General features: G+C 43.5%; 1 protein-coding gene across 2 annotated transcripts; it reads right to left on the bottom strand.

Moving 5' to 3' along the window:
- Positions 1–38,852: 38,852 nt before the first annotated feature.
- Positions 38,853–66,202, bottom strand: LOC110496329 (zinc finger protein 516). 2 transcript variants are annotated; one of them, XM_021572153.2, is made up of 5 exons: positions 66,042–66,202; positions 50,023–51,707; positions 46,774–48,165; positions 43,348–43,412; positions 38,853–42,650 (listed from the first exon to the last, which is right to left on the bottom strand). In XM_021572153.2, exons 2-5 carry the CDS (start codon positions 51,548–51,550, stop codon positions 42,600–42,602), a joined length of 3,036 nt encoding a protein of 1,011 aa, XP_021427828.1. In that variant the 5' UTR covers positions 51,551–51,707; positions 66,042–66,202; the 3' UTR covers positions 38,853–42,599. The 2 variants fall into 2 exon arrangements, with proteins under 2 accessions (XP_021427828.1, XP_021427829.1); XM_021572154.2 differs by lacking the exon at positions 66,042–66,202 and adding an exon at positions 65,413–65,748.
- Between the last annotated feature and the right edge of the window lie 5,887 nt (positions 66,203–72,089).

The following is a 72,089-nucleotide window of genomic DNA, read 5'->3' as shown; positions in this document are numbered from 1 at the left end:
AATGAAATGGTCCCGCAATGTAGCATTGTTGGATTATATCCAATAGCGTCTCATCAAATAAGGAACCACATCATTTTCTAGTGCTATAGTGGATCCCTGCTGGCCTTACATCATTAAGAAAGCCCAGCACCTGTCATGTCCTTCAAACAATAATAATATGAGGTTAATTTGGTTATTGAGAGTATGAAGAACCATTTCCTAATGACCCGCAGGCTATGATAATAGGAGCATCAGCAACGTCACCCGGTTGATTGTCGTGGTAACCGGGCCAACCATCCAAGCATGCTGCCCCCGATTGCCATCTGATGGCTTGGCCCAAATAATGAAAACCCACACACACACACACACACATGCCTCAACAGATACACAAATGCCTCAACAGATAAACACAAGCATAATAACAAAAATAGAAACACTGCTTAGAGCAGGGATAGACTCCTTTGATGGCAGTTGGAGGCACAAAAAAATCTGAACTCATCATTGGGGGCGGCAGTGGATCACGGGTGTGCGTACCCACATCCATACTCACACATTTAGCCGTGGCCTTTTGGTGGCCCTAACCAACATTTTATTTTCCCCCACCTTAAAACCTCTCTAGGGTACGTGGGACGGCAACGTCCCAACTGACCAACATCCAGTGAAATTGCAGAGAGCCAAATTCAAAAACAGAAATACTTATTATAAAAATTCTGAAAACATACAAGTGTTACACATAGGTTTAAAGATTAACTTCTTGTGAATCCAACCACGGAATCAGATTTCAAAAAGGCTTTACGGCGAAAGCATACCATGCGATTATTTGAGAACATCGCCCAGCAGACAAATCATTACAAACAGTAACCAGCCAAGTAGAAGAGTTACACAAGTCAGAAATAGAGATAAAATGAATCACTTATCTTTGATGATCTTCATATGGTTGCACTCAGAAGACATTCATTTACTCAATAAATGTTTGTGTTGTTGGATAAAGTCTCTATTTATATCCAAAAACTCAGGCTCAAACGCAGTCATAACAGGCAGACAAAAAAATCCAAATTGTATCCGTAAAGTTCATAGAAACATGGAAAACATTTATATTCAAGTCTCAGGTTGTTTTTAGCCTAAATAATCAATAATATTTCAACCGGACAATAACGTCGTCAATATAAAAGGTAAAACAAGAAAGGCGTGCTCTTGGAATCGCACATGAAAAAGCTCTGTGACACTTTAGGGTCCAGTCATTCAGATTGGTCTTACTCCCTCATTTTTCAGAATATAGGCCTGAAACAATTTCTAAGGACTGTTGACATCTAGTATAGGAACTGCATAGGAACTGCAATTTGAGTCCTAAGTCAATGGATACTGTAATGGCATTGAATAAAAAACTACAAAATAAAACAATCCTACTTCCTGGTTGGTTTTCGCCTAACAAATCAATTCTGTTATACTCACAGACATTATTTTTTGGAAAGTTTTGGAAACTTTAGAGTGTTTTCTATGCAAATCTACCAATTATATGCATATCCTAGCTTCTGGGCCTGAGTAGCAGGCAGTTTACGTTGGGCACGCTTTTCATCCGGAGGTGAAAATAGTGCCCCCTACCCTAGAGAAGTTTTAAGAGCAAAATATTTTAGCGGCCACCCTACAATTTTAGAGTTAATTGTCTGCAATTCTACACATTTTTCCATGTGGTGTAGATAAAATGTTGCAGTTTTAAAGAAAGTTCTCTGCAAATCTAGACTTCTTTCCATGGGAGAAAAGATTTAGCAATTGTATATCTCATTTCATGCAATTCTTCCAATTTTGCCATGGTGTTGAGAGACAAATGTGCTGTTTTAAAGCATATTTCCTGAATCTCTACCTGTTTATTCCCTCATGAAAACCTGGACATTTTTGGAAAGGATTCTGCAAATTTGCAAAAATTGCCCAAGTCCTTATAGTGGGTGCGGCCACGATGGAGGCTCCTCGTTCCTCCCCACCCCTAATGTCCCTTCATACTGTGTCACCGTTAGGGAGAGTATCATTTTGGACATAAAAATAATCATCCAGGTGATCATTCATTGTTTACCGGGGGCAGGGATATCGAACTAAAGGCTTATCTGAAGAGGATGCTGGCTGAGGCTAAAACTGGCGAGTGTAAATGGTACAGTGCATTCAGAATGTATTCAGACCCCTTGACTTTTTCAACATTTTCTTCCATTACAGCCTTATTCTAAAATGGATTAAATTGATTAGTTCCCTCATCAATCCACACACAATAGCATAATGACAACGCAAAAGCAGGTTTTTAGAAATGTTTGCAAATGTGTATATCATTTTTTTTTAATTAAATATTACATTTACATAAGTATTCAGACCCTTTACTCTGTACTTTGTTGAAGCACCTTTGGCAGCGATTACAGCCTCGAGTCTTCTTGAGTATGACGCTAGAAGGGTGGCTCACCTGTATTTGTGGTGTTTCTCCCATTCTTCTCTGCAGATTCTCTCAATTTCTGTCAGGTTGGATGGGGAGCGTCCCTGCAAGGCTATTTTCAGGTCTCTCCAGAGATGTTTTATCTGGTTGGGCCACTCAAGGACATTCAGAGACATGTCCCTAAGCCACTCCTGCGTTGTCTTGGCTGTATGCTTAAGATCGTTGTCCTGTTGGAAGGTGAACCTTTGCCCCAGTCGGAGGTCCTGAGATCTCTGGAGCAGGTTTTCATCAAGGATCTCTCTGTACATTGCTCAATTCATCTTCCCCTTGATCCTGACTAGTCTCCCAGTTCCTGCCACTGAAAACATCCCCACAGCATGATGTTGCCACCATAATGCTTCACCTTAGGAATGGTGCCAGGTTTCCTCTAGACGTTATGCTTGGCATTCAGGCCAAAGAGTTCAAACTGGTTTCATCAGACCAGAGAAATCTTGTTTCTCATGGTCTGAGAGTACTTTAGGTGACATTTGGCAAATTCCAAGCAATCTGTCATGTGCCTTTTTACTGAGGAGTGGCCTCTGTCTGTCCGCTCTACCAAAAATAAGTGATTGGTGGAGTGCTGCAGAGATGGTTGTCCTTCAAGACGGTTCTACCATTGGGTTCTTGGTCACCTCTCTGACCAAGGCCCTTCTCCCCGATTGCCCAGTCTGTCCGGGCGGCTAGCTCTAGGAAGAGTCTTGGTGGTTCCAAACTTCTTCCATTTTAACCTTTCTGATCTCCCCATCCCGGATCCGGGATCGTGAATACAGACTCAAGCTCATTACCATAACGCAACGTTAACAATTCATGAAAATCGCAAATGAAATGAAATAAATATGCTAGCTCTCAAGCTTAGCCTTTTGTTAACAACACTGTCATCTCAGATTTTCAAAATATGCTTCTCAACCATTGCAAAACAAGCATTTGTGTAACAGTATTGATGGCTAACGTAGCATTTAGCGTAGCATTTAGCATTAGCATTCAGCTGGCAACATTTACACAAAAAAAACAGAAAAGCATTCAAATAAAATCATTTACCTTTGAAGAACTTCAGATGTTTTCAATGAGGAGACTCTCAGATAGCAAATGTTCAGTTTTTCCTGAAAGATGATTTGTTTAGGACAAATCGCTCCGTTTTCTGCGTCACGTTTAGCTATGAAAAAACCCCTGTATCCAGGATTGTGTAAATCTATCAGCAAGCTCATTAGCATAACACAACGTTAACTATTCATGAAAATCGCAAATGAAATGAAATAAATATGCCATCTCTCAAGCTTAGCCTTTTGTAAACAACACTGTCATCTCAGATTTTCAAAATATGCTTCTCAACCATAGGAAAACAATAATTTGTGTAAAAGTAGCTAGCTAGCGTAGCATTTAGCGTTAGCATTAGCGTTAGCATCCAGCACGCAACATTTCAACAAAAACATAAAAGCCTTCAAATAAAATCATTTACCTTTGAAGAACTTCAGATGTTTTCAATGAGGAGACTCTCAGTTAGATAGCAGATGCTCAGTTTTTCCAAAAAGATTCTTTGTGTATTAGAAATAGCTCCGTTTCGTACATCACATTTGGCTACCAAAAAAAAAACGAAAATTCAGTCCTCAAAACGCGAACTTTTTTCCAAATTAACTCCATAATATCGACTGAAAACATGGCAAACGTTGTTTAGAATCAATCCTCAAGGTGTTTTTCACATATCTCTTCGATGATATATCGTTCGTGGAAGCATGGTTTCCCCTCTCAATCAAATGGAAAAATACTTGCACATGGCTTTACGCACCAGTTTCGACGCAGGACACCAGGCGGACACTTGGAAAATGTAGTCTCTTATGGTCAATCTTCCAATGATATGCCTACAAATACGTCACAATGCTGCCGACATCTTGGGGAAACGGCAGAAGGTCTAAGCTTATTCCTGTCGCATTCACAGCCATATAAGGAGACATTAGATGCATATATGCATAGTCGAGCATCTTTTCGTGACAAAATATCGCGCTTAAAACGGGAACGTTTTTTATCCAAAAATGAAATAGCGCCCCTAGAGATGCAACTGGTTAAGAATGGTGGACACTGTGTTCTTGGGGACTTTCAATGCTGTCTAAATGTTTTCGTACACTTCCCCAGGTCTGTGCCTCAACACATTCCTGTCTCGGAGCTCTACGAGCAATTACTTTGACCACATGGCTTGGTTTTGCCCTGACATAGACTGTAAACTGTGGGACCTTATATAGACAGGTGTGTGCCTTTCCAAATCATGTCCAATCAATTGCATTTAGCACAGGTGGACTCCAATCAAGTTGTAGAAACATCTCAAGGATGATCAATGGATACAGGATGCACCTGAGCTCAATTTTGAGTCTCAAGGCAAAGGATCTGAATACTTACTGTTGAAGTCAGAAGTTTACATACACCTTAGCCAAATAGTTTTTCACAATTCCTGACATATAATCCTAGTAAAAATTCCCTGTCTTAGGTCAGTTAGGATCACCACTTTATTTTAAGAATGTGAAATGTAAGAATAAAGTATAGAGAATGATTTATTTCAGCTTTTATTTCTTTCATCACATTCCCAATGGTTCAGAAGTTAATGTACACTCAATTAGTATTTGGTAGCATTGCCTTTACATTGTTTAACTTGGGTCAAACATTTTGGGTAGCCTTCCACAAGCTTCCCACAATAAGTTGGGAGAATTTTGGACCATTCCTCCTGACAGAGCTGGTGTAACTGAGTCAAGTTTGTAGGCCTCCTTGCTCACACACACTTTTTCAGTTCTGCCCACAAATGTTTTATAGGATTGAGGTCAGGGCTTTGTGATGGCCACTCCAATACCTTTACTTTGTTGTCCTTAAGCCATTTTGCCACGACTTTTGGAAGTATGCTTGAGGTCATTGTCCGTTTGGAAGACCCATTTGAGACCAAGCTTTAACTTCCTGACTGATGTCTTGTGATGTTGCTTCAATATATCCACATAATGTTCCTGCCTCATGATGCCATCTATTTTGTGAACTGCACCTTCCCTCCTGCAGCAAAACACCGCCACAACATGATAATGCCACCCCCGTGCTTAACGGTTGGGATGGTGTTCTTCGGCTTGCAAGCGTCCCCCTTTTTCCTCCAAACATAACAATGGTCATTATGGCCAAACAGTTATATTTTTGCTTCGTCAGACCAGAGGACATTTCTCCAAAAAGTACGATCTTTGTCCCCATGTGCAGATGCAAACCGTATCTGTCTTTTTTATGGCGGTTTTGGAGCAGTGGCTTCTTCCTTGCTGAATGGCCTTTCAGGTTATGTCGACATAGGACTCAATTTACTGCTTTAAACGTGCATACTATTGTTTGTAGGATGAACTTGGTACTTTCAGGCATTTGGAAATTGCTCCCAAGGATGAACCAGACTTGTGGAGGTCTACACTTTTTTTTCTGAGGTCTTGGCTGATTTATTTTTCTGAGGTCTTGGCTGATTTTCCCATGATGTTAAGCAAATAGGCACTGAGTTTGAAGGTAGGCCTTGAAATACATCCACAGGTACACCTCCAATTGACTCAAATGATGTCAATTTGCCTATCAGAAGCTTCTAAAGCCATGACATAATTTTGTGGAATTTTCCAAGCTGTTTAAAGGCACAGTCAATTTAGTGTATGTAAACTTTTCTTAGAGAAAATAAAGGATCTCTAAGGTCAGGGCGTGACACATAGACAGGGCTCTAAGTCTTCTAGCTTTACAATGTGATAGGGAACAGGCCAGGCAGCACGGTGCAGGCCAGGCAGCCAGCTTAGTGGAGTCTGCTCCTAGCACAGTCAGTGTACTCAGCTCAGTTTACCCCATTGAGACGTGTCTGTGCCTCAATATAGGTAGGGGGAAACTAAACATGGCTGTGTTCGCTTTTGCAATCCCACTGGAATAAGAGCTCCTTTCCTATTGAAAGGGATTGTGATAATACCTCACATCTCAAAAAAGGACTATTTCATATTAGATCCCTCACTTCCAAGGCAGTCATAGTCAATTAACTAGTCACTGATCATGAATTTGACGTGATTGGCCTGACTGAAACATGGCACAAGCAAAATACATTTACTGTGTTTAGAGGCCTCTCCTCCTGGTTACACGAGTGACCCTATCCAAATCAAAATGTATTGGTCACATTATGTATGTGACTCAAATAAACATACTGTATTTAGCAGATGTTATTGCGGGTGTAGCGAAATGCTTGTGTTCCTAGCTCCAACAGTACAGTAGTATCTAACAATTCACAATAATACACACAGATCCAAAAGTAAAATAATAGAATTGTGAAATATAGAAATGTTAGGACCAACCATTTCAGAGTGGCATTGACTAGAATACAGTAGAATATAATACAATATATACATATGAAATGAGTAAAGCATTGTGTTAACATTATTAAAGTGACTAGTGTTCCATTATTAAAATTACCAGTGATTTCATGTCTAAGGTGGAGGGTTAAGTAACCCTAATCGCTTGAGAAAGAAGCTGTTTTTCAGTCCCTCGGTCCCAGCTTTGATTCACCTGTACTGACCTCGACTTCCGGATGGTAGCGGGGTAAACAGGGTGTGGCTCGGGTGTTTGATGTCCTTGATGATCTTTTTGGCCTTTCTGTGACATCGGGTGCTGTAGGTGTCTTGGAGGGCAGGCAGTGTGCCCCCGGTGATGCGTTGGGCAGACCGCACCACCCCCTGGAGAGCGCTGTGGTTGCGGACGGTACAGTTGCCGTAACAGGCAGTGATACAGCCCAACAGGACTCTGTCAATTGTACATCTGTAAAAGTTTGTGGGGGTCTAAGGGGTCAAGCATAATTTCTTCAGCCTCTTGAGGTGGGCCATTTCAGATTTTCAGTGTTGTGTACGCCGGGGAACTTGAAGCTTTCGCATTCTCCAGTGCGATCCCGTCGATGTGGATGGTGGCGTGCTCCCTCTGCTGTTTCCTGAAGTTCACTATCAGGTCCTTCGTTTTGGTGACGTTGAGGTAGAAGTTTTTTTCCTGGCACCACTCCACCAGGGCCTTCACCACCTCTCTGTAGGCTGTCTCGTCATTTTTGGTAATCAGGCCTACTACTGTTGTGTAATCTGCAAACTTGTTGGCAGTCATGGGTGAACAGGGAGTGTTGAGGATCAGTGCTGTGGAGGTGATGTTTCCTACCTTCCCACCTCGGGCCGGCCCGTCAGCAAGTCCAGGACCCAGTTGTACAGGGCGAGGTTCAGACCCAGGACCCCAAGCTTGATGATGAGCTTGGAGGGTACTATGGTGTTGAAGGCTGGACTATTGTCAATGACCAGCATTCTTACATAGGTATTCCTCTTGTCCAGATGGGATAGGGCAGTGTGCAGTGCGATGGCGATTGCATCGTCTGTGGATCTTTTGGGGAGGTATGCAAATTGAAGTGGGTCCAGGGTGTCAGGTAGGGTAGAGGTAGCGGTTCTCCTAGCTTCTATTTTTCCCAGTCTCTGTTTTTTCCTAGCCCTCCTGGTTTTGACCCTTGCCTGTCCTGACCTCGAGCCTGCCTGACTACTCTGCCTGTTCTGACCTCGAGCCTGCCTTTCCCCTTGTACTGTTTGGACTCGGACCTGATCACTGAACCCCTGCCTGTTCTGACCTCGAGCCTGCCTATCGTCTGGTACTGGTTGGAACTGTCGCCTGTCCCCCACCTGCCTTTTGCCCACCCCTTATGGTATAATAAATATCGGTATGGTATAATAAATATCGGAGCTCAAACATCGGCCTCCTGTGTCTGCATTTGGGTCTCGCCTTGAAAGAGATACTTCCTGTGCTTGACCTTCCTATGAACATAATAAACAGCTAACTATCCTCCAGATGTGTACAAAAGTAAATAAAAGCCAAACCTTAAAAATAAAAAAAACTATTGACCTATATCGAATCTCTCATTCCTCTCAACATTTATAAAAAGGACTGCCTTCCTAAGGACAAATAATGTATACAAAACTCTTCAGGCCTCCTTTGTTTCCCTAGAATTTCTAAGCAAACAGCTGGGGATATGGCTTTCTCCTATAGAGCTCCATTTTTATGGAATGGTCTGCCTATTCATGGGAAAGACGCAGACTCAGTCTCAACCTTTAAGGCTTCACTGAAGACTCATCTCTTCAGTAGGTCCTATGATAGCGTGTAGTCTGGACCAGGGGTGCGAAGGTGAACGGCAAGGCACTGGAGGGACAAACCACCCTCGCTGTCTCTGCTTGGCCAGCTCCCCTCTCTCCACTGGGATTCTCTGCCTCTGACCATATTACAGGGGTTGAGTTACTGGTTTACTAGTGCTCTCCCATGCCGTCCCTAGCAGGGGTGTGTCAGGTCATGCCAGGCTTTTTTTTGCTATAATCAACTTGAGTGGGTTGAGGCACTGATGTGATCTTACTGTCCGGTTTTGCTCTCCCTCGGACTTGTGCGATGGGGGAGATCTTTGTGGGCTATTCTCAGCCTTGTCTCAGGGTAGTAACTTGGTGGTCTCTTGATATCCCTCTAGTGGTATGGGGGCTGAGCCCCCCCCCCCCCCCCCCCCCCCAATCTTATTCTCCAGTATCTATGCTACAATAGTCTGTGTGCAGGGGTTCTAGGGTCAAGCTGTCCTATCTGGTGTAATTATCCTGTCTTATCTTGTGTCCTGTGTGAGCTTAAGTATGCTCCCTCTAATTCTCCCACGTCGCTCGTGCGCTCTCTCTCTCTCTCTCTCTAGTCGCTGTGTTTTGATGGAAAGAGAGGTGACAGGTCCCATGGAATACTCAACGGCTATGTCTAGACTTGACAGTTAATGCAGCTTTTGTATTCTGAACGTGAAGTTCTGATGATGGAATTCCGGACACATCATGTGTCTACACCTACATTTAAATATATACCGTGGTCACATTGTGTCCGGATTCCCTTTCACAGCACTATATTCAAATGCCAGGATGCATTCTGCAAACGGTGAAACAGGCTAAATCTGATAATAACAGAACAACATGGCAGTAGCTAACAACTATTGAGGGCAGTAGCTAACTACTGGAGAAAACTATCAAGCAAGCTAGCTAGTAAAATTAAGGGCATTGCCAACAGGTTAGCCTAACTCTTTCTTTCTAAATAAGCTCAAAACCATTTATGAAGACAGAAAAAACGTTACTCACAGACAAGGAACATATTTCCTCCAATGTTTAATTAAAAAAAGGTGCCCCTCGCTCCCAAGACACACGTTTTATGGAGACTTGTGGTCAGAGTGCTGATAACGTCGCCCACTGTATACGCTTTCAGTAGCCTGATTGCATCCAGATTGAGGAGAAATCCAAACACAATACGTCCCTGACCACCACCTGAAGTGGTCAGTCAGATCTGAACACAATCCGACCTGTCTTTTCAATGTGATCTTCATATGCAGATAGCAGAAGTCGCATGTAAGTGTCAAGTGTAGACAGAGTAGGCGTGGGTTTCTACTTCTGATGAGGATCATTTCAAGAAAAAGTCCATATATAAGTCTGAGGTTGATGATCAAGAGGATGGCACAAGGGTGAGGAACTTTGTTTCATGCCTTTTCAATATACAGTATTTGATGTATACATACATACAGTGCCTTGCGAAAGTATTCGGTCCCCTTGAACTTTGCGACCTTTTGCCACATTTCAGGCTTCAAACATAAAGATATAAAACTGTATTTTTTTGTGAAGAATCAACAACAAGTGGGACACAATCATGAAGTGGAACGACATTTATTGGATATTTCAAACTTTTTTAACAAATCAATAACTGAAAAATTGGGCGTGCAAAATTATTCAGCCCCTTTACTTTCAGTGCAGCAAACTCTCTCCAGAAGTTCAGTGAGGATCTCTGAATGATCCAATGTTGACCTAAATGACTAATGATGATAAATACAATCCACCTGTGTGTAATCAAGTCTCCGTATAATTGCACCTGCACTGTGATAGTCTCAGAGGTTCGTTAAAAGCACAGAGAGCATCATAAAGAACAAGGAACACACCAGGCAGGTCCGAGATACTGTTGTGAAGAAGTTTAAAGCCGGATTTGGATACAAAAAGATTTCCCAAGCTTTAAACATTCCAAGGAGCACTGTGCAAGCGATAATATTGAAATGGAAGGAGTATCAGACCACTGCAAATCTACCAAGACCTGGCCGTCCCTCTAAACTTTCAGCTCATACAAGGAGAAGACTGATCAGAGATGCAGCCAAGAGGCCCATGATCACTCTGGATGAACTGCAGAGATCTACAGCTGAGGTGGGAGACTCTGTCCATAGGACAACAATCAGTCGTATATTGCACAAATCTGGCCTTTATGGAAGAGTGGCAAGAAGAAAGCCATTTCTTAAAGATATCCATAAAAAGTGTTGTTTAAAGTTTGCCACAAGCCACCTGGGAGACACACCAAACATGTGGAAGAAGGTGCTCTGGTCAGATGAAACCAAAATTGAACATTTTGGCAACAATGCAAAACGTTATGTTTGGCGTAAAAGCAACACAGCTGAACACACCATCCCCACTGTCAAACATGGTGGTGGCAGCATCATGGTTTGGGCCTGCTTTTCTTCAGCAGGGACAGGGAAGATGGTTAAAATTGATGGGAAGATGGATGGAGCCAAATACAGGACCATTCTGGAAGAAAACCTGATGGAGTCTGCAAAAGACCTGAGACTGGGACGGAGATTTGTCTTCCAACAAGACAATGATCCAAAACATAAAGCAAAATCTACAATGGAATGGTTCAAAAATAAACATATCCAGGTGTTAGAATGGCCAAGTCAAAGTCCAGACCTGAATCCAATCGAGAATCTGTGGAAAGAACTGAAAACTGCTGTTCACAAATGCTCTCCATCCAACCTCACTGAGCTCGAGCTGTTTTGCAAGGAGGAATGGGAAAAAATGTCAGTCTCTCGATGTGCAAAACTGATAGAGACATACCCCAAGCGACTTACAGCTGTAATCGCAGCAAAAGGTGGAGCTACAAAGTATTAACTTAAGGGGGCTGAATAATTTTGCACGCCCAATTTTTCAGTTTTTGATTTGTTAAAAAAGTTTGAAATATCCAATAAATGTTGTTCTACTTCATGATTGTGTCCCACTTGTTGTTGATTCTTCACAAAAAAATACAGTTTTATATCTTTATGTTTGAAGCCTGAAATGTGGCAAAAGGTCGTAAAGTTCAAGGGGGCCGAATACTTTCGCAAGGCACTGTATATCTAGAAACATACAGTATATGTTCAGCATGTATATTTATAACAGTATAGTATTTTTAAGACATCGGACAGTAGATATACAGTTCCGATTCAACGGTTATCCCCCTTTCGTCTGTCCCCATCATGCTACATTTGCTTACCCTCTATCTCTCTCCCCCATTCTTACAGTCGGACTCCTCCTTTTCACATCCCTTCTTCTATAGCCTTCTGCTCTCCCCGAGTTACGGGCAACAATACTAAAAGATGCTGTGCATTACGGAGCATCAGGGTAGAAGCGCATGATGACTCTTTTCAATAACTGTCATGTCCATTTAGTCCCCTCAGTGATGCTGCTCCAGATTGCAACATGTGCTCGCGGATGGCCCCAATCAGTTGCATTGTCTCTGCCTTAAGCTCCCCTCTCCTAACAGAGCAAATTCAACCTCCAGGGTCATGTTCATTACAGCACTCAATGGAAAACATTTAAAAATCAATCATTTCTGTGAGAATATCAAGTTAATTCGTCCCAAAAAACAAAATGTTGTTTGTCAATGTCAGGACATGTCAGTAGTTTGCAGCCTTAGATACAAATCCTTTCTCCGATATGAGATATATTTTATTGAAGGCAAACTTCTTACTCAACACAATAGAAATATTAGGAAACCGAGAGAACTCCAAACGGAACCCACAAGACAATCAGTTGAGAGAGCATTCACTTGCTTTGCCACTTTCAAATACCCTGTTTTGTTCACATGTTTACCTTGTGTGCATCGTGTAGGGTTGTCATGACACTGACATGTCACCCTGGCAAGGAGTTAAAACAGATAAATAAGACAACGCCGTCAGAGCACGGATAATCCCTTTTGTTTCGGCGGATTTGCTCTTCTCTTGCGGTAAGGCAAAACAATCTTCTGTGAAACTGAAAGACAGGGAGAGAGAAAAAAAATGAACAGCTTTGATATGTAAACCTACCAAATCTTTACCTGAGGCTATACAATCATGGTTTTCCTCCTCGATCCCGAGGAATCAAAAGGGGGGTAGAGAACAAAAGAGATGGGATAGGAAGACAAAAGGCCCTGACAAATCTCTCTTTAGAGGAAAACAACAAAAGAAGGGAAGGATGCAACGGATGCAAAGCAAGTTTTTCCTGGGTAGGAAAGCCAAGTTGGTTGTGCAAAGGACATGAGATCTGGCTACGCATTCCCATAGCTACACACACCCACACCCCACATCACTTTTCTGTAATCACACATGTTAAAGGGTTCAAAGGTTACACAAGCATAGTGATAGAGTTCATTCCTTTTGGCTGTGTTTCATGGTAACATAAGAGAGCACTTGTTTTTTTAGACACCGCCAAGGTCAAACTATCATTGTGTTCCTTTTCCAAATGCAGAATGTTCCAGAGTGAAACCGACAATAGAATTGAACGCCGCCACATCCACATTAGTGACACGCATTAGTGACTTGAACTTGGTGCTACGTACATGAACCGCAGAGGCCTAAGCTTAGAGGTCATCGCCATGTTTTTCTGCCTTTCCCTCTTTTGACTTAATCTAAAATAGTGGGGGCCGGAATGAATTTAACCCCAACGCAATGACATGTTTATTTCCATAAACTGTATGGACACAGAGCGTCCAGCAACAGGAAATTCAAATCAACACATTGTTTCGGCAACGTCGGGAGCAGCTAACCGAGTAGCCATCACCGGGTGGCTCGGGGATATGCATTGTCAAAACGGTGGCCTTGCGAAGCGCTTCAACTAATCTAATCTTGCTGATCTCCCCCTGTATGTCTCCTAATGCACGTCTGACCTCATTCTGTTCGGAGGGATACATCGGAGGGAGGACAGGAGGAATCCGGGTAAACAAGTTTAATTCGCCGAGTCAATCCGAGAAGATGTGTGAGAAGCTGCCTTAACGGGTGGCGACGTGGTGGCAGTGTTTGCCACTTGCATGCCAGCCTTGTCCTGAGGGGGGGAACAGTAGCCGTTACACTTACAGAGAGGGCAAGTAAATATTGGCCTCACAATTGAATGTGGGGGTTAAGTAAATCACATTTTGGGTGATATTTGCTTACAAAGTTCTATTAAATCTGGAACCACTAAAGCAGGGTTATAGTAAGACTATTTAAACAAAAAACGTCCTAGGTAGGATGATTTTGTAAGTGTAATTTTTTTTCAGGTATTCACGCCTGAGATGGTACTGAATATCATCAAAGTCAGACCAAAAGAGGCAAGACATTCCTCCATTATGCCAATGTGTTATTTGCCTCCACTATATCTGTGCTGTGTTTTTAACTGTTTGCTTTCCCACCTTTTCAACTAGAGGCCAAGTCTACCTCGAACCAAAATGTCAGTTACACTATGTGGGAGTTGTTACCATTGTTGCCCTTTTCAAAGTTTTGACAGAGCAGTAGAGGCGGCTGTCGCTCATACCTGCTTAACAGACCCTACTGTGCCAGTAATGGTTGGACAGCGGGCCAAAGACAGACTGCTGAGCCAGACAGGTGGACATTGGTGATAAGGAGATTTCAGAGCCACATATGACTGAGTGGCAAAGCAGTTTGGAGGATATCCAGCTGAGGACAGTTAATAACTGATGGAGAGAATTGATAGAGATTGCCATCTTATATCTCTCCTCTGGACTTACCTTCGGTCCCTCCCACCCTGAATTTCTTCTCAAATCTATGTGAATTACAAAATGTTTTGTGGCTCATGAGCTTTATACGCTGGTCATATAGAGCATGCCAATTTTACGCTTATACTGTTTTTACACAAAATTCATTGTATTTCTATGACTGACAGGTGAATAACTAGCTGTTGTTAAACTGCAAGTATCTCAGGTTTTAGATCATAATGATGCCCATGACACAGTAACCATTCCTTGTTTAACTGCACACAGCTTTGTCTTCTCTCAATACATCTCTACTCATAACAATCCATTGTAGAGATATGACAGAGCGTCAATGAGCTACGTGGGAGGCCCCTTGTCAAAAACTCAGAGCCATCTGCTAAACATTTGTTCAAACAAAGATTGATTGTGTTTGGAAACACTGATCCAATATGTAGCTCTCACCTCCTCTCCTCTCCTCTCACCACAGAAGAGTGGAGGACGTGCTATCCATCTCTCCATCCTCGTGAGAGGAGTGATGTGAGAGTTGGCAGCGGAGGTGAAAAACACGCATTATGTCCTCTTACTTGTACGCTTTTCTGAGAAGTCATTTTTGTTGAACGCTATTGTGTGTCATCTATGTGGTTACCTCCTACACTCTTAGTGCTATAACCTGAAAGGGCTCTTAGGCTTATCCCTGTAGAAAACACTTTTTATTCTACAAAGGTTCTACATAGAACCCGACCCCAAGCCCCTACCTGTCCTCAAAGAACCCTTTTGTCTAAGAGTGTATTAATGCATGGAACTAAATAATAATTGAGCGGGACGACATGTGCACATGTAGAACCATCCACTGAATGTAGAGCAGACTGTTACAACAACGCTGAAATAGAATAACAAATGTCAACCGTTTCAAATAGGTTTCGCAAGAGGACATCAACATCGATACAAATCATCTCTCAGGGTGTGTGTTGGGTCGTACGGGTTTAAGAGTTCAACAGTTAGATGTAGAGTAGCAGAGTAGTAGTTTCCATATAGCTGGTCCCTGGCCAGCCAGTGTGCTTATCCTGCTGTTCATTTGCTCCTAACCTCTGTTCCACACATCAAAAACAGAAATGAAAAAACATAGGTGGTGAGGTGAGAGAGTGCATATCCTTTCACTATAGGGATGAAGGGGTAACCCTGAGGGGATAGTGTGTGTATCGCCATTGAAACGGTCACCCCTTGGTCAAGGCCCCGCCCCCACTAGGCCAGGTTCACAGCCCCTATTGACAGCAGTGACACACAAGCAGGTGGGCCAAGGTTAGAGATTGCGAATGTGGGCACAGGAGTGTGCACGATTTACCAAGTGAATGTAACACTATAGGGTGAGGACTTGTTCTCTTGGGATGCCCGGGAAGGGTAACTAACGACAGGGGTCAAAGATTCTACTCAAACTCCTTGCCCTGACCCAAATTATACGTTTGGCTTGATAGGATGATGCTCGGCGAATAAAGAAATCGCTATGAAAACATTTCAATTCATGATAATTTACACAGCATAGTGCAGTGGCGGTCAGTGCCGTTTTAGATGAGGGAGGACGATTATTTTTCCTGACCATGTCCTTATTACTATTACAGCGTATTGGATGACTCTCACTCATATTCCATTCACCCAGTTCAATGTAATATCGATAGGTTTAAGCTACTATATGATACAAACATTTTCCCTATGCCCACCATGAGGTTGCTACAACCTAGCCTATGAGTGAAAGTTTGCAACGTAGGTGCACACAGGTCGAGAGACAAATTTGAGGTGACAGACAGTGACATTAAATTCTGCCTTGCACACTCTTGCCTACATCTAGCTGATATAGGGTGTAATCATTAGTCCAACAGTTGCAAACAAGGGTTTCTTTTCGACAAATTCAGCTATGTTTATCCCTGTTTTTGTTCCGTTTGCTCCGTTTGCTTAAGAAACGTTTTTTCAACAGAATCAGGGGAATGAATGCACCATGGATGTTACCTGGGTATTGGCAACAAGAACAGACACTTAAATATGGAAAGTGATGGTCATAGAAGGAACTGAATAGGCATAGTAAACCAAACAACCTTTTTGTGGAACAAACCCAATCGTTTGTGTTCTTGGCAACGATATGTCAATTTAATCTGGCCATCTTTTTGGAGACACCAAATGTGTGTAAAGTGAAAGACAGATCAACAGCCACATACCCAGCAATCTGCCCTGTCTCCCATAGTGACTTATTTTACTCTCTACGGGGCTAGTAACAAAAGTGTCTTGTATTGTACTAAAACAGCCTCAGTTCCAGCTATTCCAACACCTGAGTAGTCAGAACAGGCTTTTCCTCCAGGGGGTAAAATGCCCAAGCCTCACATACCGTCCTCCTGAATGCAAACATCTGCCAGGATACTCAAGGGACCTCCCTCCACACTGTTCCTTCTTAACAGATCCTCACCACTATAATCACATGCACAGCAAGCGTGACAGTCAAGGGACGTTGAGGGGAAAAAAGCTGCAAATTGGATCGAAATAGTGTCAATGTAGTTTTCTTAAACACGCCATTGTTAAATTTATCTTTGTTTTGCATGTGTGTCTCAATCTCCATTTTGGCTATTCCTTAAACTAATCTTCTTGTCATTATGAACAATGATATTAAGGGACTACATGCAGGTGAAAACAAAATGGATGATGGCCAAGGAAACTATTGCATTACCTCATGATTTTTTATATATCATTGGTCACGAATGAAAGTTAAACGAGGGATGGTACACGATTGTTGAAAAACATTGGAACACTGCTGTTCTCTCTTGGTTCTCTCTCTTGGCTTTGTTCACAGAGCTGTTCCCCACAAATACACTGTTCCTTCAGTCTCAGAGAGCTTAAACACCTGTTTCTCCTCTCCTTTGACAATTACAAATGGAGCACTTCTTATTCCCGCTCTAATAGTGTTCAAGCTGAGTTGGTTCGGAGCTACTAAATTATACTCACCAGCATAGGTGGTTTTGGTCGTCTCTGGGTAGAACGAGTTCGATTCGATACCTTCTGGAATAACCACAATCCCTGAGATGGGGTAGAAGAGTTGGGCTCTTTCTTTCATGTTTCCTCAAGTCCTCTCTCTTCACCTCCTTCTTCAAACACATTGGAGGAAAAGGTGCAAGGGGGTGTTCTCCTCCAGTGCAGTTTGAGAAAGCGGGAAGGAGAGGAGAACCGAGGGAATTGAAAAAAGACAACTTGAGAAAAAGCCCATTTCTGTAGATGGTTTAGGGTCCAGATTCAATTCCAGAATCAGCTATGTTGTCGAATACAGAAGTCGAAGGTTTACATACACTTAGGTTGGAGTCATTAAAACTCGTTTTTCAACCACTCCACAAATTTCTTGTTAACAAACTATAGTTTTGGCAAGTCGGTTAGGACATCTACTTTGTGCATGACACAAGTCATTTTTCCACCAATTGTTTACAGACAGATTATTTCACTTATAATCCATTGTATCACAATTCCAGTGAGTCAGAAGTTTACATACACTAAGTTGACTGTACCTGTAAACAGCTTGGAATATTCCAGAAAATGATGTCATGGCTTTTGAAGCTTCTGATAGGCAAATTTACATCATTTGAGTCAATTGGAGGTGTACCTGTGCATGTATTTCAAGGCCTACCTTCAAACTCAGTGCCTCTTTGCATGACATCATGGGGAAATCAAAAGAAATCAGCCAAAACCTCAGAAAAAAAATTGTAGACCTGTCTGGTTCATCCTTGGGAGCAGTTTCCAAACGCCTGAAAGTACCATGGTCATCTGTACAAAAAAGTATGCAAGTATAAACACCAAGGGACCACGCAAAAATATCTATATCTACAGTAAAACGAGTCCTATTTTGACCTAACCTGAAATGCCATAGAGCAAAAATGAAGCCACTGCTCCAAAACCACCATAAAAAAGCCAGACTATGGTTTTCAACTGCACATGGGGACAAAGATCGTACTTTTTGGAGAAATGTCCTTTGGTCTGATGAAACAAAAATAGAACTGTTTGGTCATAATGACCATCGTTATGTTTGGAGGAAAAAGGGGGAGGCTTGCAAGCCGAAGAACACCATCCCAACCGTGAAGCACGGGCGTGGCATTATCATGTTGTGGGGGTGTTTTGCTGCAGGAGGGACTGGTGCAGTTCACAAAATAGATGGCATCATGAGGCAGGAACATTATGTGGATATATTGAAGCAACATCTCAAGACATCCATTAGGAAGTTAAAGCTTGGTCACAAATGGGTCTTCCAAGTGGACAATGACCCCAAGCATACTTCCAAAGTTGTGGCAAAATGGCTTTTAAGGACAAAAAAGTCAAGGTATTGGAGTGACCATCACAAAGCCCTGACCTCAATCCTATAGAAAATGTGTGGGCAGAACTGAAAAAGCGTGTGCGAGCAAGGAGGCCTACAAACCTGACTCAGTTACACCATCTCTGCCAGGAGGAATGGGCCAAAATGCACACAACTTATTATGGGAAGCTTGTGGAAGGCTACACAAAATGTTTGACCCAAGTTAAACAATGTAATGGCAATGCTACCAAATACTAATTGAGTGTTTGTAAACTTCTGACCCACTGGGAATATGATGAAATAAAATGTGACATAAATCATTCTCTCTACTCTCATTCTGACATTTCACATTCTTAAAATAAATTGGTGATCCTAACTGACGTAAGACATGGGATTTTTACTAGGATTAAATGTCAGGAATTGTGTAAAACTGAGTTTAAATGTATTTGGATAAGGTATATGTAAACTTCCGACTTCAACTGTAGATGCTGTGTAATGTCCTGTGTGTCATAACTAGCTTAACATAAAAGGAAACACAAATTAAGATGGTTGTAATGTAAATATAACTAACCTTATATATATAACTAACCTTAAAATACCTTGTTTTTAGGGAATGTGATTCTAATACACCTGGTAATTTCCACTGAGCACAAACCTGAAAGTATTTTGTAATGAAAGTTGAAGTGTATCTATTTTCCTGTGGAAACCGTAGTGAACATGTGTGCCATGCAATGTGCATGTAAGATATCTTGACGGCCTTATGTGCACCCAATTACAGTCCAACCAAAGGAAGAAATTATCTCAGACTCTGAAGGATGCACACTGGCAAGCCACTCCCAGAGACCACCTTAGGGACTCATAATCTATTGCTTTCTTCCTGAAGTCAGTCAGCGCAATCATATCATCATATACCACTGGAGCTGCTTCTCTTAGATCAAATGATGTTTCCCGACATCCGGAGAAAAGTCTGTTAGTTTTACTGTAACTCCGGAGCTTTTGCCCGGGGCATTATAAACAAAAGGGGGGGGGGACTTCGATCTGTGCTCATCAAAAGCTCACTTACTAGGGAAGTAAAATAAAACGCTGTTTCAATTGTGAGTAATCTAAATGTTTTGCCATTGGTTTGAAGACCAAAGACGTGCCGTCATGCATACTGGATGAAGGCGATTCAGACATAGTTGTTTGTTTAAATTGCACTCAAAATCGACACAGGGAGTAAAAAGAGAAAAGCCTGGAAAGAGGAAGATGAGAGGGTGATGGAGAGAGCGAAAGCTAGGAACAGGTGGGAATCAGTGGAGGCTGCTGAGGGGAGGACGGCTCGTAATAACGTCTGGAACGGAGCGAATGGAATGTCATCAAACACATGGAAACCATGTGCATGATGTATTTGATACCATTCCACTAATTTCACTCCAGCCATTACCACAAGCCAGTCCTCCCCAATTTAGGTGCCATCAACCTCTGGTTGGGATGGAGTCCAAAAAAAGGTGGAAGGTGTTTGAGCCATTCGGAACTGGAGGGGGTCTATGGTGAAAGGAGAGGAGCAAAGAGCAGATGGGGATCAGAGCAATGCAAAGAAAGACAGAATGTATTATGGAGATGAGAATGCAGAATGTGTGTTCTGTCTAAGAGAAACCAAAAGAGTGAATGCTTAAATAGAGTGGGAGACAACAGAATGTTCAGGCCACTGTGGTATGGAAGGTACTCAGCCTGTACCTTACAGTTCAACTGAAATAGAGCACATGGGGGAATATTCAGTGTACTTCAGGACCTGCCTGTGTGCTGTTATCGGTTCAATCACCACAAACCTACGTTAGGACATACAGTACAAGCTATGTCAGACATCTGACACAAGACTACAAGCTAGGCTACATCAGATGAAAATGGTCTGTGTGTTGCGTTTAGTTGTACCAGAAAGGAAGTGTTCAGGTTCAGGCCACTGTAGGCCGAGCTTCATGTCCTCACAGTGTCCTTCCCCACGACCCTGAAGTCGCCCATCACTCATGCTTTCTCCGTGAACTCCAGATGCTCCCACCCGGGAGAACGGAGTCGGCTCCCGCTCATCCCTCTTCATTCCCGCTAACAATTTGGTAATGAAATATAGATTTTTAGTTAGATTCATATTGATGCTATTAGCTTTGCATTGATAAATCACCCTGGCCTGGGGCTCGGCCATGACCGCGGCTGGCTACAATAGAGTTGGGGGGAGATAACAATCAAGTCGCCCATGTGTTAATTTGATTGATATGTCTTATTTCTCTTCTGTGTCTCTTAGCTGGCTCGCTCCGTCTCTCTCTCCATCTCTCTTAGTCTCGGGAACACAGTTTCATAACAATGGCTCAGTACAAATCGCATTTGTGCAGTATTTATGGCTGTCCATTACCTAACTCAGCCCTCAATATCTTGCTCTCTCTAACACGCACGCACGCACGCACGCACGCACGCACGCACGCACGCGCACGCACACACACACACACACACACACACACACACACACACACACACACACACACACACACACACACACACACACACACACACACACACACACACACAGATATTGGTACTCTAATACCTCCATCAAATTCAACACAATTGGTTACTGGTACAAACTGTTTTGCTCAAATGTAATTAGCCTTTTCAAAGGCCAATTACTATTATCAATAACCAATAATGGATATGCTTTTCACAGTGCCCTACCGTGCTGTTGTTTATAATCTCAAGTTAAGAATTTCAGCAGTGCCGCAGTCCCAAATCCATTATTTTTCCCTGCTCCGTATCTGCATGATTTAGTTAGTCCCAAGCCATTGCATGTATCCAGGTTGTGTTCATTATGGCACACAAGGGAAAACATTTTACAGCTTTCTGCAATGGAACATGTTTCTAATTGAAACAAGTACAAGTAGTAACTCTGTTTGACCCAGTTCGCTTCTGTTTGAGGTTGACGATAGGCACTCAAATGTTGAGAGAGAGGAGTTTGGATTGAAGTCAGTGGCTACATTTGATTTGATAGGAGTCTGATGAGATGAAACACTAACATTGAATATACTATATTTGCATATGGGTCCCCTCGTTTGGCCAACAATAGCCACGTGGTTGAACCAGCTGACAACATGCCACCTGTCATATAATCACAATTCTGTGACTTTAGCAGTATTCTTCATACATATTTCATGCCACTGGGCAGACTTCAGTTCAACGTCTAGTTTGGTTGAGTTGTCAACTAACGTGAATTCAATGTGAAATCAACAACAAGCTTCATGGCACTGGATTTAGGCTAAAAGTTTGGTGAAACAAAGACCAAATTCCCTTTATGTTCATTACATTTTTCAAATCCCATCAGTTTTCCACGTTGATTAAACGTCATCACATTGAATTTGTACGTTGAAATGACATGGGAACAACGTTGATTCAACCAGTTTTTGCCGAGTGGGATACTTCTTCCTGCTTTTTTTATATGTTACAAACCCATAATCGTACAATACATGGAACAAAAATGCACGGTAAATTTAAACACACAAACCAAACCACGCCTCTTGGGTTTGAAGCGAGTACTTTCAAAGAGTTAAGTGGGGCTGCTGTTGTAGATGCAAACCTTAATGGTTCAATAAGGATTGGAACCTTTTTTTTCTCTTCAATTTTCGCCTAAAATGACATACCCAAGTCTAACTACCTGTAGCTCAGGACATGAAGCAAGGACATTGATACTATTTGAAAGGAAACACTGAAGTTTGTGGAAATGTGAAATTCATGTTTTTTATTTTTTATTTCACCTTTATTTAACCAGGTAGGCCAATTGAGAACAAGTTCTCATTTACAACTGCGACCTAGCCAAGATAAAGCAAAGGAGTGTGACACAAACAACAACACAGAGTTACACATGGAATAAACAAACGTACAGTCAATAACACAATAGAAAAAGTCTATATACAATGGCATAAGGAGGTAAGGCAATAAATTAGGCCACAGTAGCAAAGTAATTGCAATTTAGAAAATTCACACTGGAGTGAAAGATGTGCAGATGATGACGTGCAAGTAGAAATACTTGTGTGCAAAAGAGCAAAAAGTAAACTGCAGGAGTGATCTGGTAAAAGATAATACAAAGGAAAAAAACATGTATTTATGCATTTATAAATCATCATCTTTGAAATGCAAGAGAAAGGTCACAATGTATTATTCCAGTTTGTGCACAATTTCGATTTTGGCCACTAGATTATTTCACTGTAATAGCTACTGTAAATTGAACAGTGAAGTTAGAATTACAAGAATGTAAGCTTTCTGCCCATATCAGATATGTCTATGTCCTGGGAAATGTTCTTGTTACTTACAACCTCATGCTAATCACATTAGCCTGCGTTAGCTCAACTGTCCCGCGGGGGTCGGGGGGGACACCGATCCTGTAGCGGCAGCACTGATATGAGTACGGCTTCAGTCATATGTTTAAGAATGTAATATAGACGGGTTGGATGTTTAGCAACAAAACCGAAGCGTGCGCAACTATGGGGCAAAACAGACAGGGTTGGCTTAGATTGTTGATAAAATGTAAACAATATTTTGTCTCCAAAGTTTATTGAAAACATAAATAAAGTTGCACAATGCAGTTGTCTCTCAAATACATTGTTACAGTTGTTTCAGCAAATTTGTTGCCATATTAGCATAGATGTGACATCAGTCAAAACACCTCAAAACAAGACATGGTATCGAGAACAAGATCAAATGAGCTGAAATGAGCCACTTACGATTCACCACATGGCAGCTTCTTGTCAATGCTGCTAGCTATCTGGCCATCCAGAACCGTAACGACATACATCCTTCACCCCCTTTAAAGTGCGTGCATGGTTTTTCCGACGTTGTCAGCTAACCAGTCTGTGTCATAGTATATGGCAGGGTTCCCAAACTGGCAGGCCTGCGGGGGGTTTTGGGTGCCCCCCCCCAAATTGTAATAAATAAATAATCATTTAAAAAACAAAAACACTAGGAAATCAGCCCCAAGTGATTTTAATTTAAGAAATCTGTTCCCAAGTATTCCCACGCACAATAGAGAGACCATGTACAAATGTACGCAATGTTTTAGTCAAACATTATGTCAGTTTGGGCTTCTTGCGGTCCCTGGACTACAGTAGAATAACAGATACAGTAAGCAGGCTGAAAAAGCAGCCTTTTCCCCTCTATAAAGATGGAGTGTTCTCGCCGCCTGGTGTGGTGATGGCTCTTTATCAGGAGAGTAATAGTGCTGCACTGCTAACCAGGAGACCCAAGGCTGTTTGTTTTTCTCTAACAAGATGAGTTTTTACATTTCCTTTCCCTTCTCTCTCCTTCGCTCTCTTTATTTCCTTCCCCTGGAAACGTTGGCAAAGCGGACCAATTACAGTGGCTCAAAATGGATGCCACTTTGCTCTGGGGTGACGCATCACAGCATAGAACAGGGTCGGGCACACAAAGAAAAATGTGTGTTTCTGTTTTTTTTTTGTCACCCGTTTTGAGCCTAATGAACACAGCCCATTTCTTGGGAAATGGCAACTATTTTTTATGGGATTAATGGTTCGACATCACACAAGTTGTAGTAACTGAAATGTCTTGCCATAAAAATATTAGATCGCAATGCTGCCAAACAATCCATGCACTAAGGAACATGGCCCAGGTGTACAGGTGATTCTACCTAGAATTCTATTCTACCTAGTTCTCTGTCCCGTCCCCAAACCCACTTCAATTTCCTATCGTGGGATGTCAAACAGCGGTCAGTGACAGTGAGTGAGGGGGCGGGAGAGTGCTCTAAAGAGGGGTCATGGGGTAAGGGGGCTTTCAGGGGTCCTCTAATCACCCTGTCCCCGTCAATCGTTTTCCAATACCAACGGCCGCCGATGGCCATCCTTCACCCCGGTTGGGGCTAAAGTTATGGCGCCCTCATTAGCAAGGCGATCACTGAGTGCTTGAGCCGGAGAGACGGCGTCAGTCGCCGTGAGATCCATCACTCGGCCCAGCGAGAGCGCTGCAACTGCCACTGCTGTGCCCCGTAATGGCTGCCACTGATTGTCGTCCATACCTCAAGAAGTGTGACAAAGTCCCCTGACAGAGAATAGGGGGAGTAGAGGGGATGGAAAGGGAGGAGGAAAGGGAGGAAGGGAGAGAATGGAGGGAAGGGTGAGGTCTGTGTAAGAGAAAATACTGAACACAGATGGAGAAAAGAAGAGTGGAGATGAGAATAGGAGAGATCTCTATGAGAAAGAGAGGACAATAAGGAGTGGTGATGATAGAGGGAGGATGAGGGAGGGAGGAGGGGTGAAGGTGTTGAGGAAGCGACGGGAGCAGCTCAAACATTTCAGGCACGACGCCCCAGTGGCACTGGGTAATGAGGCATCACAGCAGAATATACCCAGGCCGCTGTTTGATAAAGGCGAGCTGACACCGGAGCGTAGATAGGTGCTTTTGTGATGCAGACACATGTCCATCCATCACTTCTCTGCACTCCTGAGGGGGAGAGGTGTGTGTGTGTGTGTGTGTGTGTGTGTGTGTGTGTGTGTGTGTGTGTGTGTGTGTGTGTGTGTGTGTGTGTGTGTGTGTGTGTGTGTGTGTGTGTGTGTGTGTGTGTGTGTGTGTGTGAGAGAGAGGGAGGGAGGGAGGGGAGGGAGGGAGAAAAATAATGAGAAAGCGAGAGAGAGTGTCTAGGTACTGAAATGGTCCAGGAACGGCCACAAATAGGGAAAACAAATGTGATCCATATTTTGAAAGGGGTTTCAAATGAGACATTACACTTCAGTTAAATGGTAGGTCATAAGGCCTTCACAACCGTAACATGAACCATTCATGACTGGTCTTCTCCATGAATGTAAAACAAGCCAAGATACAAAGTACTCCTTTACACTGTCCAACTAAATTGCAGTGGTTAGATAGCAAAATCTATTTTACATGTATGACATTTGCCAGAAGGATTCATACTCTTTGTATGATGCAGCTTTGGAATCTCAATTGAGTTAGCTACATTTACTAAGTTTCTACAACGAACCACACAGCATAATGATGGGACCCTTAAAGAGAGCAACAAATATATAACGAAACAGTGCAGTGCTCTTCAATCCTGGTCCTCAAGACCAAGACCTGGGTCATGTTCAGTAGAGCACACAGTAGCAAAAAAAGGTATTATAACAAGTTTTACAGCTCAATTAAATGGCTGGAAGGTGAGGCCAAAATCAGGGTTTGAATCCATTCCGGAATTCACTTTGTTAATTCAACACATTTGATTTGTTCCATAAATTAACAGCCCTGATGGAAACCACAGTGGATCATTCTTAAATGTTTTATCAATCCACTGAAATGTCTTGAGTTGAGGTCGAACTGATCCTTGACTGACCTCACGTTCAAGTTCAGGGTGTATCTAAAAGCTCTCTAAAGCATGAATGGACTGACTGGTTCTCCTCTGGATAGAGGTATGCTACGTCCGTTGAGGTAACTGGGGGTTCTTGTAGTGTGTCTGCACATTGTGGGTGGAATAGGAAAGAATTTGTTGTGAATTCTCAAGACTCTAAAATAAACTAGTTGCACACACGCACATGCACGCACACACACACACACACACAATGAAGCTAAGCTTTCCAGAACGAGGAGACTTTTACACCCTAAATTGGATGCTACACTAACTGTACACAGCCATAATGCCAGAACACAATTCTACCCCTCAGCAAAAACAAACAAAGGCCCACTTTGTTCCATTGTTCTCCGCATATTGTTCCTCGACTTCCATAGTTGTTTGTTGAACAATGAGTACGCAGTACTGTTCACACGAAGAAGCCACATTATTCCGTAAATTATCTGTGGACTTTAGGCTGGATTTATAACCCATCGTCACCTGTTTCTATTTCAAAAGGCGACCGATTCATAAGACAACACGGATGCTGTTGTTTGGTTCTTTGTCACGGGGGAATAAACTGCTTACACGCTTAATAAAATGGAGGACCCTGCCTTGAGGAGGAGCACCCCCCCCCCACCCCACCCCCACCGAAAGAAAAAAAAGTGCTGACTTGATTTTCACACCCCTTGTCTTACTTTCCACACAATTTCATCAACGTGTTGTTGGTTCAGCATCTGTTATTGTCAAGATGGCCACCTGTCCCCATTGCTCTCCTGAGATGAGACAAAGGACAGACAATTTACACATGCTGCACGTGCCAGAGCATAACAAGCACATAATGTACAGTAAAGCTATACAACTTCTATGTCCATATTAGGATGGCCTCAGACTGTGAGGCAGCCTGACACTTTCTCTGAGTCTGTCCCAATACGGACTCTGTAACTGATCCTGTTGCTCATCACAAAACATGATATCCTTAAATTCAAAGGCCCTGGTTGAAAATAAAATGGCACTTGAATTGCAAAAAAATATATAAAATTCCCCAACTGTGTGTGGGCAGATCGTATTTGGTGTTTCCCCAGTCAGACCCTTCAAATCCATAGTAGAATAGACTATGGGCTGTTCATGACACACACAACGGTGCTCTAGCTCTGCAGGTAATGTAGCAGTACGAGCATCATTAACCTTGTGCGTTAAGTGGTTTTAACTAATGATTCATAAACAGGGTCTGTGAGAAACGTTGTTTCCTGAAATGAATACAGCTCCCGTTAATGACTGTGTCTACCAGTCACCATGCCGTGTCAATCACATGGGAGATGGTTATGTCGTTGTATTGAAGAAGTTGTGCATTTATCAGGTATGTGTGTGTGTGTGTGTGTGTGTGTGTGTGTGTGTGTGTGTGTGTGTGTGTGTGTGTGTGTGTGTGTTCAGCAAGTCCCAGCTGCACCATTAAAGTCTACTGGCGACGAGGTGCTTGGTAACGGGGGCAGGGCTGAAAGCTCCTAGCCAGGTCCCTGCAAGGTAGAAGCACAGGGCTATTGGTCGTCAGCAGCTGGGATTTGAGTGGGAGCTGCTCCCGGCAGAACCCTATACATCTGAGCAGCCCTATTTAGGAACCACACTGTTCACCCCGGCTGGGGAAAGGCCTAGAAAAGGTGACCTAAACATTACTCACTCTAACTCTCCTGGATAGGCTACTGCACTTACCAGGACTTTCCGTTTCAGCGATAGAAAACGAAATAATACGAAATATGTCCTCTTTTGACTTGCAACATGGGACATAAGTAGTCTCACCAGCAGGCCCGAACAAAGGACTGCACTCATCGCAGCAGTTAAAGCGATATAACATTGACATCGCTGCTCTCAGTGAGACCAGACTCCTGGGTGAAGGGTCGCTCAGGGAGGCTGGAGAGGGCTACACATTCTTCTGGAAGGGATACCTCTCAGAAAAGCAGCATCTGCATGGTATGGGCATTGTCGTGAAGAACTGCTTCCTCCCAAATCTCCCAAAAACACCAACTGGCATAAGCAAAAGGCTAATGTCACTCCGCATTCTCCTCGTTGAAAACCGGCGTGCTTATGCACCAACTCTACCATCAGAAGATGATGCAAAAGACCGCTTTTTTAAGAGATGCTGGATGAGGCCCTCCACAGAGTGTTGTTGGGTGACTTTAACGCAAGACAGCATTGGCTGTCATGCCAATGCAAATGTACTGAGATTGCTAAGCCTTTGTGCTGAACATGAACTCACCATTAACAGCACCATGTTCCAAATGAAAAACAAATACAAAACCTGGATGCACCCACGATCAAAGCACTGGCACATTATAGACTACATGTTTGTCAGGGGCTCTTGATTTCAGAGTTGTCCTCATTACGCGAGCATTGAGAGGAGCGGAATGCTGGACAGATCGTTGAATGAGCTTAACCAAGGTCAGAATGAATGTTCGCCCAGCCATCCGCCTCAAGAGGTCAACCAAAAAAGGCTGCACTCTGCTCGACTTCAGGAAACAGTGGCATGTAACAACCTACGTCGCTCTCTAGCAGAAAAACGAAAGAACAAGAAGGACTCTCCTGAATGCGGAGGGTGCGATTGAAGGCAAATGGGCCTCCCTAAGCACATCACTGAGTCAGCAGCCCACTCCATCAGCTACAGCAGCAAGAAACATCAGGCATGTTAGACGAAAAATCAACAATCTTTCTGAGGCCCTTAAAAAAGCAATGGCAAGAGCAACGGAAGGAGGCACAGAGTATTCTACGACAACTACAAAATGAGTGGTGGATCACCAAAGCATAAGAAATCCAATCTTGTGCGGACATATATGACATGCACAACTTTTATGATCCACTGAAGACCACCCCACGGCCAAAGAAGTTGCTCTCTCAGAAATGCCGATGGGTCCACTCTCATAAAAAAAACAAACTAAGGTAGGTCAGAGGTGGTGTGAACACTTTGAAGCGCCTTTAACCAGACAAGCCCAGTTGACGACTCAGTCCTGGACGAGCTCCCAACCCTGACCACCATCCAGAGTCTTGACCTCCCACCAACCTTTTCTGACATCTGCACCACCATCAGGTCACTGAAGAACAACAAAACTTCTGGACCTGACCCTATCCCTGCTGAGATCCTAAAACAGAGGGTATATCTCTGTACCAGAGGAGTTCACCTGTTCATCTCTGAGATATGGAGACAAGAGAGCATCCCCCATCAATGGAGGGACGCAAACATTGTCACCATATGCAAAAGCAAGGGGGACAAATCCATCTGCGGCAACAGCAGGGGCATATCCCTCCTTACAGTTGCTGGCAAAGTCTTGGCAAAGGTCATGTCCCGCAGACTCATCGGCACCGTCACTGAGGACCTGATAACTGAGTCCCAGTGTGGGCTTCAGAAAGAACAGAAGCCTAGTGGACATGATCTTCAGTGCACACGAACTGCAGGAACAGTGCCTTGAACAGAAACAAGACCTATTCATGGCCTTTGTGGACCTCTCCAAAGCCTTCGACACAGTACACCGTGAACTCCTTTGGAAGGATGGCTGCCCTGGGAATGGCTGCCCTGGGAAATGTGTGAACATCCTGCATCAGTTCCATGAGGGGTTGGTGGCCTGAGTTACAGTTGGCAGTCAGCAGTCTGAACCCTTTGGAGTTGGCACTGGTGTGAGGCAAGGGTGTGTGCTAGCGCCGGTCCAATTCAATTTCTTCCTCCTGAGTGTCACAACATTCCTGCACAAGGACATGAAAACAGAGAGTGTGGTGACACTGGACTTCAGATTGACCGGCAACCTCTTCAACATTAGGAGGCTCCAAGCTGCCGCAAAGCTCAAATCTGAACGCGCACCAGTACGCAGATGATTGTACTCTTGTGGCCCATGCCCCAGAAGCTCTGCAAGCCTACTTCACAGCAGCTGTGAGAGCACAGAGCAGAATGGGGCTGTCTGTTAACATCCCAAAAACAGAGGTCCTATGTCAGTGGTCATCTGATCCTCTACTTGAAACACCCGCACTCTCCATCTCTCCTCACTTGCCACACTTTAAATATCTTGGAAGTATCCTCTTTGGAGACCGCATCATTGACCAGGATATCCAGATATCCAGGCCCATCCTCTTTTGGATGGCTATTGAAGAGAGTTTCATATGTATATACTGTATTCTATTCAAGGCTAGTACTATATAACTACTGCAGTACACACCTTTTCTATTCATATACTGTCCATAATGTCTATATACACACCATGGACTACCTTAAGGGTGTGTGTGTGCGCGCACATGTGATATTACCTCCCACAATAGACCGCTTCTCTCTGCAGTAATCAAGCTGTGTGCATATGACCCCAACACAGAGAGAGAGAGAGAGAGAGAGAGAGAGAGAGAGAGAGATCCTCCTCACAAGGACCGAAAGGACAGGAGACGCCTGTCACTCCAATCAGCCACCAGTCCGTCTCTCCTCTTGCCTGTAAGAGGGCTGAACTAAAGCGAGGCAGTTTCCCATCAAAGAACATATGCCAACCCATCTCCTTCTCCCTCTCCCAGACTGACTGGTGACATGATCTACTCTCTGGGCCCTATGGCCAACACAAAACTCACTGGTCCTCTGCTCGTGGCTCTAGCCATGATCTGTGTATTTTAGGCGGATGACTGACACTGTCACTACGCCTAGAGATGGTGTGGTCCCATTGACAAACAGGATGTGATAGGTGCCTGCTGCTGTGTGTGTATGTGTGTGTTCAAAAAGCATCGGAAGGAGTTCACCGAGGTGTTGCCAGCGGATGCGATGGAACAGAAAGGATGTAAGTATTTGAGACATGGACGGAAACTGTTGATTTCGATTTAAGATGTTTTGTGCTTGGTAAACAAATATTTTTCACCTGAATTTTCACACCTGAGTGGGGCAAGTTTACCTCAGCTTAAACCCAATCCCAATCGTTTTGATTAAAAGATTAAAACTGATGATGGATCTGTGCTTAGCTGCCCAATGTATGCCCATTGTTTAAGAGGATGGCTATACCAAGGGTTGTTACTGATGTATTTTGACAATCCACACGTAACTATATATATTTAATAATGTTGGCATTTTTATTCCTTGTATTATGTGATGTGGGTGACGTTTTCTAACTTTTGTCTATAAATGAGCCATAGTTTATCCTGAATGGACAGTAATATTATTTTATGCCTTTCATCCTTTGCAGCTGAACTCTTCTCCACCCAATCCTTGGTATTGTGCGCCATCTCCTGATAGAAATTGTACTTACACCATGCCTACTTTTAGGGGTTTAGGGTTGATCTGGGATGTGGATGTGTATATGAAGTTAGGCTTGAGGCTAGGGTTAGGGTTGAACTGGGATGTGGATGTGAAGTTAGGGTTGAGGCTAGGGTTAAGAATGAACTGGGATGTGGATGTGAAGTTAGGGTTGAGGCTAGGATTAGAGTTGAACTGGGATGTGAAAATGGATGTAAAGTTAGGGTTGAGGCTAGGGTTAGGGTTGAACTGGGATGTGAAAATGCATATGAAGTTAGGGTTGAGGCTAGGCTTAGGTTTGAACTGAGATGTGAAAATGCATATGAAATTACGGTTGGGGCTAGGCTTAGGGTTGAACTGAGATGTGGATATGAAGTTAGGGTTGAGGCTAGGGTTAGGGTTGAACTGGGATGTGGATATGAAGTTAGGGTTGAGGCTAGGGTTAGGGTTGAACTGGGATGTGGATATGAAGTTAGGGTTGAGACTAGGGTTAGGGTTGAACTGGGATGTGGATATGAAGTTAGGGTTGAGGCTAGGGTTAGGGCTGAACTGAGATGTGGATATGAAGTTAGGGTTGAGGCTAGGCTTAGGGCTGAACTGGGATGTGGATATGGATATGAAGATAGGGTTGAGGCTAGGGTTAGGGTTGAACTGGGATGTGGATATGTAGTTAGGGTTGAGGCTAGGGTTAGGGCTGAACTGGGATGTGGATATGGATATAAAGTTAGGGTTGAGCATGGGTTAGGGCTGAACTGGGATGTGGATATGGATATGAAGTTAGGGTTGAGGCTAGGCTTAGGGCTGAACTGGGATGTGAAGTTAGGGTTGAGGCTAGGGTTAGGGCTGAACTGGGATGTGGATATGGATATAAAGTTAGGGTTGAGGCTAGGGTTAGGGCTGAACTGGGATGTGGATATGGATATGAAGTTAGGGTTGAGGCTAGGCTTAGGGCTGAACTGGGATGTGAAGTTAGGGTTGAGGCTAGAGTTAGGGCTGAACTGGGATGTGAAGTTAGGGTTGAGGCTAGGGTTAGGGTTGAACTGGGATGTGAAGTTAGGGTTGAGGCTAGGGTTAGGGCTGAACTGGGATGTGAAGTTAAGGTTGAGGCTAGGGTTAGGCTTGAACTGGGATGTGAAGTTAGGGTTGAGGCTAGGGTTAGGGTTGAACTGGGATGTGGATATGAAGTTAGGGTTGAGGCTAGGGTTAGGGTTGAACTGGGATGTGGATATGAAGTTAGGGTTGAGACTAGGGTTAGGGTTGAACTGGGATGTGGATATGAAGTTAGGGTTGAGGCTAGGGTTAGGGCTGAACTGAGATGTGGATATGGAGTTAGAGTTGAGGCTAGGCTTAGGGCTGAACTGGGATGTGGATATGGATATGAAGATAGGGTTGAGGCTAGGGTTAGGGTTGAACTGGGATGTGGATATGAAGTTAGGGTTGAGGCTAGGGTTAGGGCTGAACTGGGATGTGGATATGGATATAAAGTTAGGGTTGAGCATGGGTTAGGGCTGAACTGGGATGTGGATATGGATATGAAGTTAGGGTTGAGGCTAGGATTAGGGCTGAACTGGGATGTGAAGTTAGGGTTGAGGCTAGGGTTAGGGCTGAACTGGGATGTGGATATGGATATAAAGTTAGGGTTGAGGCTAAGGTTAGGGCTGAACTGGGATGTGGATATGGATATGAAGTTAGGGTTGAGGCTAGGCTTAGGGCTGAACTGGGATGTGAAGTTAGGGTTGAGGCTAGAGTTAGGGCTGAACTGGGATGTGAAGTTAGGATTGAGGCTAGGGTTAGGGTTGAACTGGGATGTGAAGTTAGGGTTGAGGCTAGGGTTAGGGCTGAACTGGGATGTGAAGTTAAGGTTGAGGCTAGGGTTAGGGTTGAACTGGGATGTGAAGTTAGGGTTGAGGCTAGGGTTAGGGTTGAACTGGGATGTGGATATGAAGTTAGGGTTGAGGCTAGGGTTAGGGTTGAACTGGGATGTGGATATGAAGTTAAGGTTGAGGCTAGTGTTAGGGTTGAACTGGGATGTGGATACGAAGTTAGGGTTGAGGCTAGGGTTAGGGTTGAACTGGGATGTGGATATGGATATGAAGTTAGAGTTGAGGCTAGGCTTAGGGCTGAACTGGGATGTGAAGTTAGGGTTGAGGCTAGGGTTAGGGTTGAACTGGGATGTGGATATGGATATGAAGTTAGGGTTGAGGCTAGGCTTAGGGCTGAACTGGGATGTGAAGTTAGAGTTGAGGCTAGGGTTAGGGTTGAACTGGGATGTGAAGTTAAGGTTGAGGCTAGGGTTAGGGCTGAACTGGGATGTGAAGTTAGGGTTGAGGCTAGGGTTAGGGTTGAACTGGGATGTGGATATGAAGTTAGGGTTGAGGCTAGGGTTAGGGTTGAACTGGGATGTGGATACGAAGTTAGGGTTGAGGCTAGGGTTAGGGTTGAACTGGGATGTGGATACGAAGTTAGGGTTGAGGCTAGGGTTAGGGCTGAACTGGGATGTGAAGTTAGGGTTGAGGCTAAGGTTAGGGCTGAACTGGGATGTGGATATGGATATGAAGTTAGGGTTGTGGCTAGGGATAGGGCTGAACTGGGTTGTGGATATGGATATGAAGTTAGGTTTGAGGCTAGGCTTAGGGCTGAACTGAGATGTGGATATGAAGTTAGGGTTGAGGCTAGGCTTAGGGCTGAACTGGGATGTGGATATGGATATGAAGATAGGGTTGAGGCTAGGGTTAGGGCTGAACTGAGATGTGGATATGAAGTTAGGGTTGAGGCTAGGGATAGGGCTGAACTGGGTTGTGGATATGGATATGAAGTTAGGCTTGAGGCTAGGCTTAGGGCTGAACTGGGATGTGAAGTTAGGGTTGAGGCTAGGGTTAGGGCTGAACTGGGATGTGGATATGGATATAAAGTTAGGGTTGAGCATGGGTTAGGGCTGAACTGGGATGTGGATATGGATATGAAGTTAGGGTTGAGGCTAGGCTTAGGGCTGAACTGGGATGTGAAGTTAGGGTTGAGGCTAGGGTTAGGGCTTAACTGGGATGTGGATATGGATACAAAGTTAGGGTTGAGGCTAGGGTTAGGGCTGAACTGGGATGTGGATATGGATATGAAGTTAGGGTTGAGGCTAGGCATAGGGCTGAACTGGGATGTGAAGTTAGGGTTGAGGCTAGAGTTAGGGCTGAACTGGGATGTGAAGTTAGGGTTGAGAATAGGGTTAGGGTTGAACTGGGATGTGGATATGGATATGAAGTTAGGGTTGAGGCTAAGGTTAGGGCTGAACTGGGATGTGGATATGGATATGAAGTTAGGGTTGAGGCTAGGGATAGGGCTGAACTGGGTTGTGGATATGGATATGAAGTTAGGTTTGAGGCTAGGCTTAGGGTTGAACTGGGATGTGAAGTTAGGGTTGACGCTAGGGTTAGGGTTGAACTGGGATGTGAAGTTAGGAATGAGGCTAGGGTTAGGATTGAACTGGGATGTGAAGTTAAGGTTGAGGCTAGGGTTAGGCTTGAACTGGGATGTGAAGTTAGGGTTGAGGCTAGGGTTAGGGTTGAACTGGGATGTGGATATGAAGTTAGGGTTGAGGCTAGGGTTAGGGTTGAACTGGGATGTGGATACGAAGTTAGGGTTGAGGCTAGGGTTAGGGTTGAACTGGGATGTGAAGTTAGGGTTGAGGCTAGGGTTAGGGCTGAACTGGGATGTGGATATGAAGTTAGGGTTGAGGCTAGGGTTAGGCTTAGGCTTGAGTTGAGATGTGGACATAAAGTTAAGGTTAGGGTAGGGTCCAACCGCCCTCTGTTTCGGTGAAAGCTGAAGGATGGGCCTCGAGAATTGTAAGAAATCTCAAATTCGTAGACAAAGCAATGGATGCAAGGACTGACCATCCATGATATCAACATTATAGTTTTAACCATGTTTTGAGGCTCTAAAGTGTTTATTTACATTCATTTGAGTAAAACAAGTTTATATTTTGGGTTCTGCTGTGGCACGAAAGTTGGGTTAATTAATTAAGCTCATGAGGCATTTATAAGTTAAGTTCTTCAAGAATCAATGAGAAAAGGGGGGTCTGAAATTATTGACACCCCTGATAAAGATGAGCAAAAATGTATGTATACTAAACAAAAAAGTTTCAATGCCTTTCAATACCACGCCTTGCGAGGATAACAGATTCCATGTGTGTTACTTTTTCACAAATGTTCTAAGAGGAGTTGGAAAACACATTGTGAGGGATCTTAGAAAGTTCTTCCATACATAATCCTTCCAGATCCTCCGTCTGTGTTTATGCAGACCACAGGTTTTCAATCTGTGTTTCAATAGTGAAGACATGAAATAACACACATGGAATCATGTCGTTACCAAAAAACTGTTAAACAAATCAAAATACTTGTTGTATTTGAAATTCATCAAAGTAGCCACCATTTGCCTTGATGACAGCTTTGAAAAATCTAAAATATATTTTCATTTGTTTAACACTTTTTTGGTAACTACATGATTCCATGTGTGTTATTTCAGAGTTTTTACGTCTTCACTATTATTCTACAAGGAAGAAAATAGCAAAAAATAAAGAAAAATCCTTGAATGTTTCCATTTATCATTCTTGAGATATTTCTACAACTTGATTGGAGTCCACCTGTGGTAAATTCAATTTATTGGACATGATTTGGAAAGGCACACACCTGTCTATGTAAGGTCCCACAGTTGACAGTGCATGTAAGAGAAGAAACCAAGCCATGAGGTTGAAGGAATTGTCCATAGCGCTCCGAGACAGGATTGTGTGAAGGCACAGATCTGCCCGAAGGGTACAAAAACATTTCTGCAGTATTGATTGTCCCCAAGAGCACAGTGGTCTCCATCATTCTTAAATGGAGGAGTTTGGTACCACAGAGACTCTTCCTAGGCCAAACTGAGCAATCAGGGGAGACGGGCCTTGGTCAGGGAGGTGACCAAGAACCCAATGGTCACTCTGATAAAGTTCCAGAGTTCCTCTGTGGAGATGGGAGAACTTTCCAGAAGGACAACCTCGTCAGCACTCCACCAATCAGGCCTTTATGGTAGAGTGGCTAGACAGAAGCCAGTGAAGCATGGTGGTGGCAGCAACATGCTCTGGTGATGTTTTTCAGCGGCAGGGACTGGGAGACTAGAATCAAGGGGAAGATGAACAGAGCAAAGTACAGAGAGATCATGTACCTCAGACTGGGGGCGAAGGTTCACCTTCCAACAGGACAACGACCCTAAGCACACAGCCAAGACAATGCAGGAGTGGCTTTGGGACAAGTTTCTTAATGTCCTTGAGTGGCCCAGCCAGAGCCCAGACTTGAACCCGATCGAACATCTCTGGAGAGACCTGAAAATAGCTGTAGAGTGACGCTCCCCATCCAACCTGACAGAGCTTGAGACGATCTGCAGAGAAGAATGGAAGAAACTCCCCAAATACATGTGTGCCAAGCTTGTAACGTTATCCCAAGAAGACTCAAGGCTGTAATCACTACCAAAGGTGTTTCAACAAAGTACTGAGTAAAGGGTCTGAATAGATATGTAAATGTGACATTTCAGTTTTTTTCTTATACATCCTGAGTGGCGCAGCGGTCTAAGGCACTGCATCTCAGTGCTAGAGGCATAACTACGGACCATGGTTAGATTCCAGGTTGCATCACAGCTGGCCGTGATTGGGTGTGAACTGTGGTAAAGGTTAGATCCTTGCTGAACGCCACATTGTCACGCCCTGACCGTAGATTGCTTTGTATGTTTCTATTTTTTGTTTGGTCAGGGTGTGATGTGGGTGGGCATTCTATTCTTGTTGTTCTATGTTTTATTTTCTATGTGTTTGACCTGGTATGGTTCCCAATCAGAGGCAGCTGTCTATCGTTGTCTCTGATTGAGAACCATACTTAGGTAGCCTTTTCCCACCTGGTGTTTGTGGGTAGTTGTTTCCTGTTTTCACCTTTCAGGACTGTTTCGATTTTCATTTCTTACATTCACTTTGTTATTTTGTATTTTTCGTGTTCTGTGAATATAAATAATCATGGACACTTACCACACTGCGCTTTGGTTCAATCCTTCCTACTCCTCATCCGATGAAGACGAAGATGGTTACACATATTGGGATTTTATTGCCTATGCTTTTCTATTCTTTGAGCAAATGATTTTAATTATGATCTAACTTAACATTTTCATTTGAACATGGTTTATCTTGGAACAACATACAGAGCCTTCAGAAAGTATTCACACCCCTGGACTTTTCCCACATTTTGCTGTGTTACAGCCTGAATATGAAATGGATTACATTTCAGATTTGTGTCACTGATCTACACACAATACTCCAGAATATCAAAGTGGAATTATGGTTTTAGAAATGTTTACAAATTAATAAAAGCTAAAACGTCTTGATTCAATAAGTATTTGTTATGTCAAGCAAGCCTGAATAAGTTCCAGAGTAAAAAGTCAGATAATAAGTCAGATAATAAGTTGCACGGACTACGTGTGAAATAATGGTGTTTAACTTTATTTTTTTAATTACTACCCCATCTCTGTGCCCCACACATAAAATGACCTGCAATGTCCCTTAGTCGAGCAGTGAATTTCAAGCACAGATTCAAGGACAAACACCAGAGGTTTTCCAATGCTTCGCAAAGAAGGGCATCTATTGGTAGATAGGTAAAAAAGAGAGAAAAAAGAGAAAAAAAAAAGCAGACATGGAATATCCCTTTGAGCATGGCAAAGTTATTAATTATGCTTTGGATGGTGTATCAACACACCCAGTCACTCCAAAGTTACAGGCGACCTTCCTAACTCAGTTGCAGGACATGAAGGAAACCACTCAGGGATTTCACCTTGTTACATGGCTGGGATAGGAGAAAACTAAGGATGGATCAACAGCATTGTTGTTACTCCACAATATTAACCTAAATGACAGTGGGGGGGGGAAAAGGAAGTCTGTACAGAATACAAATATTCCAAAACATGCATCCAAAACAATACATAGCATAGCGTTCGGAGCGAATCCAACACGAAACATCACTGAGTACCACTCTTCATATTTTCAAGCACGATGGTGGCTGAATCATGTTATCGGTATTCTTGTAATCGGCAAGGACTAGGGAGTTTTTTTTAGGATACAAATAAAAGGAATAGAGCAAAGCACAGGCAAAGTCCTAGAGGAAAACCTGGTTCATTCTGCTTTCCAACAGACACTGGGAGACAAATCCACTTTTCAGCAGGGTAATAGCTGAAACGCAAGGCCAAATATACACTGAAGTTCGTGTAGATGAAGGCAAGGAGACATGTTAAAGAAGGATATTTAACATGGGCCAGCCAGCATCTCTGTGGAACACTTGACACCTTGTAAAGTCCATGCCCGACAAATTGAGGCTGTTCTGAGGGCAAAAGAGGGTGAAACTCAATAATAGGAAGGTGTTCCTAATGTTTTCTACACTCGTTGTATATCCATCCTCTCAGAAAATGAATGTCAAATTCCTTCCATATTGCTTTGTAACACTTTTTACCTTCTAATATAACTATATGAGCTAGAATAATTGGTGTAAGAGCTTTACCAAGCACTTTTTAACAATTATGAAAGATAAATTACGCCGATTACAAATACCTGTGATTGTATGAACTTTTCACGTTACATAATCACAACCATTTATATGTTCATGTGTGTGATTGTCATAAACATACCACCTCAAAGAATGATGAAAGAGCCTCTTGGATAAGTAAATGACCAATATCAAGCCCATGTAAATATATCAAGTTTTATTTGTACTAACAGGTATTATGCAATATAAATAATTTTGAAAATACAGCCTCATCATCTAAAGTCCTAAAAGTCACAGAATATCTCGGCACTGAGTGAACATTGCAAATCATCATGAAGCGTTCTGATTAACACATGTCCATCTAAGCCCCAACCTTTTCTTATTACAAACGTCTATCGTTTTACGATCTATATAATTTTGACTTCAATTCATTAGACCTTTTTTAAACATTTTTTTTTAACAGACGACAATCAATCAAGGTGGATAACTATCATATAATATTCAATAAATAAAGTAGTAATAACATAAGATTGGTACTGCTTTAACATGGATGGCTTTCTTTCCTTGTGCACAGCTAAAATAACTTGGGAAAAAACTGCAGAAGCCATTTCTAAGACAGATATCCAGTGATCCAGCAAAACACAAAAAGTAAAACACAGCAAAAAGGAACTAAAGAAGAGTGTTTTTCGAAACAGACAATCCAAGACTGACCCACAATCCTCCTCATTGAAGAGTAGTCATTTTCATGGAGTCAAACTGCACATTACCATCTAAAGGGACATTTTCTGTTCTCAGACCTCAAAAGTGGCCTTCTGTTCCAAGTCCACAACACCATTGGTTGTGTAGATCCAGCTATATGCATGAAGCACTGCAAATCTGTAAGTTACATAGTGCTTTCCTTTTCCATGCATTTGTTTTGGATTCATTTTCCGTTCCGTCTGGATCACATAGCCCAGGACGTAGACTTACCTCAACAGAAGACAACTTTCTGAGGTCTGAGAAACACCATGTTTGAAATGTTCCACATGGTCAGTGCTCCCTAGCAACGGAAGCCAGTCTTCCAATGTTGGGATATCCACTTGAGTGGATATACAGGCTTAACGCGACAGAACATACATAGTCAGCAGCATTGACATAGTGGTAAACCAATGGGTGGGTAAACTATAAAGTCCAGTGGGCGATCAAGAGAAGACTAACGAAATACAAGAAGACGTGTTACATTGTTATATCTGTATTATTTGCATTTTACTGTAGGCCTATAGGGAAGGTAGGATATGGGGAGATATTGAAATGTCTTATATTTGTACGTTCTTAATTTGTCTAATAAGATGAGTACAGATTTTCTCAGGGGACCCCACAGGGTGCCCCGACCCCAAGTTTGGGAACCACTGTACTAACCTCTCGCTCTTTGCTTGCTTCCCCTCTCTGTGTCTCCTCTGCCGCCTCCTGCATGCTTTGCAGCCTGCCGCAGCCTCGCCACCGTCAGTCTGACTAGTCCCACAGATAGAACAATGAGCCAGATATTTCACCTGATGTATAAATGTGAAGCATCCGGTTGGCATTTCCACCCACTTCCAAATATGGTGATGAGAGGAAGCATTGTTGCCGGCAGAGGAAGAAGATAGAGCGAGATGGATTTTGGCCGACATTCCGCAAAAATAAATAATTGATTAAACATTTGATCTCCATACAGTTTTCCAAAACTAGAATCTGTAACAGTGGACTGTGTTTTGTAGATTTTACCCTTTCCCAAAGTTGTGTTATTTAGTAGGAGGGTAAGGGTAAATGTAGTTATTGCACACGCGCACTTCAGAGTAGGCGTTCCCTAAAGGACATATGCAAATAAATGCTAGAACGCTCCAGTAGGATCAAACTAACTTGTGCTTGGCTCTGCCCACCTCCTTACTTATTCTGCCCACTATGATTCATTTGCTCCCATTGGAAACGACAGGCTCTGGTCTATCTTGGGTTAGTTATAAACATTTCAGTACTCTCTGTAAAGCAAATTTATGATGAGAACTTAGTAGCCTATATTTTGCCCCTGCTCTGGTCAAGCGCCATTTAACATTAGCTTCTTTCTTCATCCAGCTAGCTAGCTGGCTAACACTAGCCAGAGCCCTTTAATAATTTAAAATGTTATAGCACTACTAGAAGTCTCTGCCACCTGACTGACATATCTATACGCAACTATTTGCCAGTTGTACACTCATTCTCCAAGAGTCAGGTTTTTTGTTTGTTTGAGGGATGTCTGTAGCCACGGCTGGAGTCGCGTACATTTAGGAGAAAAATAATACAATTATGTACGGCATCTCGCAAACCCACTAGTCTGTCAGCGGCGTCTCTAGTTGCCTACTTTTATAGCCACTTGCCGTTGGTGGGGTAGTTTGATTCACTGGCCCTCGGTCTGTGCTGCGATTCGCGAGAGGGCAGAGTTTAGCTGTTCGCTAAAAGAAGGAAGGCGCGAGTAGAACTCATCAAGAAAATTTGCGTTCTGAGCTTTGATCTTCGCTGGGAACGCAATAATAAGTGGGTTAACTGTCATTTCACAAATTAAAAAAGGTGAGTAAATAATACGTTTATAATGGATTATATATATATTTCTTTGCATATCCCAACTCCTCAAGTCACTCGCAGGAAGTTGGGTCACGACCAGGGTTGTACAGCGCCCCTGGAGCAATTAGGGTTAAGTGCTTTGCTCAAGGGCACACCCGACACATGGTTGGCTCCAGTATTCGTATTCCTTTCGGTTACTGGCCCAACGCTCCAACCTCGAGGCTACTTGCCAGCATTTTGTGTGTTTACCCTCCACTACATCCCTGGTCAGCAGAGTCTAGCATCGTTGTTGTTCATGTAAACATGGCTGGAGATGGACGGTAAGCCACAAACAGCCGCCTCATTATTGTTGCTTAAAGATGGGAGAAACTCCTCAGTGAGGGAAACCATACCACTGTCCACCCCATGGCCATTGTTATTGATTTTGTTTGTTGGACGAAGCAGAGGTGGAGAGGTGAGGTATAATTTTTTCCCGTTTTAAGAATAATTCATATATGCTGCTGTTCTATGATGTCCGAGAGAAAAAATGTGTTTGTTGTTTGCAGTAATTTGTTTCTTGTTGTAATATCACAAATGGACATGGCAGTTTTACTATTAAAGATTCCAGCTTTCAAGGTGGATGGTACATTTGCTTGTGTGAGCTGGCTGACCAATCCAAACAGTTTCCAAATAACACACAAAAAAAAGTGTCAAAAGCTCAAATAAACAGATGACTAAAACACTAACACACACATTCACAGTAAACACACATACCAATCCGATTACTTCAAAATGTTCTATCAATTCTCTGGAGGGATATAATATGAAAGTTTCAGTCTTTGCTTGTCTTTTTGCATTGAAGGTTACATAAAACACCCTGGGGGATCCTGGTTTTCTGCCCTTTAACAACTGATTTAGAATCAGTTATCACTAACCCAGCCTGAACTCAATCACCATGAGCTAAACAACTACACCATCTCTGGGTCAGTATACTGTCACCACATAAACATCTAAGCCCCGTGTGTGATGTAGCAGATGGTTAAGTGCATCGCTACTGCATTCCTGAGAAGTTCTGCCACTCTGGATGCAGAAATGCCTTGTCCTTTCTGTGTCCGAGGTATTGACGGTGCTTCTTGAGTATGTTGAGTTACAGTGTAGAGGGTTGTGAGTTCACACCCCAGTTGGGGAAGAATTTCCACTCTGTCACGTCCACATGTAATGGTAGCTTTATCAGTCCGGGAGGGTTAGTTAGTTGTAGACAAAGAGTGTCCCTTGAGACAATTGGGGCCCTCAAGTGAAGAGTCACTGTTCTCCTGTAGTCATGGCTTGGTTCCTGTGAGGGACTGCAGGCTTCTCATCTTGCAGCAGTGCATTTTGGGAAGTTGAGTTTTCAGGGCATGTGGCATGCAGAGTTTTCATGTCCCCTTCCTAAGAGAGGTTGTGGAAGTAGAGGAACGGCCGCTCACCTGTAGAGGACAGAGACAAGGGGCAAAGCGGAGTCAGATCACAGATCATACCAAGACATTTTTGTGTTGCTGAGTGTCAGTTGTCTTTCTATGAGTGTATTTGTGTGTGTGCAAGTATACTTCTGTGTCTGAATGTGTGTTTCGGATTATGTAAAAAAAAAAGCAGTTTGTGTGAGTGTGTTTGAGTTAATCTTTCGGTGTGTGTCAGTGTGTCCTCACGTCTCATACATTACAAAGGCAACAGAAGAGGAAGAAAATAAGAAGAGAACAACAGACAGGTAGGTAGAGAGAGTCCAGGAGGGCCTGCGTGTGGTCATGATTGGCAGGATGTTGACATGCCATATGGAGACGCACGATTGTTTACCCCAAGGGGGGATGTCAAGGCTTTTTTATTTTTTTCTGTTCCTGTCAGCTCCTCGTACCAAACAGAGAAAGAGGGAGACAGCAGTCTGACACAGACGCTCAAGTATCACTGCCTCGCCTTTAGTGTTTCAAACACTGATTTCTCTTTTGGATTCTCAGAGCTGGGAGCAGAAAAGAGTGGTGAGGGATTTTTTTAAAGGTCTAAATACCATTAGTATTTTGTTATTGACGGGATAGGGGGAATGCAGAGGGAGATATAACATCGAAGGGCACACAGTAAGGAGACTGATTCTATTTCTAGCTAAACAAAACCCAGACATGGAAAGTAGCATACTTGTTTGGAGGCCTCCGTGGAGGAATGGACTTCATTTCCAAAATGTCCATTGTACTGCAGTATCGCTGTAGAAACAAGAGAGACAGAGCAACACTTCAGAATCCCAAGACCTTCACAATGAAAAGTTAGAAGAAAAAAACTGAACCTAATAATATCACAGTAAGTTAAGGTATCAGTTGTATTTTTAGGGCAATATTCCGTTTAGATTTCAGGGTAATATTGCCTTGGAGTGACAAGCGGGAAAAAGCGATGGCTTTTCTGCTTGTTCTTGGTTTTCAATTGATTTGTGGGCTATATATATATCTATATATATATATACACACATACACACACACATATATACACTAAATCAAACTGTCCACTTAGGAAGCAACACTGATTGACAATAAATGTCACATGCTGTTGTGCAAATGGAATAGACAACAGGTGGAAATTATAGGCAATTAGCAAGACACCCCCAATAAAGGAGTGGTTCTGCAGGTGAGGACCACAGACCACTTCTCAGTTCCTATGCTTCCTGGCTGATGTTTTGGTCACTTTTGAATGCTGGCGGTGCTTTCACTCTAGTGGTAGCATGAGACGGAGTCTATAACCCACACAAGTGGCTCAGGTAGTGCAGCTCATCCAGGATGGCACATCAATGCGAGCAGTGGCAAGAAGGTTTGCTGTGTCTGTCAGCGTAGTGTCCAGAGCATGGAGGCGCTACCAGGAGACAGGCCAGTACATCAGGAGACGAGGTGGAGGCCGTAGGAGGGCAACAACCCAGCAGCAGGACCGCTACCTCTGCCTGTGTGCAAGGAGGAGCAGGAGCACTGCCAGAGCACTGCAAAATGACCTCCAGCATGTGTCTTACTTATTTTCCACCATAATTTGCAAATAAATTCATTAAAAATCCTACAATGTGATTTTCTGGATTTTTTTTCTCATTTTGTCTGTCATAGTTGAAGTGTACCTATGATGAAAATTACAGGCCTCTCTCATCTTTTTAAGTGGGAGAACTTGCACCTCAAACCAATTGAGACGGTTTGGGATGAGTTGGACCTCAGAGTGAAGGAAAAGCAGCCAACAAGTGCTCAGCATATGTGGGAACTCATTCAAGACTGTTGGAAAATAATTCTAGGTCGGGTGAGAGAATGCTAAGAGTGTGCAAAGCTGTCATAAAAGGCAAAGGGTGGCTACTTTAAAGAATCTAAAATATAAAATATATTTTGATTTGCTAAACACTTTATGTTACTACATGATTCCATATGTGTTATTTCATAGTTTTGATGTCTACGCTATTACTCTACAATGTAGAAAAGTTTTTTTTTTTTTATTAAAAAAATAAAACCCTTGAATGAGTAGGTGGGTCCAAACTTTTGACTGGTACTCTGTGTGTGTGTGTGTGCGTGTGTGTGTGGGGGTATGTGTTTTTGTGCGTGCAAATCTGCTCTTGCACCAATCCATTCAGCCTCTGCTTGCAGCAATCCAATTCTGGGTTGTTACCATCAAAAGTCTGAACACAAGAATGCATAGGAAACAATGCCGAACACCGTTGGACCAGATGGATTATCTAACGAACATACTCCGTTTGGTACCAGTTAAAAAAATATCATTAACACCACACTCTTTCCTCTATTGTTCGAGCTAGATAGTTTGCTTTGTTCATGGAGTATAGGCTAGCTAGCTATCTACCATTGCAGCTGACCCGCTAAAGTATGCTAGCGTTAGCTAGCCAGCTAGCTCTAATTGCAGTGTTGGAACCTGTTCCATTGATAAATTGTTTATCTCACGCAATTTTAACTTATCCAATCTTTTTACTGGGGCTGTGCAGCAGGCACGTATTATGCAGAAACAGTAGCTAGCTAGTTAGCCCATTGGGTTTTTCTTTCAGATTTTTTATTGAACAGAATAAAGTCAGAGTGATAGCGTGTAAAGAATAGGAGAGTGACAAAGGGCTGTGGGTTAGATTTGAACTCATGCAGACACAGGTATACATGTGTGCTGGAGGCAGTGACGCTAACCGCCAGAACACCTAAGCCACAGAGTATTGGGCTCATTAGTACTTCCGATGTGCCATTAAGATGGGGGAGGGGTGGGCTTCATTCAGAGCAGTGGATGACAACTTTCGTACCAAATCTGACAGCCCTGACACAGCCCCTGGCTGCCTGGGAAGTAACGCATATATTACCGCAAATTAAACTGCCTGGCCTCTGATGTGCCTTTGGCCAGCGCTCCCGTGTCACATGTCAGATGTCCTCCTCTTGCTCTTTTTCTCTCTCTATGTCTGCATATCCCTCTCACTAGGTCACTCTTTCGCTCCTTGTTGTTTCTCCCTCTCTTTCCCTGTACTTGCTCACTGCTCTTTCTCCTGCTGTCACCCCAATTGTGTCAGGTCTCTGATGTTCTGGGAGTGGAATTTACTGTGTGTGTGTGTGTGTGTGTGTGTGTGTGTGTGTGTGTGTGTGTGTGTCTGTAGCCTCGATGCCACCTCTTTCATTCTTCCTTTCTCTCGCTCAGACACACACACCCTTATCCTTGTCACACAGTACTGGGTGCCCACTGCCCATCTGTGTCACTGTGATCCATGCACGCACATACTGGTACACCAGCGGAGGTTACTGAGGGGAAGACGGCTCATAATAATGGCTGGAATGGAGTGAATGTAATGCTATTAAACACATTATTGTGTTCGATACCATTCCAATCACTCCATTCCAGCCAAAATACTCTGTTCCAGCCATTATTATGAGCCGTCCTCCCTGTCCACTATGACACACACACCCACACCCACACACACACACACACACACAGGTCGACAGCAGACAGAGAGACCTATTCCTTGACTGGTACTATCACCGGCAGAAACATGCAATGTCCTTCTGTCGGCCTTGGTAAACATGTTTCCCCCAAGCTATTAGCATTCAAGCCAAAACACTCGTAGAAAAACAGAAAAGGCGGCGGACAAATGAAATGAAAAACTCATACTACAAAAGGTCACGTTATTACATGTGACTCAAAGGGCTAAAGAGGATGATGATGGGATCTACGACGACAAGCTGCAGGTTAGAGCTGCTACTCTCAAAGTGACCTGAGTGTACAGTACATGGTCAGTTTTGTGAATGCATATTTCTCTTCCTCTACATGCTGAATTATGTAGGGCTGTGGTGAACAATATAAAAAATACAAAATCAATGCCATTGTCATTAATGGCATTGGGGCCGCAGGTAGCCTAGTGGTTAGAGCGTATGGCCAGTAACGGAAAGGTTGCTAGATCAAATCCCTAAGCTGACAAGGTAAAACATCTGTCATTCTCACCCCTGAACAAGGCAGTTAACCCACTGTGCTGTCATTGTAACTAAGAATTTGTTCTTAACTGACTTGCCTTGTTAAATAAAAGGTAGAAAAAAAGGACTACATTACCCAACACTCAATCCCCCCTTTTACCTTGTTGGTCAAGCCTGGGATCTACAAAGCCCCAGTGCTGGTAGAGAGCTGCCAGGTCATGGGGGTTGTAGTTCTTCAACAGACCCAGGATGTCCATGTCCATCGGGGTGTCTCTGCTTTCCCCAGCAGTCAACTCCCTCTTCCCATGGCCGAAGACGGTGGTGGGTGCCAGGTACCCACTGCTGCCCTGCGCCCCAAACATGTTTGTAACTGACCAAAGGTCTTGACCTTTCAGGGCTGCAGGGGGATCCTGTGGATGGCTGTGTGGGTGTGGACGGGGCTGGGGGTGGGGGTGTAAATGAGTTCTGTCTGGGGTAAGATGGGATGTGTGGTCGGCCCTGCCATGGTTCCTGGCGAGAATAAAGCCGAGGCCCTCTTGCGGAAGCAGGCTTCCCCCGGCAGCAGCCCGATGATGGCTTCCAGATTTGGGTCTGCTTGTCGACTGCTGGGAGAATACTCGGATGCTGGTTGAGGCGGCGGTGGTGGTGGCGGCAGGAACTTTAGGGTGGGCTTCTGTTTTAGATCGGGCGCTCTTATTTGCCACCTCCCCCGTATGGTTTGGGAGGTTTGACAACTTCTTCTTTTGAGGTAGGAGCGACTTCCCACCACCAGTGGGTGACCTTGTGGAGGTACGTGACCCTGACACCATTGCCTGGCTGGTATTGGACTGGACAGTAGTAGTTGTGGTGCTTGTGTGGGTCTTTGGCCTCTTGGTGCCTCCACCTGAAGGTTGCGTGGCAGTGAAACCTGGGGCTTTGGTGCGCTGGGACCGGGGCACTGGGAGCGCTGGGCAGTCTTTTCCTTCCAGGAAAGGCGGGGGCCCCGTGCGTCGTCCAGCAGCCTTGGAGCCCTTGAAACAGGAGACGCAGGGGGCCCACTTGGGGGCCAGGGAGCTGCCACTATCCACCCTGTGGGCCACACGCTGGTGGATCCACAGCACCTCCAGGTAATGGGTGGTGTGGGTGCAGAACGGACACTGGTGTCTGACTAGCTTACCCTCGGACAGCGCTGCCACAGGGTTCGCACCACTATCCTCCTGCTGGCCCTCGGGCGGGGCAGACAGGTTGAGGAGGCTGGCGTTGATGATAGATTCCTGAGAGGATTGCCCTTTGACCTTTAGGCTCCTCGAATTTTCAGACTGTCCGCTCGATGCCGCCCTCTCCTGGCCAGGAGGATTCCAGTAGGGCTGGCTAAGCAGTGTGCTCTTCAGCCGGAGATATTCCATGTAACCTGAGACTTTGGGAGTGCCGTGGCTCGGGTCTTCTATAACTGCTTCCAGTATGTGATGACGTGCATCCCTGATGTGCTTGTGCAACTTGTGCATGTGGAACGTGAGGCAAGAAGGGTCGCTGGTGTGGAAGTCACAGTGCTCGCAGAAGTATGGCTTGGTATCTGTGGATAGCAGAGTACAGGTAGACTAAGCTCACATTGAAAAACAGACATTTTAAGAAAATGAGCTTCAGCAAGGTGTGAAGATTTAATAAGCTTTCACAAACATGTGGATGAGAGAGAAGGACATTGTAATGCTACTTTTCATCAGTCCTTTTTAGTGATTTAGCCTAACAACTCAGCTATTTTCAATACATGCTAAATTCAACCGTGTTCACGTCCAACTTAACTTTTACTGTTGAATGAAGCCTTCATGAACTCTTAAGTATATTCCAGAAAACATTCAAACAAATGTCAAGCTATATGAATGGTACAGAAAGGTTTATGCCTCACAGTACCAGATGTAAGGGCCTTTCATATTCCTTTATGTAGGATGGGGGGTGGAATGGGCAATCCATGCCACACGATGGCGCCATAAAGCCATATAATTTGCAGTGGCACCCTAAAGGCAACTGTTGAACAACCATTTGACCTGTATGAGTACTGCTCCATGACAACTGCTTCGAACTGGAAAACTGAACTAAGACATCCACGTCCATACTACTTCAAAATGTGAGAAAAGTGCTACAGAATAATAAATACATCCATCACTTTTTGCTTGTCAATGTCATGAGTGTAATTTCATACATTATAAGACTATCACAAACTTGTGAGTTGCTAGTTATGGGCATATTTACCATGTAACCATGTTTTATTTGTTTTATTTCACCTTTATTTAACCAGGTAGGCCAGTTGAGAACAGGGCCAAGATAAAGCATAGCAGTGCGACAAAAACAAAACAGAGTTACACATGGGATAAACATAAACAAACGTACAGTCAATAACACAATAGAAAAGGTCTATGTGCAGTGTGTGCAAATGTAGTAAGATTAGGGAGGTAAGGCAATAAATAGGCCATAGAGGCAAAATAATTATAATTTAGCATTAACACTGGAGTGATAGATGTGCAGATGATGGTGTGCAAGTAGAGATACTGGGGTGCAAAAGAGCAAAAACAAAATAACAATATGGGGATGAGGTAGTTGGGTGTGCTATTTACAGACCGGCTGTGTACAGGTACAGTGATCTGCCCTGATGCCCTGATGCTTAAAGTTGGAGAAGGAGATATAAGTCTCCAGCTTCAGTGATTTTTGCAATTCGTTCCAGCCATTGGCAGCAGAGAACTGGAAGGCGGCCAAAGTAGGTGTTGGCTTTGGGGATGACCAGCGAAATATGGTAATGTGGTAATGTCTGAATTTTTGGGGGGATTTTTTCATTATTATTGCTGTGAGAGTAAGGAAAATTGTTCTGTTTTTTAAGTATTTTTTTATACCCTTTTTGTGATATCCAAGTGGTAGTTACAGTACTGTCCCATCGCCGCAACTCCCTTACAGACTCGGGAGAGGCGAAGGTCGAGAGTCATGAGTCCTCTGAAACATGACACCGCCAAGCCGCACTGATTCTTGACCCGGAAGCCAGATCCACCAATGTGTCGGAGGAAACACCTTTCAGCTGGCGACCGAAGTTAGCGTGCTTGTGCCCAGCCCGCCACAAGGAGTCGCTAAAGCGCGATGGGACAAGGACATCCCGGCCAGCCAAACCCTCCCCTAACCCAGACAACGCTGGGCCAATTGTGCGGCTGGCTGCGACACAACCTGTGATCGAACCCCTTGTCTGTAGTGACGCCTGTAGCACTGAGATGCAGTGACTTAGACTGCTGCGCCAAGACAAATGCTCCTTTTGAAGATTACTTTTTTCAGAAATGTTCCCTTTTCAATCAGGATTTGAAGTGTGAATACAACCAAGATGCCCTTTGTCATGTAATTTCACGAAAATCGAATTCTTGTTGCTAATCTAGGTGATAGTGTGGTTTTGTCTTACCTTCATAGGTTGGGTCCCTGATATTATTCCTCTTTATGGACGAGGCAGACAGAGAATGTTCTTGTCTTGGTGTGCTGGGCTGACTGGAAGAGTTTGATTTGGTGGCTTGCTTGCTGGCTTGATGACCATCTTTCACCTTTTTCTGCAATATTCCAAACGTCTCTGGGCTGAGCCCATTCAACAAGGTGCGGCTATTTCTACTGTCACCATGCTGGTGGGAGATCCCACCGCAACCACCATTAACGACAACATCCTGGGAACCTTTCTTCTTCCTGCTTTGGGAGGAGTCCAGCTGCCTCTTCCGCTTCTCCTGTTTCAGCGGCACATACTCGCCTTTCTCCTGGTCAAACACCACGTCGGCATCCGCCAACCTCTCCTCCCAGCCTATACTTTTATCTGTCACCTCAACCACATGCCCTCTGGTGACCAACTGCCAGGCCTGGTAACTGCATACCGGGTCCAGCTCGGGGATCCGTCTTCCAAGATTCCCCTCTATAGCTGCCTCTCCAGCCCCGGCTGCCCTGAGGTTAAGGCATTCCAGGAAGCGACTCTTGGCGGCGGGTGATGACGAGCCATTTTCGGGGTCTTGCTGCAGTGGCTTGTTGGGGGTATGGCTCTGCTTGTGGACCCTCTCATGCAGCCGGAGGGTCTTGCGGTCGTAAAAGAAGTTGCCGCAGCCGGCACACAGCTCGTAGAGACAGTCATCGTTCACCAGGGACGCCGGCTCCCGGGGGACCCCGTTGAGGGTGGTCGGGGACTCGCCGCTGTCACCACCCCCAGCCCGCAGCTGGCTTTTGGCCCGATGAATCCGCATGTGGCTCTGGAGGAACCAGGCCTGGCGGAAGCGCCGGCCGCAGATGCGGCAGCCATGGTCTAGGGAGCCGCGGTGCTTCTTCATGTGGGCCTTGAGGAGCAGGGCCTGGGAAAATACTTGGCTGCAAGACCCGCAGGGGAAGGAGCCAGCACTGGCCTCCTCGACCCTTTCGTCCATCCAGTTGGTCCCTCCCGGAAATGAGTTGCCCTCAGCCGTGGTTTGTGATTTGTCCTCCTTGCCGTCATCCTGGATCACTGCGTCGTCGTCTTTCTTCTTGGAGCTTTTCTTTTTTGTCTTGCCATTGACTTTGTGCTTCTTGGCCGAGGTGCCTTTGGCAAGGTTGTTGTCGGGACTAAGCAGTTGCTGGGGGTCTCTCTGTGTTTGTCCTTGCTCCCCATCCACTTCCCCCTCCCTTTTCTTGCCGTCCTCTTCTTTCTTGCCCAGGCTTCGGCTGAACAGGCCCAGCTTGTGGCTGCGGATGTGGACTTTCAGGCTGCCCTTCTGGGCCGCCCGGTGTTCGCAGTAAGGACACTTGTACGGCTTCTCTCCAGTGTGCCTGCGCATGTGCTGGGACAGCGAGCTAAGGAGAGGGAAGCTCCGTCCGCAGAGACCACAGGTGTGGCCAGAGGCCATCGCATTGTCCCCCTCCTGGTCACTCTTGACAGCGTCGGCCATGCTTTGGTCCGCCCGCTCCTGCTTCGACACCACCTCCATGGGCTGTGGCAGCTCAAGTGTCTGTTGATCCCCGATGAAGAAAACTGACTCGTGCGTTCCAAAGTCATAAGGTTCTCATAGTGATGAGGGATAGGTCTGTAGATGTTGGATTTTCTTTAGCAATCATTAAGACTGGAGGGATTATCATTAAAAACACCTAAAAAACAAGAAAAAACAATTAGGCCATATTATAAATCTAATAATAGGTTTTATTATAACCACGCAACCAATACAATAACTGACATCTGTTAGGCTATATTTACAACCTAGAGACAGACGGAGGCAGACAGGGACAGAGCGAACACCGTTCTCGGACGGAGCTTCTACAGCTGCACCATCGAGAACATCCTGACTGGTTGCATCACTGCCTGGTATGGCAACTGCTCGGCCTCCGACTGCAAGGCACGACAGAGGGTAGTGCGTATGGCCCAGTACATCACTTGGGCCAAGCTTCCTGCCATCCAGGACCTCTATACCAGGCGGTGTCAAAGGAAGGCCCTAAAAATTGTCAGTCATGGACTGTTCTCTCTGCTACCACACGGCAAGTGGTACCAGAGCATCTAAGTCCAAAAGGCATCTTAACAGCTTCTTCCCCCAAGCCATAAGACTTCTGAACAGCTAATCAAATGGCTACCCAGACTATTTGCATTGCCCCCCCCCCCCCTTTTACGCTGATGCTACTCTCTGTTCATTATCTATGCATAGTCACTTTAACTCTACCTACATGTACATATTGCCTCAATTACTAACCGGTTCCCCTGCACATTGACTCTGTACCGGTACCCCCTGTATATAGCCTCGCGACTGTTATCTTACTACTGCTCTTTAATTATTTGTTACTTTCATTTCTTATTTTCTTTTACATATCTATTATTTACTTAACACATATTATTCTTAAAAATCGCATTGTTGGTTAAGGGCTTGTAAGTATGCATTTCACTGTAAGGTTGTACCTGTCGTATTCGGCGCATGTGACAAATACAATTGAATTTGATTTGATTTGACAGTCACCAGGAGGTCAAACAGAGGGGAAATGCTATCGTGCTGCAGTCATCAAAAACAAAACAACGCTATGACCATACAAAGAGCACCAACAACTTTGTCTAGAGGACTAGCCTCTATACAATGACGGTTGCAAATAAGTCAAAAATACACATCCCATTCCCTGGTACATTTAAAATGACTTCATCCACAGCTTAAGTTTGCATACATTTTGAAAAGAGCTTCTCGCATTGGGCCCAAGTGTAAAGAGTTTACATAGGACTACCATTACTAACAAATCATCATGTCCACATACGGTCGGTTTTTTGAATGTGTATGTTTCACTGTCACAACGTAAGAGAGTGTTACGTCTGTCCGTATTTAAGTTTTATAAATGTAACGGCGTGTGTTAGAGAGGAGAGGGAGAGAATTTGCATTACACTCACTTTTGAATGGCTATTGTCCACAACAACAGGATGATTGATGGTTGTCCTTAAAGGAAGCGTACACTGAAAGTGTGTATGTGTGTGCGTGTGAGTGTCCTCTGTTCCCCATGCCTTAATTGCATGTGTGTACTGAAGCATGAAGAGGTGCATTCAGTCCTGACCAGTCAGGATGAGGCCTCAGGGCCAGTCCACTCCAAACCGCATCAATACGCCATTATCAACAAACTACATTTCTTTATCTCACAGACAAACAAACAGGCTGAGACAGTCACACACGCGCAGACAGACACACACTCGCAATACTAACAGTGAACGTCAAGGTCACATTGAGTGGTTATTAATATGAAGGGAAATGTAATGTCATAAACGAACAGTAGTTAACCTCACTCATACAAGAGACACTGAGAAAAGCACAGATAAAATAATTATAGAAATGGGGCAGGTGGCATCAGCATCGTTAAGAGAAGAATAATACATATTTTCATAGTCAACTCCTCCTGCACTATAGATACCCTAAAGTAAAAGAAAATGTGAGCTGTTCCTATATCAAACAAACAATGTGTTTATTATTTACGTCTCAGACAAAGATGTATCTTTGTGAAGGGGCATCTGTTCCAAGTTGTGTTTTTTACATTTTTGTGGATGATACACACACATCCTTCACGGGCCAACTAATTGGCGGCAGGGGGATGGTTTCCCAGACCACAGCAGAAGATGGTGCCTTCCTTCTCAAAAACTATAACGGTGCGCAAAGTGCCCAGGCTCTCTTAGAGCCAACGCAGTACAGGCAGCCGCGGGAAAGGAACACCATTGTGTCAGCTGCACCAGAACTGTCACATTTCGTCACGTCTCGCCCTCCAACCATTACCAGGGGGTCCTACAGTGGCCATTGTTGGGCAATGGGGCCTGCAAAAGATGTCTAGGGGTGAGAGAGCAGTGGCGGGGGGGGGGGGGGGTGACAAAAGAGACCTATCTGTCCCGTTTCAGGCCACTCTGAGCCGTGCGTGTGTGCGCGCGCGTCCCAGCATGTCTGTGTGTGCGTTCTGCTATGGGCTTTTCACTGCGTGTGCTCTTCCAGCGAAACAGCCAAGACACTGGCATGGGCTCCAGAATGGGAGTTGAGTTAGACGAGTGTGGTGGCAGGTGTTAAGAGGGCAGACGCTGAGGGATTAGCGTACAGACCGAGTGGCACAGTGGCTCTGTATGGGGGGGGGAGACAGGGAAGGGGGTGGTTAGTGGAAATTAAGGGGTTAAGGTGACGGCAGGGCCGGGTGATGATGGGTTAACACAATGGGGGATGGTGGGATGATGTCAGAGCGAAAGGAGGCAACAGATGGTAGTGGAGGGCCATCAGGCCTGTGTGTGTGTGTGTCTTACAAGCAGACTAAATGAGTCATCCCCGGTAAAGTTTTTGAGGGTATGAAGTGTTTCCAACTAGGTCATTGTTAGGTTTGGGGTCTTAAAATGGCATACAGCAACCTATCCTAATAGGCAGCAACACCATCTTTTATAAAAACTCTCACAAAATGTTTGACAGACATAAACAATTCCATGGTCAGACTTAACAATTTCCAAGGAACATTTTGAAAAAACACATTTACTTGAAGAACAATGCAGATGCAAAGTTTGGTAACAGAATGACTGTTTGTGCCGGCATTCTGTTACCAAACTTTTGAATCTATACTGTTCAAGTAAATGTGATTTTGTAAAATTTTCTGGAAATTCTTCCAAGTTGCCCTTGTGCATAGAGTTGTACAGTTTGTTGAACTTTGCAATCATTGGTTTTTGTTTGACATAGATTTTAAAGTAAAAAATCTCAGTCTCAACATAATTCTGTTGTCCGTGGACAACAAACTTTCCTGAATTGAAAACACACACAAAAACAAACCAAAAAGAGTATTTCTATGAGAGGGTTTAAACACATGCTGTGTCATTTAGTGGAGTGAGAAGATGTCTGACAGTGTGCTGTGTGTTCCGATCTCTCTAACCTCTGGCTGTTCCTTTATTATGTCTCTGTTCGTATAAATCTCTGTGTTCTTCAAAAGTCCATTCTAAACAGAAATGGGCCTAATAGAGAAGACCATGATCTTGAATGATCATCGATTTGTGCAATAGACAACATAGCAATAGAAACAAAGAGCAAAAAGAGGAGATTTGAAGAAAAAAAAAAGGTCTGCAATATTTACAATTCAAAACAAAATGTAAGAGTGTGTCTTTAAAGATGTACTAGCTCTACGTTGAACCTTATAAAGAGGGTAAGCTCTATTGAAGATGAGAGGGGCAGTGTTCTCTCAGATGATCTACATAAAGGAAGACAATACATAATATAGACCAGGGGTTTCCATCCCTGTTCCCGGAGAGCTACCATCGGTAGCTCTACCTGTCGGTTTTCACTCCAACCCTAATCTAGCGCACCTGATTTGTAATAATTAGCTGATTGATCAACTGAATCAGGTTAGTTACAACTGGGGTTGTAGCGAAAGCCTACAAGAGGATAGCTCTCCAGGAACAGGGTTGGAGAGCCCTGATATAGGCTTTTAGCCTAGCTAGATAACACATTCAATAAAAACAGAGATGTGACATTGACTTCAAGATAGTGGAAGGGTGGTGCTTCGGACAAACACACACACACAAACAAAAAAACAGGACACGTCGATGGATGATCCACACAGTCGCAGATAGCCAAACATATTGCTATGAGCTGACTTTTTCTGTACAGTCCCTTTCTCCCGCTCTCTTTTCTTTGGCAGATGAATAGCCATGTCCAGTCAGCTGTCCTCACATTTATTCAGCCTGACGTCCAAACCAGCTCAGCATAAACTCCCCATGGCCAGGGCTCTGGTGCTGAGCTAAGAGCCTGTGTGTGTGTGTGTGTGTGTGTGTGAGAGAGAGAGAGTGTGTGGTGCGTGAGAGACAGTATGTGAATACATGCATGTGTGCGGCTATGCGTGCACGCACCAGTGAACCTTTGTCTGAGTATGTGAGTGTGTTGTCTGTGTGTGATGATTAAGTCACCCACATATGCTCTCTCAACCAACTGCAAGCTGTGCCAACATAGCCACTAGTGCTAGCATGTGACAGTCCTTATGCTAATGTTATGCTATACAGTGTGCTTCTGTCAGTGATCCAAATTTGTGTCTTGCCCAATCCCAAATCAACCTCTAGACCCTACTCCCTCCTAGATCTGTAAGGATTGGAGTACACAATTCCTGTGAGTTTATCAAAGGGCAAGGTGCAGCTATTATGATATTGCTTACAACTATCCAATTAATTCAGATGCATAAAGACTATGGGTCAATTAGGGATTGGGTGAAATTATCCCAGTGATTCACTTTGATTATTTGTAGGTGGAAGATTATTTTTTTTAAAATACATAAGACAGCATACAAAACAAGAGACCAAGACAACATAAAACACAACGAGAACCATAGTAAATTGAGCAACTGAGATAGGCAGGGAGATGCCTCCACTTTGATCACAAAGGGATGCTCTTTGGTCCCAAAGTGTCCCTATTTTGGCCACAGAGGGTCCGCTCCAACGTCCAGCTAAAAAGAGACAGACAGAGGTGTGAGAGGCGACGGGGATGACAGCCGTCTGTCGTGGTGAGGTCACAGTGTAGAGGCCCTTTAAACGAGGCATTGTTTACCAGGCCGCGCGGCAGCTCCAGCGTCCGCCACATTGACTAACACCCTCTACACTGTCTGCCTAATCCACGTCCTGGAGGCCCACTGTGTTATAGACGTGTCAGAAGCACTGTGTTATAGACGTGTTAGAAGCACTGTGTTATAGACGTGTCAGAAGCACTGTGTTATAGACGTGTCAGAAGCACTGTGTTATAGACGTGTGAGAAGCACTGTGTTATAGACGTGTGAGAAGCACTGTGTTATAGACGTGTGAGAAGCACTGTGTTATAGACGTGTGAGAAGCACTGTGTTATAGACGTGTGAGAAGCACTGTGTTATAGACGTGTGAGAAGCACTGTGTTATAGACGTGTGAGAAGCACTGTGTTATAGACGTGTGAGAAGCACTGTGTTATAGACGTGTGAGAAGCACTGTGTTATAGACGTGTGAGAAGCACTGTGTTATAGACGTGTCAGAAACACTGTGTTATAGACGTGTGAGAAGCACTGTCTTATAGACGTGTCAGAAACACAGCCCATTGAGTAGACGTGTCAAATATTGTGTGGAAACAAGAAACTGCATGTCTGGGTAAGAAACACCGTTTATAGATGTGGTCCACACAATGTGTGTGATAGACATCTATAAACAGTATCTCTATAAGCTAAACAGAAATTAGGAAGTATGTCTTGTCGCCATTGCGACTATAACCTAATTCTACAGTGAAACACCGCTTTCCCAAATCAACAAAAAGATCTAGTCTATATCCCTCAGAAAAGCAAAAAGGTTCAAGTAATTGTTAAAATAAGAGTAAGATATATGATGAAGTCTCATGTTCCTTCTTTGTTTTAACATTATGGCATAAGAGGTGCAAAATGTGCACTAGTACAAACACACAGCATGTCTGGCCCTTAAAGCAACCAGCAGCTGGTGTGGTTATGCTGCTGCTGCGTGTGTGTGTGTGTGTGTGTGTGTGTGTGTTCAACTCTCCACCCGGTTACACAACAAATACACAGGGATTACTCTTGATAGCATGTGATGAGCTGCTCAATGAGCTGCCTTTTAACATTCCAGGCCTGCTACACCACTGAAATGTGCTGGAGGTAAACCAGGGAGGGATCTTGAGCATGGAGTTTGAGGGAATGAAGAAAATGCACGCAAATGCACACAGACACACACCCATATAGCTCCCCTAGGTGAGTTTAAAGCCCGATTTTGAGCAATTCCAGAATGTTGTGTATATGAGGCAGTGTTTCCTGTATTTTCCTGGTGGGTCTGACAGTGCAGCACAGACCTCTCCCTCTCCATCTCTACAGCCTCGATTGGTCGGTGTGGGAGACACTGGAGTATAATCTGGTGGCATTAACTTGCTCTCTAAAAAAAGCACTCTCGACAGGGATTAGATTATCATGGTAAGGTCAGCTCAGACTCCCTCTCTCTCCATCCAACCCTCTGTCTGTTTCTCTGTCAAACATAGTGAATATAATCATTTGAAATGCTACAAGGGTCGAATACCGAAATGAGAATATCTAAAAGTAATATGGCCCAACACATATGATCCATCTCTTCCAATTCATCAGATTTCATCAGATTTCGCAGACAGCACATCTTTCACATTTAATTAGTGGCAGCCTGGCAGGTTAATGTTTTGTAGAATACTATACAGAGATTACAATGAGCGTAAATTTGCTAATTGTATACTTATAACAGTATAAGTGGCAATTTCTTTATTGATCAAATTGTAGGTGAAATTGGTGGAAATTGACGCTGAAATGGTGCTAAACATAGTGATGATCCTAGTATCGTATAGCCTAGCAATAAGCACAACATTTTCAGATGCATCTCTGTCATGGTAAGAGTAAAGAGTAAGGAAAGCTTACATAATTATGAAATGAAAGGCACTGCAGTCTAAAGCCGGTAAAACATATAGCCTAAGGCTGTATAGGCTACATCTAAGCTATCACTCTTATGTAGCAGGAAGTAACTACCCACAAAGACAACAGATTAACAACCAATTTTGTTTAGCATTGGATTGAGGAATATGATAAAATTCCATATCTGAAACATTTTTACAGACAAAATCCCCATTAAAAAATATAATATATATATATATATATATATATATATATATATATATATATATATATATATATATATATATATATATTAGTTGGTCAATAGTTAGGCTGAATTACTTGTTAAAAACAGTATTATTAAATCATTTGCAGTCTTGCAGTCACTAAATAAAACCAATAGTTTGTAGAAAAAATAAGGAATTGGATCACTGCTAGGGTACACAATAGCAGGTATTTTTGTAAATAGAAGGTGCTCTTTGGCCATTGAGTGCAAAGTACATCGGTGTACTCCCTGACGAAGGCCATGCTGCCGAAACGTGCCAGTCTTTAATCCTTGTTCCCTTCAACATGCCATACAAATAAACGCAATTTAATTAGAGAGTGCCTTGATCCTCCTTGCATTTTTAAAGGTGCAATACGCAGAACACCCTCCACCATTTCCTGGTTGGCAAAATTATAATAGTTAGCCTAATTTCAGTTAATGTGACAAAACAAGCAATGTAGAGAATCATTGTACCATCAAAACCGCTGTGAAATACATGTTCAATAACCAAAAACATTGTATTTTCAGCTAGTGTATAAAACCGAAAGTAAAAGATGCAAAACTTAAGAACAGGAAACCTAAAAATAGGGCACATAGAATAGATCTACATCTTCTTAGACTTGCTTTCAATGAGAAAGAAATGTGCGTTACAGATATGTCTGTGAATTTGGTTGGGTCTCCCAAAAACGTTTCATATTGGAGCTTAAAATGTACAGTTTGAGCATTTACACATCATTTGTGGGGGACCATTCTAATGAAGTGGTATCCAAATCGGTCCTCATTTCATGTGTGCATTTAATTACAGCTGGCTGCATCGGGATCAGGTTCCCTGAGGTGGTGCAGCATCTTTTCCAACACCGCCTCATTGGAAGACTATAGTATAGGTAACCGGACACCCATCCAATCTTGTCTTCTTCTCCCTGTCTCAGAGGGCTGAACAGAAGGGATCTGGGACTGCCTCGCCTCCTCATCTCCCATCTGGACAAATTACCAGTGTTTTCCCTACAGATGTGAGATCTTAATTTGAGCCAGTTTGCTACAGCAGGAAAATAATCCTGCAGCAATAAGACATTTGAATTATGTGGATTAGAATTCATGGACATTTTTGTAGGAGTTGAAAATCAAGTCTGAAATTTCAAAGTGGAAGTTACAAACTTCAAAAGCCTCTGTAAACCTCAGATACACTACACGTTTTACATGTCCTGACATGCAGGAAAGTTTTCCTGCAACAGGATGATCAAATTACGATTTTACATCTATGTATTGAAATACAGACAAGGCAGCCCCATAATCAATATGTTTCCCTCCCCTACCTCAGAGAATTTGGCTTCAAGTCTTCTCATTGAAATGTTTTATTTTGGCTGTAATGGATGGTGATTCTGAAAATAAGAATCTAAGGGCATTGTCTTACGTCAGATAACTCAACGATTCCGCCTGCAGTGATATGTCTCGTATCTCACAAAGAGTAATGGGATAGATCAAAAGGAGTTTGGCTACAATATGCTATATAAGATCTGAAACTGTTACCTACAGTAGGTAACATTGTCTGCTGATCCCCATTTCTCCCTCAAAACAGTTGATCTAAGCTAAAACAATGAATATGTAAATAATGTTGATGTTTTTTGGGGAGAAAGTCTCCCAGTTTTACATGTAGCTAAGGATTATTGTACTTCAATGGGAAGTATTTCAGAATTTTGACTATGGGCATGAAAGCTATCATAAATGTGTCCAACATTAGCTTGCTAGCTGAGCAAGTCACTGAAACAATGTTGCTAACCAACTAACTACCAATTTAGTGCTCCATACACAATATTGAATCTTTCAAAAAAAGCTAGCTAGCAATATACTGTAGTGGTACTAATGCTTACACTGAGTTTTCATGAAGCTGCTGTGCTCAGCTAACTCAACGATACAACGTAACGTTAGCGATTGCTGAGAAACGGACTGATTTCTGATAACTGTCCCTGTTAATTTTGGGCCTGCATGTCTACAACTTCATGGTAATTTAAAAAGGTTAAGCAAGGTTTTTATGTAGAGCTAGCTAGCTAGGTAAATATGTCTGTAAGCTAGCTACAATAGTTAGCTAAGCCGCTGATCAAGTCACTGCACTGGCGACTGACGTCCTTGTACATAACTTTTGCAGGAGATAGCTCCGCTTTGTTTTTATTTAATTGCAAACTATTAAATCACTGTCACAGCGTTTGCAATTATATAGCTAGTTATTCTGGTTATTTCATGGAGAGTCATGCGAGAGTGCGGTGATATCTCAAATTAGGAACAATTTTTTCATTTTTGAATGGCGGATGCTCGGGAATACAAAAATGTTAGTATGAGTTCCATGGCCTACAAGACAGGTCGGTTGAGGGACGAGCGTCGCGTAGAAGTAACGCCACCTGTCGTAAGACAATTAATCAAAGGGGTCAATACTACAGCAATAGTGGGAGGAGAGAGGAGAACCATGGGAGTATGAGTTTTCCCAGCTGATCAATCTTGGTTAGTTTGTATCTACCCACAGTCAGACAGACCAAGAGAACATTACCACTCAAACGGGAAACACTATAGATCGGAGCTGCCTTAATGAGTAAACTCACGGTCTTACTGCTTTATCGACTTCCCTTGGTATTTTATCGATCAATTAATGTCATCATTGAATGGTTGGAAAGTCTGCATAACTGTAATGCATCTATTTGAACGTCAACCATAAGGAAGCATGATCAGACACAGAAAAGAATGAAGCACTGACACAGAATAGGCAGGAACTCAGATATGAAAAAGAAAGGTTGCTCAGCAACTCCAGAGGACATCGGTTTTTATTCAAGTCTAGTGTTATAGCAGACCGTGAATCAATGGGGTGATGGAGTTTGTCTGTGTAAACGCAATGTCAGTTTTCAACCCAAACAACATAACCAACTCAACTGAATGGTTTGTAATCACATTTGCAATGGACGAATAATACATTAAATGCTATATTAAGTCAGAGATATGAATATTAACTTCATCGTATGAAGTGTAGCTACAATAACGGCCTTCGTGACAACGGGCTTTTTTCAATCTGTATTGCGGAAGCGCAGCATTACAGTGTGATTGAAATTTAAAGGCAATGTTCCAGAGTTTAGCGGAGGCTCAATCAGAAATTACCTTTCATTTCGATCGCGCAATCTGTAACGCTTCAGCAATACAGATTGTAGAGACTTTTGGGGGACCGATTTTTTTTGTCAAAATCAATGAGGGTCAGAAAAGGGGCAGTTATGTTGGAACTATATTGTTCCATTATAATTTCTACATGCTTTCTATCTAGTTGTAGACGTTTGAGTGTGGCCTGGAGTGGGTTTTTTTAACCCAAAATAATAATCTACCACAAAAACAAACAAAAAACACAGGCTGTAGTTTTCCCACCCCTGGTATTAGCAGTAGCACAAGGCAATTTGCAGATTTAAAAAGTAACAATGCAACCACTTGCATGAAACCATATGAATAATAAGTTGCTTATAACTACATGACACCTCCCAATATAGTTATCTTAACTGACTAGGCCTAATTTGCAGAATAGCAAGTAGAAGAACAAATGTTGGCACCTATATCCATTCACTAATCAGGCAACATGTTCCCCATCTGTATAGAGTAGGAGACCTTAGTGATTTTTTAAATTAAAGATGCCTAATATTGGCCCTTAAGTGCCACTGTGTACTGTATATACATTTTGTTCAAATCCATATGGTTATTTGTTTAACCTGATTGAAAGCACTGTACCAGGACTTCATTTGAAGCATGGTAATGCTCAAATTATCCCAAAATTAGAAAGCCAAAAACAGGAACAGTAAGCATCCTGAATGCTGCCAAGACAGTCACATGAACAGCCTTTATGGTTAGATAGTCGATCCTCCTGTGTCACTCTATTTAGTACCAACATCCAAAGAGAAGATGCACCTTCAGCATAATCTCTCTGATGCACATACACACTAACGGATGCACAAGCACACACAAACAAACAAAAAAACAAACACCATGCCAGAACAAAGTCCCCTGCCCACATTGCTCTCAGTTGTGGCATTGCCAACTGACCAGAGCCAAGGTCTTCACCAGACACCAGCATGTGTGTTCTAAACACAGCTGCCGCAAGTGAGCTCTCTCCACACACACACACACACACACGGCTCTCTATCTCTCTTACCTACAGTACATGTTGACTGCCCACTGTCATTAGCATGTACAAATAACACACTTCTACTTACACACACCAAAACCCATCTTATTTTCTCTACAGCCTTTACACACATTATTGCACAAAGAACTTTAAGCAAAAGCACACTCACGGTTTGTGTTTGAAACATGTCAACGATGTTATGCTAAACTGTCATTCTTGACTATGAATGGTGTTTTTCAGTTTGTGGTCCACAGTGGCACAGCAGAGAATTTGCATACTACTAATGATGCCACTACTGTACCCTGTGCCTGATACAGGAGGTAGGTTATTCAGAAAACTGACCTTACAGTAAAGTGCAGTAAATTTCTACAATGCTGTAGATTGGATCCTACTTCTATTCAGCATAATAACAATGACTTAGATGGGGGTTAACCATTACCATTAGGCTATTGATTATATGAGGTCATCTTTTTTTTTTAAGCTGGTTGTCTTGTACCATACATTGACCCGCAGCACTAAGCGGCATGAATACCCCCATCATGGTAATAATACATGACTGCAATGATTTCAAGATCCTACCTATCCACATGATTTCAAAACAACTCTTTCGAGATAAACCCTATCGCTGAACAATCTCAACCTCCCTCTGCCATGTCTCCCCCCCAACCACCCCACCCCAGCCGCCACGTCTCTCCCACTTAATCTGTATGATTAAATAATTTTTCCTTGCCCCTAATTTTTTGGGGGGACGGCAATACTCTGCCTGCCTGATAGTTGCTGAGCATACTCCCGATTGATCGCCATGCTGAGAAGATTACCCTAATAGCACCGGATTACCTCCCCACATGTTGGCCACACGCGGGGGGATGGTGTGTGTGTGTGTATGGGGGGGGGGGTTATTTAAATAATTATCTACCCATCCATCTATCTCTAGCTCCTATGTATCCATCTGCCTGTATACCTACAATATCTGTCTGTCTGCATCTGTCTGTACAAAAAAATATCTGTCTGTCTTTATGTCTGTCAAATCAAATGAAATGTTATTGGTCACGTACACATATTTTGCCGGTATTGCAGGTGCAGCGAAATACTTGTTTCTAGCTCCAACAGTGCAGCAATACCTAACAATTCACACAAATCCCAAAAATGTAAATACACACAAACATACATACATGATGGTGTATATAGACATTATGGACAATATATGAATAGAAAAGGTGTGTACAGCAGTAGTTATATAGGATTAGCTTTGACTAGAATACAGGATATACAGATGAAGGGGGTAAAACAGTATGTAAACATTACTAAAGTGACCAGTGTTCAATGACTATGTACATAGTGCAGGAGTCTCTAAGGTTCAGGGTAGAGTACAGGGTGGTAGTCAGCTAGTAACAGTGACTATGTTCAGGGCAGGGTACTGGGCGGAGGCCGGCTTGTGGTGACTGTTTAACAGTCTGATGGCCTGGAGATAGACAGACAAGACAGACAGTCTTTCAACCATCCAGATCCATCTACAGGCATCTTTCTCCATCTATATACACACACATCATGACTTTTACAGGCCTCTAATCAACAGATTACTATATGTCACATCCTATTTTGCCAAGCTTTATGTCCACTGTGTCAGGCCTACACTGTTATGCTTTCTTTCAAAGTGCAGGACTATCCAGGAGGCAAGTCACCCAAGCCATTGTTACTTGGGTGACCAAAGGTTTTGTAAATTCTCCCTAGTCACAAGACTTAGATTTGAAAGTGTTGTGTTAGTGTCTCTGGACATGGCTGACCATTCTACAGCATGCTGTGTGGATACCTACCTGCAATACAGAAATACAACTCAACATGGCGACGGTCTAACTGTCTTTAGACAAACTGTCCATATTTTCGTTATAGGTCTCCAACGTACTGTGGTGAGAAGGTTAAACAACAGCAACAGTTGAAGAAGGACAAAGACGTTCAAATATTAAAGTTGCCTGTGTGGGTTTTTAGGCAGTCCAGATGGAGTAGACTGAGAAGCCATTGAGCGAGTGGAGAGAAAAGGAATTCTAGTAATCTGTTGCTGATCTTGTACAATAGGCGCCTTGTTTCTTGTTAGGGCCCCTCACAAACACAAGTTTGTGTATGTGCACTGACAATGATAGCACCAATAGTCTGCCTTATGAATGTAAAGAGGCAGAAATATATGGTGAAAAGGATAAGCAATTGTGTGACAGCAGAGTAGGCCTAGCCTGTTTTCGTTATCTTGTGGAGTCAAGTCAAACATGACACGCTGTCTCTAATCAAGTCAAGTTGTCTTCAATAGACATTATAGATCTAGATATTATAGAACCTTCCCGAGCTGCCTGTTGAACATCAAGTTCGCACTGTGAATTAATTAACCATTGAAGTACGGTTTATCCCCTCCTCTTCAGAACAATGCACTTGTGCTCAACCTTTTTGGGGACACCATGAAAAACGATAATTAAAACAGTGGAAAATATTTGCATATGGACTTTCGTTGCATAACCTAATATCACTTGAGTCTGTTTCCATCTTTAAAGTTAAAAAAGTCCCTTACCTGACTATAATCAAGGGCTAAACGAATTTGTTCTGTCCTCCAGTAGCCTAACACACTAGAATAAAAAATTTAAAAAACGCGATGACAGTAGCCTACATCCGTTAAAAAGTTGTCCAATTATTTTAGCGGAGATAATCCTCCAATTATATGTGTATAGCCTCCTGCTCCCAGATGAATTCCTGGCGTGATTTCTTACTGCGCTCAATATGCCCGAAGTGCAAAATTTTAGTCAGGTCGTTTAATCATGGTCTCCATGTCCCGTTTGACTCGCTACCCTTGAAATAGAATCGGCTTAGTACTCGACAGACTTAACAGTTACAAGCAATAGGCTTCAAGACAAAAACGCATCAAAACAAAAAAGTAGGAGCTAAGCTCCGCCCTAAGCTTCCACCAGACCGTAGTTTCTGTAACAAGGTATAAAAACATTTTATGACAAAATTAGGCAAGATTTGATCTAATTTATTCAATGGAATGCGCTGTTGAAATAATCCCTCCACACTGCCTCTACACGGACATCCACCGCCAATAAATAAACAAATAATTATGTAAAATAACCCGCGAACCCATCACCGTTTATAAAAACGCTTGTAAATGTAGGTAATGTCAGCCTATAATCGTTCTCTTCTTACCTGTACGTTGTTGATGTTATTAAAAACCTAAGGGCAGAGTAGATGACTGTGCATCGATGGCATACTTCAAAGTGAAGATGTCTGCGTGACGCCACCTCCACAGTGGCTGATAGTTACGTTATCTCTGTTTTGGATGTGTAATAAAGTAGGCTAGCTACCCTGACTCACGTAGCCTAATAACAGCTCTCAGCAATCCTATGTGGGCTGAATGGAATTTCACAGGAGAATACTCGTGGGTTTCCATTGTTGGCAATACAAGCCAAATGTTTTTCAAACTAGTGTGTCAATATAATGTAATTATTTAATAGACCGACATAACTTTCCCAATCATACCGCTCAAGAAATTAATCTGTATCCACTCATTATTGTAAATTGCTCTGGATAAGAGCGTATGCTAAATGACTAAAATGTCAAATATTATTTTTTATGCAGGCTACCTAGTATTGCCACTAGCTGCTCAAATAATGCCTCCAAATCTCTCTCCTACTGTATTGTCACAAGTGCAAACACGGATGCAACATTGATTTCAATGTTTAGAAAATAAATACAAAGCACAAGGTAGAATTATATTATTTTATTAAGATTCATTTGTAAAAGGAGGCAAACACTTAGCATGTAAAATCCAACACAAAAGAAGACAATTTGAACAGTGGAAATGGACAAGGAGAAGACAATAAGATTCACCCATCTGTTCCAATATTACTTGTATTCATTCAAATTGACATATTTGGTTCCAACTTAGATTTACGAAACAATAAAATTGTCTATGTGAGTATGAAACTATTATGTTAAATACAAAGTTACAATCCAATAATGAAAGTAACACACCACAACAACTAGAATGTCCATGAAACCTTCTGAGGTTGCCATGTCAGTTGGGAGTGTACAGATTTGAGTATATCATCTCACCAATGTGGGCAACAGCTGTCGCTTGAACAGGACAAAGCCTACTCTTCTGTCTCGCCCTACCATTAAGCAAATGCTCCAGTTTTGTGTGTGTGTCTGAAAAGACATGCCACACGATCCCCTAATCTCCAATTACCCCACAGAAACATAATCTCTCCCCCACCAGCCACCCCCCAATCACTGGGCAAATAGCTGGGAGCGTTACCCATGGTCCCATGGAGAGGGTCAAACATAACAAGAATCACACATTGTTCATAATCAATAGTTGTTTCGATTACTTTATCGTACCATCAAATATTCCCAAAATGTCTTTAAATGCTTCCAAGTAACCATGTTTTTGTAGAGGTAGGCAGTGACATACGCAGAAATCTGTTGATGGTAGGGCCAGCAAAAATGTAGATGTGGGCAAAAATTTGGCAACTCAGATTATTATTAAATTATCATAAAAACCTACCCTACTGTAATCGATCACACACAACAAACCATCTAACATGTGATTTTGCATTACAGACCAAATAGACTTGTAGGCCTACGTAACATTTAAAATGCAACTTAAAATGCAACTCACACACTGTTCTGTTTTCGTTCTAATACTTACCTATATATTACTTACATTGAATTTGGCTCCCCCTATTGTTGATCTGGAGATTTTCCTTTAGCTAGAAAATGACCCGTCATGTGGCCTGTTAGGAGGAAGTTGGTCATTGTTGCCTCATGTAGAGCTCAGAGTGCTCCGTTTTAGTTGTCCGCTTTCAATCTTCATCCATCCTTTACGTTGTATGCCTTAGGAAGCTTTGTCATTTCACGCTGTTTCAACTCAATAAATCTTGTGAACATGGAGATCGTGCTTTGAGGATTGTTGATGTGAAGGCGTTTAATTACAACAGTGTACAGACAACTTCCAACACACTATGGCCGAGGAGCAGGCATGCACCTTCAAGACCAGGTCTCGTGCCTCAGCCTCATCCTACCATTCAAACAGCTCACCTACAGGAGCTGCAGACGCTATAGCAAGGGCAAAAGCAGAAGCTGCAAATGCTCGCCTCTCCTTTGTGGAGAAAGAAAGGAGAATGAACATAGAAAAAACACAATTAGAAGCATCTATGGATGTGCTGAAAGAGGAAAAGGAAGCGGCAGCAGCAGTGGCTGAAGCTGAGGCTCTAGAGGCCGCTGCTGATTTTGGCAGTCAGAAAAGTAGCTGCAGACTCAAGCTCGACTCCACCCAACTCGACCCCACACAGCGAACTAAGGAGTATCTCATGGAGCAAGCTAAATCCTACTACACTCCCAAGCCAATCACAGGAGTAGAGCCGTCCTCTGATGATGAGATAAGACAGGGATATATATGCCCTGTGGCAGCCCCACGCAGCCCCCCCAGTCCGGGGCCCGCAACGAGGGTGCCCAGTCCGGGGCCCGCGACGAGAGTGCCCAGTCCAGGGCCCTCTACGAGGGTCCCCAGTCCGGGGTCGGCGGTGACGGTCTCCGCACTAGTGGCGCCACCAAAGTGAGCCAAGCCAGAGGTGGAGCGGGGTCTACATCCCGCACCAGAGCCGCCACCGCAGAGAAATGCCCACCCAGACCCTCCCCTATAGGTTCAGGTTTTGCAGCCGGAGTCCGCACCTTTGGGGGGGTACTGTCACACCCTGACCTTAGAGAGCTTTTTATGTCTCTATTTTGGTTTGGTCAGGGTATGATTTGGGTGGGCATTCTATGTTCATTTTTCTATGTTTTGGTATTTCTTTGTTTTGGCCGGGTATGGTTCTCAATCAGGGATAGCTGTCTATCGTTGTCTCTGATTGGGAACCATACTTAGGTAGCTTTTTCCCACCTGTGTTTTGTGGGTAGTTGTTTTCTGTTTAGTGTTCTGCACCTGACAGGACTGTTTCAGTTTAATTTCTCACTTTGTTATTTTGTTCTAGTGTTCAGTTTGAATAAAAATCATGAACACTTACCACGCTGTGCATTGGTCCGATCCTTCCTCATCAGACGACCGTTACACTTCTTCTTTTTATATGAAACATTAATGTGTTGAAAATCCCAAATTGTTTGCATAGTCAACTTACACACAGGTCTGACACACACACTTATCCCATCAGACATGCCACCAGGGGTATTTTCAATGTCCCCAAATCCAGAAAAAATTTCAAGAACACGTACAGTATTAAATAGAGCCCTTATTGCATGAAACTTTCTTCCATCTCGTATTGCTCAAATAAACCTCAAACTTGGTTTCAAAAACAAATAAAGCAACACCTTGCAGCAGAACGCCTCTCCCCTATTTGACCTAGATAGTTTGTGTGTATACATTGATATGTAGGCTACTTGTGCCTTGGTGGCGCTCCTTTCACAACGCCATCAGAGGTTTAGACTTAACCCACAATGAAGAAATTAATCTTCACTTGGAAGAGAGTCTGCTGAACATATAAAACAAATCAGAGCCGTTTATGTGAACAATTTAGAACAAGGTCTGAGGATAGTTTGGGATAGACTTGAGGAATGCTACAGTTCGCCAGAGGTGATAGAAAGTGCGCTCACCAAACGAATCAACAGTTTCCCCAAGATCTCCAACAAGGACTACCCAAAGCTGAGGGAGTTGGGCGACCTGCTTATGGAGCTTCAGTCCGCCAAGTCCGAAGGAGACCTCCGTGGTCTAGCTTTTCTTGATACAGCTCGAGTTGTAAAACCCTACAGTCCAGAAACTGCCCTTCGGGTTACAAGAGTAATGGATCTCCATTGGTTCCAACCACAAGCAACAATATCATGTTCCGTTCCCTCCTTTTGCCTTCTTTGTTGACTTCGTCATCCAGTAAGCCAGAATCATGAATGACCCCAGTTTCAACCTTGTTGCCGATGTTTCTGCTAAAGCAGACAAAGTTCCCTGGAAGCAAAGCAGACAGACAGAAGTCTCAGTTCACAAAACAGAGGTATCCCCCACTACCCCCTCTGACTCAGACAAGCCTATCAAGAAAGCTGAGAACTCTGAACGGTAGTGCCCTATCCACAAGTAGCCTCACTCCTTACGGAAGTGCCGCGCCTTCTGCGAGTAACCACTGGACCAACGCAAGGCTGAAAGAGAATGGCATATGCTTTAAATGTTGTTCATCCTCCTTTCACATTGCCAAGAACTGCAAGTCAAGCTTTAGCTGCTCAGAATGTGAAAGCGAGAGTCATAACACCTCCCTTCATCCAGGACCACCCCCCTGGGTCAAAAAAGCAGACCCTCCTACAGCGCACAGTGGGGAGGAAGAGCTCACACCCCCTTTCGACGTAACGTCTCAGTGCACGCAAGTCTGCGGTGGGAACATCACCGACAGGTCTTGCTCTAAGATCTGCCTCGTCTAAATCTACCCAACAGGCTACCGAGATAGAGCAGTGAAATTCTATATCATCCTCAACGAGCAAAGCAACAGATCATCGGTTTGTTCTGAGTTCTTCGATATCTTCAGGGTACAAGGCCCCAGCTCTCCCTACTCCCTTAAGACCTGCGTCAGGGTGATGGAGACAGTAGGAAGACGAGCCAATGGCTACCAAGTAGAATCTATGGATGGGCAAGTCAGTCTTCCGCTGCCAACTCTCATCAAGTGTAATGAGATCCTGAACAACCGATCTGAGATCCCAACTCCAGAGGCAGCACTCTACCATGCTCACCTGAAGCCCCTTGCTCATCTCATCCCATAACTCGAACCCAAGGCTCCCATCATGCTCCGATAATGTCCATAAGGTGCTCAAGCAAGTTAATGGGCCCAATGACTCACCAATGCCCAGAAGCTTGACCTCAGATGGGTCATAATAGGCTGCCTGGGGAGCGTTCACAAGCCTCTCTCAGTGAGTACTTTTTACACAAACACTTTGGAGAAAGGACGCCCTACACTCTTCGAGCCATGTCTCAACCTCTTCTTGGTGAAAGAAAGTTTCCAGAATGCCCAAGCTCCCGATCAACATGCATTGTGCTGCTACAAAAGTCTTCCTTGCGACAAAGAGGAAATTCACTTGGGCTGCAATGTGTTCCAGCAAATAAGAGGCAACAATAAAGTGGCCTTCTCTGTTGAAGACAGCTCTTTTCTGAAAATAATGATGGAAGGACGACAGCAACAGCTAGGTGGAACCATCGAGAATGGTCATGCTGAAGTGACTCCGCCCATGAAAGAAGAAGAAGAAGGGTGGTACCTACTTACATTTGATGTCTATCACCCAAAGAAGCCTGGTCAAATCCGGGTGGTTTTTGACTCTAGTGTCAAATACGATGGAGTATCCCTCAGTGATGTTCTCATGACTGGGCCCGACCTCAACAACACACTCCTTGGGGTGCTTTCTCGTTTCAGTAAGGAATCTGTCGCTGTGACAGCAGATATCCAACAACTGTTCCACTGTTTTCTGGTGAAGGAAGAAGACAGTAACTTCCTGAGATTCCTGTGGTTCCAGGACAACGACTTGTCCAAAGACATCATCGACTACCAAATGAAGGTCCATGTCTTTGGCAACAGTCCCTCTCCAGCAGTGGCCATCTACAGCCTCAGACAGTCTGTTCAACAAGTACAAACAAACTACGATCCTGATGTCAGACAGTTTGTGGAACATGACTTCTATGTCAACGATGGCTTAAAGTTATTTCCTGCAGTCCAAGATGCAGTCACCCTGCTCAAGAGAACACAAGAGATTATCGCTAACTCTAATCTTAGGTTACACAAGATTGCCTCGAACAAGTAGGAGGTAATGGAAGTATTTCCATCTCAAGATCATGCAAACGACGAAAGATCTCAACATAGGGTCAGACACTCTGCCTATGCAGCACAGCTTGGGTCTCAACTGGGACCTCAGGACTGACACTTTCAGCTTCAAAATAGCTGAAGATGAGAAGCCCTTCCCATGCTGAGGAGTGCTATCAACTGTGAACAGTCTGTATGACCCTCTGGGATTTGTGGCCCCTGTCACCATTCAAGGCAAGTCTATTCTCAGGTTGACCACAATGGCCAACGGAGAATGCCGAAATGGAGGAGCCATGGAGAGAGTCTTTGAAAGAGCTATGTAACCTCCATATCCCTAGGGCCTACACTAAGGTCTCACTAAGGACGAAGAGAACTATGCATATTCCCAGATGCATCCACGAAGGCAATAGCCGCAGTTGCCTACCTCAAAGTGATA

The sequence above is a fragment of the Oncorhynchus mykiss genome, chromosome 18, assembly GCF_013265735.2.
Source record: "Oncorhynchus mykiss isolate Arlee chromosome 18, USDA_OmykA_1.1, whole genome shotgun sequence".
Lineage (NCBI taxonomy): Eukaryota > Metazoa > Chordata > Actinopteri > Salmoniformes > Salmonidae > Oncorhynchus > Oncorhynchus mykiss.
The sequence above is the reverse complement of the archived record's forward strand: the minus strand, read 5'-3'. Positions and strand labels throughout refer to the sequence as shown.

Coding starts and splice junctions, on each gene's coding strand:
- LOC110496329 (XM_021572153.2), bottom strand. CDS start 51,550: ATGGAGGTGGTGTCGAAGCAGGAGCGGGCGGACCAAAGCATGGCCGAC. Junction 48,166..50,022: donor CAGGGACCCAACCTATGAAG/GTAAGACAAAAC, acceptor TGCTATCCACAG/ATACCAAGCCATACTTCTGC. Junction 42,651..43,347: donor CCACGGAGGCCTCCAAACAA/GTATGCTACTTT, acceptor TGTCCTCTACAG/GTGAGCGGCCGTTCCTCTAC.